Source organism: Malania oleifera, chromosome 7, assembly GCF_029873635.1.
Source record: "Malania oleifera isolate guangnan ecotype guangnan chromosome 7, ASM2987363v1, whole genome shotgun sequence".
In the NCBI taxonomy this organism is placed as follows: domain Eukaryota; kingdom Viridiplantae; phylum Streptophyta; class Magnoliopsida; order Santalales; family Ximeniaceae; genus Malania; species Malania oleifera.
The window spans coordinates 90,911,478-90,972,425 of NC_080423.1; the positions used below are offsets into that span (position 1 = coordinate 90,911,478).

Genomic DNA, 60,948 nt, shown 5'->3' on the forward strand with positions numbered 1-60,948 from the left:
CGATACAAATAGGAAAGAGTCACTTAAAGTGAAATGCAATACAATATTAAGTTATGAACATGAATGAATGTGTATGATTAAATAAAGACAGAAAGAATGATAAATTATGATATTAGAAGTATTTATGTACATAGTATATGCTATGATTTGGGTGGGGCGTACTCTTTTCCTGAGGGTTTGTTGAGGAAGGCGAGTGCACTAGTAGCTTCAGATATGGCAGTAGCTACATAACGTACTACGGTAGAGGGAACCTATTTGTATGGGCGGGTAGATTTCCCTATCCTTAGGGCCTTTGCCAGTAAATTATTGTTGAACTGTGTGACCAAGAGATTAATCTAATACTTGAGGACTTACTGAGTAAGGTGAGTGCCCTGGTATGCTTCAGTTGTGACTTTAGAGTTATCTAAGTATTAGGGCAGAGGGGTGCTACTTGTATGGTCGGGTAATCACCCCTATCCTTGGGTAATTTCGTGAGTTAAATATTTGCATGTAATTGTTTAGGTTTAGAAAACCATTTCAATGTTATGATAATGATTTGTAAATGTATTTAAAATAATATCTTTATACCTCATGTTAGCCACACGCTGTTTTAATATATATATTTCTTCCCTTACTGAAATGTGTCTCACTCGAATATGATTATTTCTTTTTCAGGACATCCTCGAGGTCAAGCTTAGGGAGCTCGAGGGTATTTGGCATTTTTTAGGAACATAAAGAGAAAGGGTATATGTTTGTTAATACTTGGGGATGTATATATTTTATGTTTTATGTTGTTATGATTTTTAAGGATGTTAAGTAAATAATGGTTGTGAAAATACTGAAATGTTTTGGGAGATGTGTACATCTATGGAAATCCAGGGGATAGATGAATTTTATGGAATTTAGATAGGCATAGCAAACTTTAATATATTACGGTTTTATGGTATTATGTTATATGAAGATCATGTTTATGTTTTCCGCTGCTAATGTATGTAATGATTTATGATTTATCAGGATTTTATCAAGTATAACACACCAGACCCGAGTTTATAGGTTTGGGGTGTTACAATGGAGATCAGTATCTCTAACCATATAACACTTCATACGGTGCCATCTCGATATTGGTATGATAGTTGTTATTGTAGGCAAACTCAACCAAGCGCAGATACTGAATCCAACTTCCTTTGAAATCTAGCACACATATCCGCAATATATCCTCCAATATCTAAACTGCCATCTCTGATTGTCCATTAGTCTGGGGATGAAATGCTATGTTAAGGGTCAATTGAGATCCAAAGGCTTTCTGTAAAATTTTCCAAACTAGGATGTGAACTGTGAATCAAGATTTGATATGATGGACACTGATACACCGTGTAGTCTAACTATCTCCTAAACATACAATTCTGTTAGTTTATTCATGGAGTAGTTAACTTTGATAAAAATAAAATGGGCAGTTTTTGTTAAACGGTCAACAACTACCCAAATAAAGTTTTTCTCATAGAGTGCTGGTGGTAATTCTGTTACAAAATTCATAGAAATGTGCTCCTACTTCTACTCAGGAATGTGGAGTGGTTGCAATGGCTTTGCTGGTCTCTGATGTTTAGTATTCACTTGTTGACACGTAAGGCACTGCTTTACAAACAGGAAATTTTTTTTTTCATGTTGTTCCACCAGAATGATTTTCGCAAATCCTGATACATCTTGGTGCTTCTTGGATGCACTGTATAAAGAGAGTGTTGAGCTTCTTCCAAGATTGTTCTTTTAATCTCTCCATCATTGGGAACACATAATCTGGTTTGAAACCTTAAAACCCCATCATTTGAGGCATTAAAGTCCGCCCTTAGTCCACTTTGTACTTTACCAATAATCTTCACCAACTCTGTATCTTTCATCTTTGCAGCCTTAATCTTTTCTAGCAAGATCGGTTGGATTACCAAATTAGCAATGAAAGCCTAATGATTTACCTCCACTATTTCCACACCAAATCTTTCCAGATCCATCCTAATTTGATGTTGGGTTACCACTGCTGAGACTGATGCATTCAATGACTTTTGGCTTAATGCATCTGCTACCATATTGGCTTTCCCCGGGTGGTAGTTGATGATATAATCATAGTCCTTGATCAGTTCTAACCATCTCATCTGTCTCATGTTTAGTTCTTTTTGTGTGAAGAAGTACTTGAACCTTTTATGGTCTGTAAAAATATCACACCTTTCACTATACAAATAGTGTCTCTAGATCTTTAATGCAAATACCACTACTGCTAGTTCCAAATCATGCATAGGATAATTCTTCTCATACTCCTTGAGCTTTCGAGAAGAATATGCAATGAACTTATCCTATTGCATTAATATGCACCCAAGCCCTTTCCGAGATGCATCACTGTAAATCACAAAACCACTTTCTCCTGAAGGAATTGTCAGTACTGGCGCAGTGATGAGTCATTGCTTTAATTCTTGAAAGCTTTGCTCACATTCATCAGTCCACTCATACTTCATATTCTTTTTTGTCAATCTCATAATAGGACCTGATAATTTAGAAAACCCTTTCCACGAATAGGCAATAATATCCTGCCAGACCTAAGAAACTCTTGATCTCATGAACATTCTTCGATCTTGCCCAATCCACTATTGCCTTTATTTTACTCGGGTCTGCAGAAATACAATCCCTGGATATCATATGTCCTAAGAATGCAACTTTTTTCAACCAGAACTCACATTTCTTAAATTTGGCATACAACTTCTTTTCTTTTAGCACTTAGAGTACCAACCTCGAATGGTTCTCATGCTCCTCAGGACTCTTCGAATAAATCAAAATATCATTAATAAATACCATCACAAATTGATCTAGATATTCATGAAAAACCTAGTTCATAAGGTCCATAAATGCAGCAGGAGCATTGCTCAGTCCTAATGACATAACTAAAAATTCATAATGATCATATCTAGTATGGAATGTAGTTTTTAGAACATTCTCTGACTTGACCTTCACTTGATGATGCTCTAATCAGAGATCGATCTTAGAGAAGAGTTGTGTTCCCTGGAGTTGGTCAAACAAGTCATCTATACGGGGTAGTAGGTACTTGTTTTTAACTGTCACCTTGTTAATTTCCCAGTAATCAATACACATTCTCTTCGACCTGTCTTCCTTTTAAAAAAATAGAATTGGTGCTCCTCATGGTGACACACTGGGTCTGATGAATCCTTTATACAACAACTCCTATAACTACTCCTTTAATTCTTTCAATTCTTTTGGAGTCATTCTGTATGGAGCCATAGAGATTGGTGCTGTTCCTGGAAGTAGGTCAATAGAGAACTCAACCTCGCAATTGGAGGCAGCCCAGGTATGTCCTGCAAAAATATATACGAGAATTCGCTCACTATTGGAACATCCTCAAGCTTTAGCTCTTCCTTTGGGGCTTCCTTTACACATGCTTGGTACCCTTGGCATCCACCCAAGAGTAGCATTTTTTCTTCAATAGCTGACAATATTTGTGGTGAGGAGTGCACGCATGATCCAAAAAATTTTTACTCCTGCTCCCTAGTAGGTTTAAACACCACCTCTTTCTTGTAACAGTCTATACTAGCATAGTTGGAGGCTACCCAGTCCATCCCCAGAATTACATCAAACCCATGCATATCAAACACTACTAAATTAGCAAGTAGCATTCTTCCCTGAATACAAATCGGATAGCCTTTAAGTATCTTCACTACAAAAAATAAGATTATTAGTGAAGGATCAGAACTGTCACTAATAATACTTATTAGTGATGAATCCTAAAAGTGTCACTAATAACAGAGTATTAGTGATGAATTATAACCATTACTATAAATTCTACATTCATTCGACTCAAAATCGTCACTAATAGTAGAGTATTTGTAACGCTTCAAACCCTTAAATCCGGTTCGGTGCGTTATACCTAATTAAATCTTGATAATCCATAATTAAATCATATATACGTAGCGGAAAACATAACTATGATCCTCAATCATAAAAATAAATACTAGAGTTTACTAATTCTATCTGTAATCCACAATAACCATTCATCACCTGTATTCTCAAATATACATATCTCCAAAACATTTCAGTATTCATAAACAACAGTATGTTCCACAATCATCCATTCCAAAACCATCCATATCACAGAAGACTTAAAACATAAAAACATAAAACATAACTTGTATACATCCCAAAATATCATAAAATATATTTATACCCTTTTCTTTATCTAGAACCCCAAAAATTCTATCAACCTCAAGCTTCCCTAAGCTCGTTTACGTGGTGGTCCTGAAAAGAATAAATTCGTAATCGGGTGAGACACATCTCAGTAAGGGAAAGAAACAATATATATTAAAACAACGTGTGGTCATCATGAGAATATAATCAACATTTAATATCATTTGCAAAACCATTAACATATATTTTGAAATCATTTTCTGAACCTAATCATACACAAGGAAATATTTACCCACGAGACTACCCAAGGATAGGGGTGATTACCTATCCATACAAGTAGCACCCCTCTACTCTGATATATTAGGCTATCTGAATGTCACAACTGAAGCATACCAAAGCACTCACCTTACTCATTAAGCCCTCGAGTGACAGATCAATCTCGTACTCACACAGTTCATACAAAGGTTTACTAGCGAAGGCCCCCAAGAATAAGGAAATCTATCCTCTCATACAAGTAGTTTCCCTCTGCTCTAGTATGTTATACAGCCTACTGCTACATCTAATACTACTAGTGCACTCGCCTTTCTCAGCAAGCCCTCAGGTGAAGAGTTTGCCCCGTCCTAAAGTAACATGTTCTAGTAACATAAATACCTGATAATGCCATAATATATTATTCCAATTGTCGTTATTCAAACATCCATAACTGTTCATGTTCATAACTTTAACATTTCATAGCATTTCACTTTACGTAACCTTTAACATTTTACATCGTTCACATTTCATGTTTCACATCCATTTCATTCACATTTCCATTTTATTTCATTCATTCGTACTACAACTCCTTTTAGTTGTACATCAGTTAGTCCACATAGATATGCTCTAGAATCTGCTAACACAGCTTCTTTTAGCTGTCATCAATTAGTCTACAGCTCCTTTTAACTATCATTGCATACATGGTTGCCTTTTCAAACACAAGCAACATGGTCCTTATATCATTTGATTAACAATGCATTACTTATATAGCCTGCATCTCATACATATAACATATGTTTACACTGTATTACCATCTGCTTATGCCATACATTTTAGCAAAAAAGTTCATACATTGCCTGTAAAATAAGCCAACAAATATTTAACGTTTATATACTGAAAATATACTTTTATTTCTTATATAATTATCCTAAAAATATTTTCCACTTTCATCAGTTCATTTTCACTTATACATAGCTAAATAAGCAGCCCTAAGCTCAGAAAAACATTATTTAAATAGTTGGCATTTATACCCACATGAAAACATATATACATATATATAACATAATCTATTTCCATTTAATACATGAAAACTTGATTTAATATATAAATTTTCCCCTTACTTGAATCCTTGAACTACACCAACAGGTATCCCAAACCGATGCATGTGATGCTCACCCGGACCCTGATTCAAAAACCCTAATACTCCAAATAAACTATTATTTTTGCATTTTCTCAACTTATAAATCTTAAATAACCTTTTAAAAACCCAAAATTGAGAATCCAGACCCTTACCTCAACTTAGGAGCGTTTCCCAAAATGCCCAATTTAAGAAACTGATCGCTAAATGTGTAGAGAAAATCCTCCCTAGAACACTATAGCGACTTCTGATCGTCGATTCGGGCTAAATCTGGGCCAGAAAGCTAAAGAGAAGTGTGAGAGACGATTTTAGAGATGGAGAAACGAAGGAAAAATGTTTTCCTTCACAAGAAAGCAACCTTAGGTCTTTATATACTCATCCTTGCCACGTGGACTCGTCGACGAGAAGATAGGACTCGTCGATGAAGCATTGAAAAATACTCATCGACAAGGCCATGAGCTCGCCGACGAGTTTCAAGACAGCCCAAATTCTCTCTGTTAATCCTCGTCGACGAGACATACATACTCAGCGACGAGTTTCTGAAGATCTCTCGTTGACAAGGAAATCTTGCTTGTCGACGAGCACCTATTTAATATCCGTTTTCAATTTCTTTTCATTTTCTTTTATTTCCCCTTTTCCTTTATTCCACATTTATGATTTTCATCTATTATTTTTCCACATTATTTATCATTAAAATTTTTCAGGTCATTACAGTATTAGTGATGAATTTAAAAACTGTCACAAATAGTAGAGTGTTAGTGACGAATTTTAAAACCGTCGCTAATAGTGGAGTATTAGTGAAGAATTTCAAAATTATCACCAATAGTAGAGTATTAGTGACGAATTTCAAAATTGTCACTAATAGTGGAGTATTAGTGAAGAATTTCAAAATCGTCACTAATAGTAGAGTATTAGTGACGAATTAAAAACCGTCCTTAATAGTAGAGTATTAGTGACGAATTTCAAAACCATCACTAATAATATATTATTAGTGACAAATTTAAAACCATCACTAATACTTGGGCTTTAGTTACGCTTTTAAAATTCATCGCTAATACTCTACTATTAGTGAGGGTTTTGAAACCTTCACTAATACTTAAAAATTGGACAATTATTAGTGACGGTTTTAAAACAGTCACTAATAATTTAAAATTAATAATTTTTTAATCATTTATTCCTGTAAATATCTGTAATTACATTTTCGCATACATATAAAACATTAAACCATAATTACTAAAAAGTTTCATGAATTATTCAAAATTCAAATTCAAATTCAAATTGAAATACAAATTCATTATACAAATTCAATTAAAATATAGAAATTCCATTTTTTCAGATAATAAAAAAATACAAAAAAATTCAAAATTCAAATTCAAACTCAAATACAAATACATTATATAAATTCAAATTAAAATACAAAAATTCCATCTGTTCAGATAACAAAAGAAATACAAAAGAAAAAAAATTCAAAAATTGCATCCGACTATAGTGCATGATATCGTGTTGATATTGTGATAGCTGCAAACCCTACAAACTAAGAATTATAAAAAAATTAATATACGATTTTTGAACATATATGTATATGTACCATAAGTATCAATGATTTGATAGCAAAATAATTGGAAATTCGGACACTAATGCGAAAGAAAAAACTAGAAAAAAAAAAAACTCAAGAGAAGTATAATAATTTAAGTGTGGTTATGGGAAACGTACATTGGAGGAATTTCTAATGAGCTTGCAAAAATATTTAGTCATTCAGTGTATTATGGATAGTAATTTGCAATGCTGTTCACATAAAGGATGAAGTTTAATATTCGTTTAACTTTCACTCATCCTTTAAAAAATATTTTAACATTCATTTTATCATAATTATCTTTGTACATGATTTTATTTTGGGAAACTTTTAACAAAATTTTAGCAGCATGCCGTCTGTAAATTGGACACTTTCCCATAAAACCTGTACTTGAAACTCGATTGTTTTCATCAAATAAATCATCAAGCATGCAGCAACCTAAATCCACTACCAGCATGCAATTCACAATATATTGCATCAGCCATGCAATTGGCGTTCAATACAAGCATGTATTCCAGTAGTTTAATATACAATTCATATGACATAATACCATCCATAAAAAAGATTTAGTCATTTGGTGCATTATAGACAATAATCTGCAATGTTGTTCACATAAAGAATAAAATTTAATATTCGTTTAACTTTCACTCATCATTTCAAAAATATTTTAACATTCATTTTATCATAATTATCTTTGTACATGGTATTTGGAAAAAATTTAACAAAATTTCAGCAGCATGCCATATATAAATTGAACATTTTCCCATAGAACTTGTACCTGAAACTTGGTTGTTTTCAATAAATAAATCATTTCAAACATGCAACAACCTAAATCCACTACAAGCGTGCAATTCACAATATATTACATCAGCCATGCAGTTGACGTTCAATACAAACATGTATTCCAGTAGTTCAATCTACAATCCATATAACATAATACCATCAATAAAAAAGATTTAGTTATTCGGTACATTATGGATAGTAACCTGCAATGCTGTTCACATAAAGGCATATGCCAAGTTAGATTGCAATATTTTCCCCTTTCTCTTACTGTTTGAGATATGAAGCATTTCACGGGCAATAAACAGCTTATCCATAATTAATCTCCATTAAAAAAAAATATATACTTTACTACCCTGAAAAGAGATCATTATGGTTTAATCTAACTAGCCTAAATTCTTGAATCAACACTAGGCTAATACTTAAAGCAATTCAGGGTTAGGTAAGTGAAGTTCAAAGATTTGAATGAAAAGCCATTAAAAAGAAAGTGCATGCACTAGAATAGTAATGCTATCTCCATTCACATACTTTGAGCACATAATAAGGAATAGAAAAGAAATAATTATTCTCAAATTTCATCATGGAGATGTATATTCTTTTCTTATTACACGTTGAATGAAATAATTCGAAATATATAAAGATAATTACTATCTTGATTCCCAAAATTTAAACTATATTGTACCTTATTCCAAGAAATAACTATTTTTTCATAGCATAATGTTTAACTTGAATACTTCCTTAAAAGAGTTCTATGCCTTCCATAAACAAACCAAATGAAGAGTGTTTTGATCACACAAATAGTAAAAAAATTTACCTAAGCTAAAGGAATTTTCTTACCCATTGATGATTCTTAAATACACCATCCGATAATTCTTTTCTAGCATTAAAAGGTGGAGAAGAAAAAAAAATTGATCTAAACCATAAAACTGACTCAAATCAAACCAAACCAAAAACTTAGTTCACCACCTTGCACTTGTAATAAAGAAACTGAATCTCAATTTTCAACAACATACATATGCCTTTCATTTATAACCATAGATATATCATCCATTGGCCTGCAATAATGAAACTGAATCTCAATTCTGAACAACATACACACACCTTTCATTTATAAGCATAGATATCATCCATTGGCCCCTTTGATTTGGATTACCTTTTCAATATAGGATGTCGGTTGTCAAGTGGGTTGCCTCAATACATGTTCTCTCTGTTATTTTTTTCTTTTTTCTTTTTAAAGAAAAAATTGAGATTCCATTGGATATTAAATATATGAAGAGTGGTAGATAGCTTTAGTTTTGTATAAAATAACTATTAAAAAAATCTTAAGCTTATAAAGATGATTTTATGTGAATTGTTTCTTTTATAAGACGATCATTATGTCAATGGACTGAAATGAACAATACTCACAGTTGGGCCTGAAATCATGATATTCACTATCAAAATTATCCCACTTTCATAAAATCAACTTTTACGTGACAAATAAATACCAAACTTAATTACTTCAATCTTCTTTTCCTTTTTAGTTTGGAATATGGGTCTACAAGTCTTGGATCTCTCATGTTCATTTAATTTTGTAGGCCATGTGTGGTATCACCCACTTTAAGATGTTTGAAGTGGATTTGTTGCTCTAATAACTAGAATAGAGAATTCATGTCTAAAGTATCATATTCAAATGCATGAAGGAGTTTTAAATTAAATGAGACTTGAATGAATTTAACTGACGTTTCCTTAAATGATTATTTCCCATTGAATTAGGCCACTGTTCATTACTTAAGTCTATTCAACTAGTACCCTACTTGCGTTTTGCTTAATTCCAATAGACACTTTAATTAAATATAAAAAGATAAGTGCATGAGTTCAATCTCTAATTATTGCTTATAGTGACCACACATAAAGGAGGACAAATATCACAACAATGCTAGAGTAACTATTTGGCACAGAAGAAAGACTTATGAGCAACAAAAGTCTGAACTCTAAAAAAAAAAAACAAAAGAGCAAAATTTTAAAAAATACGTCCCCATAAGCTTAAGAAACTTTAAAAAACATATGATAAAAATAGAAAAAAAAAAAATCAACAAAAGTTAATTGCGCAAAGTCCAATTAGGCAAGACTTCGAAATGAACAAATTTCTTCCAGCTTTCACAAGGTCTCCGAATTTAATGCACACAATTTATGGATTCATATAGTACCAAATAAGTCTGAGAAACATTCATCTTTTATGGATAAGTTAATTTTTTCTAATGAATTTGCATCTTCTCTTTCAAATTAAATGTTACTAGCAAAGGACTAAAAAAGACTCCTTTGTTATTTATACATGAAGACTTTTAAGAATATAACATTTCCAATCTTCATCAATGTTGGATGTCTTACTTCTGGGTATGATTTTCCTTTTGGGAATCGGTTGCTCATAGATGCCCTCTCTTTGACCCCACTAATTTCTAGTGCTTATAGTACACTTCTTGTACAATGTTACACTAATATAAAATACGACTCTTCTTAGGAAGAAGAGAAGTAGGAATTGCAAGGAGAGATGAATTAATAAATTGATGAAAAAACTGATTGCTAGCAAGAAAAGCTTAAAGATTTTTGTTGACTAAATTACCTGCATATTTCGTGCAATATTACACACATATTTTATAAGGGGGAACTTGTCTTAATAATGGAACATCGTCTCACAAATTGCTGAAAGCTTCATTAACAAATAAAAACATATCAATCAATGAAAATTAATCAGAAAAACAACCATTGGTTCTCTATGTATGCAAGATTACAAAAATGAAGGTTGAAGCATTGACATCCAAATAGCTTGAAGTTTTGAACAATTAAATAAACAAGGCAAAATGCTAATTTCTACATAAATTTAGAATACATCATATGCACTGTGCAAAAATGTCCATATGACAGTCAAATTAGTTTGATACATGTTGCTAATCACAAAAGTTGAGCAACATATAAGATTCATATATTTACAAACAACTACTGATGGAACACACATGTCGTGCGGCCCATGTTAATTTAAAAGCAAAAAATAATAAAATTATAATTTATACTAGAGGAGATATAAAATAGCAGTCAATTATTCAACTTTAAATACATGAAAATCTTCAACCATATCTCCAAGAAGATAATAAACCAAATATCATTCAAGAGTATAATAAAGTACAATTACAAATGATAGAAAAGCAAAGTAAAAAAAAACTTATACAATCATCCAAGTAAATTTTTTTAGAAAAAAAAAAAAAAAAAACTTAAGTCAACTTTAACATATTTTCCAAGCTCCTGAGCCCACAACTGTGTCACCGTTAATATGAATTTCATAAACAGGATGATACAAGAATATATTTACTACTATCATAAGCCATAACTAAACCTCCCAACAATCTGGACTAAAAGGAATGCAATGGACTCTTGAAATAGGATCAATTGATGCAACTTTTCCTTTTGTTACAACATCCCCTGTTCCCATCCAATCTAACAACTTACAAAACATTCTCCTCAATTGTGACAATATTGTGCATTGATGTACTAGTACATTGAGACTTTTAACTTAAGCTAGTCTTGCATTCTTGATAACAATAACAAAACACAAGGTCATATGCATTATTAATTAGTATTGAAAAAAATGCTTCGCCAGTGGTGGAGCAGTTGAGAGCATTATATTTTAAACTACATAACTGTTTACTCTACCAATATCTAAATTAAATCATTTCCAGGAGATAAACCATTAGCAGCCCAACTTCCAAGACTATCCAGTAGCCATGCATCCAGAAAAAATTCTAAGTAAATTTCACTGGTAAATGTGCTCCCCAGCATTTCTTCAGTAGCCAAAGGCATAATAAACTTGATAGTTTCTATACAAAAACCATAAACCTCATTGTCCTTTCATGGTATGTAAGCTTGTCAAATTGGTATTGGACTCAATTATCATCAAACATTGCATTTGCATTTTTGGGTAACCATTAGAAACTTTTAACTTGTATTGTCATTATATAAAACACTATACCAATGCCAATTATAAGCTATAATTGGTATATAAGATCATCTTGGAAAGATGTGTGGGCGCCTTAGCATGTAAATTCGTAGGATGTGTAGGCATCTTAAGCTTTTTAGGGAAGGATAGACAAATAAAATTCCCCTTGCAGAGTTATAGGCAACCATTCAGACACGACACTCGTTTTCCATGAAGATATCCAAAATATGGAAGATATATTTGAAAATCAAGTAAGGACTAAACTTTAAATTCTAACTTCTTTTCATTCCATGAAGTGATTTTCAACTAATTGTTGTAGAAGTTTGTAAATTTTGATTCCAGGCGAAGGATTCCAAATAAAGTTTTAGAAAGGAACAAAAGGAAAAAGGTTAAAGATGGAAAAGATTAGGATTTTGGAGAAGGTGATTTGCATGAAAGCTGGACCATAGATGGAGAAAACACGATACAACAACAACAACAACAAAACCAAGCCTTAGTCCTACTTGGTGGGGTAGACTGTATAAATTCTTTTATGCCAATTTATGCGATCATTGACCATTTCTTCTGATAGACTCAAGCATATTAAATCCTTACTCACTATCTCCTCCAAATTTATTTTAGGTCTACTCCTACCCCTTCTATTGCCCCCATAGTAACTACGACACTCTTCCTCACAGGTGCACTATGTGGCCTATGTTGCAAATGTCCATACCATCCGAGTCGTCCCTCCCTTATCTTCTATAGAAGTTACACGTAACTTATCACGAATATGTTCATTCCTTAATTTATCTTTCAATATTATACCACTCATCCATCTAAGTATTCTCATCTCGGCAACTTTTATTTTTTGGATATTATGTTTCTTCATCGCCCAACATTCCGATGCATATAACATTGTTGGTCTTATAACTGTTCAATAAAACTTCCCTTTCAATTTTAAGGGTATTCTACGATCATAGAGCACACTTGAAGCACTTCTCCATTTTATTTAACCCGCTTTAACTCTATGCAATACATCATCTTCAATTTCGCCTTTAACATGCATAATAGATCCAAGGTATCGAAATCTACAAGTGTTATTTATTTCTTCTTCATCAAGTTTAACTTTGTCCCAAATATTCCTCCTATCATTACTAAAATTAAATTTCATATATTCTGTCTTATTTCTACTTATCCTAAAGCCTCAAGATTCCAAAGCTTCTTTCCATAATTCTAACTCAGCCTCTACTTTGTCCCTAATTTCATCAATCAATACAATATCATATGCAAACAACATACACCATGGAACCTATTTTGAATACTCTCAGTCAATTGGTCCATCACTAAAGCAAAAAGATACGGACTCAAAGCAAATCCTTGATGCACACCTATGGTGATTGGAAATTCTCTAGTTTCTCCATCTATAGTCCTTAGACTAGTCATTACTCCGTCGTACATATCCTTAATAACATCGGTATACCTACTACATACACCCTTTTTTTTTTTTTCTAAAACCCACCATAAAACTTCCCTAGGTATCCACCCTCGCACACTTTTCACTACACTCAGGTGGTTCAAGTGCAACATGTAGCTCGTAGGGGATGCCCCAACAAATATTCGGTAAGGATTCATATCATAGTGATCTGACAAATTTTACACTGGCTGTTAGCTACCTAACACAACCCTCCTCCATTACCCGGGCTTGGGACTAGCTGTGTGTGAAAAAATTAGGACATTAAGTGCATCACCGGGCTTAGACATGATAATGTCCAAATATACTAGCTGTCCCTAAGTATTTCAAGGAATTGGGTGTTTGGATATAAATTGAAAGAAATAACTTGAAATCTGTAAAACTTAATTGAGAGGGAGGTGATTAGGTAAGTTTTGGTAAAGAAACTCCCATGAAATTTTTTTATTTCAAAAAACTAAACTAGAGAGTGTAAAATAGTTGTCATTGCTCATTCCAAAAAACTTAATACTTGAACTCAAGTCATTGGTGAGTGACATTTGGCAAGTGTATGACACCAAAAAATGCATATCACCACATGATTAGGGTGCATGTTCAGAGCACCGCACAGGCCCCAAAACACATATATGCATACATCGTACCTCATTGAATATCAATTTGCAATCACCAGATTGCTGTAAGAGGTGAATGTATTTAAATACCAACCCAATAACATCTTTCATGTGCTCTGCAATTCAGTTAATAAAAATCAATGTCACTCTAAATAGTCAATTCATCTGTGCATATTTGAAATTGTGATATATCACACACACACACACACACACACACACACACACACACACACACACAAAAGCAGACTTCCATAACTAAATTCAACATAGATAAGTCATATGTAGTCAAGTTAAATAAAAGGAGGATAAAAAATCCTAACCATGTCCAGCATCAGTGAGGTAAATCGTCACTATAAAAAAGGAAAATTCAAGAGTCCAATTCCCTTCACCTGAATAGAGACACATTGCCCATCCTATGTATTTGTCATAAACATAACAAAATTGCTCATTAACAGGAAAAAAAATCCAATGAAAGGTGCAACATGAACCTTCACAAGCACAATAACAACCATGAAAATTGTATATGGAAAAAAAAAAAAACTTAGGCAAAAGCATATGCATAACAAGGGGGCCAAATTTTCTAGTCAAACAAGCAAATTGGTTTAATTTCATAAAAGTGGGCAAAGCCAATTAGTAGGAATCAAAAACTTTAGTGTTCATCTGTAACATTTCTAGATACAGTTTTTTTTTTTTTTTTTTTTTTTTTTCTGTACCAAAAGCACCAGATACAAAAAATGTAGAGTCGGCGTATGTATAAGGTGTTTCCAGAAAACAATTTTCAGAGTTGCATCCAAAAACACCCTCTAAAAAAAAAAAAATCCATTTTTAGAAGTTGTGGAAGTGTTTTCACCTTAATCGCATTGAAGATTTCAGATCCAGTTAAAACATGACGATGAGAATATAAAACCCTCTACTGGACAAGCATCCGTGCTGCTTCGATCCTATTCTCACTCTATCTCCCTCCTTCTATTACACTCAACCTCTCACCAAAACCAATCAAATAAAAAGGGTATTTCTTGAGCACAACAGTGTATGAGAACCAAAAAATTGAAAGGTATGAATCTGTTCTCTACCTACCAAATCAAAGCTATGAAATGTGGCACCTTCTTCGTCCTCTGGTTTGACAATTTTCCCCAATTTTATGTGCAGTTTCTCTTTATATGACCTTATAACTCTATGAAGAATTGATTGGTAGTTCATTAGTGTTAATGTGGCTATATAAACTCTTGCATTTACATGATATCTCATGAGGTTGAAGCCCTTAGGGTTCCTTATGAGCATTGAGAGAGCGCTCGTGACGACTATGACACCTTGTGAGGTATTCTTGAGTCATTTATCGTTCTTTTGAGTTTTTTTATGTTAGCTTAGAGTTCATCAAACTCAACTCTTTTTTTTTCTGGATATTCTTTGTACACTAGTCTATGTTTTTTAGTTGCTAGCCTAGAGGTGACATCTAGTAGGGAGATAGAAACCTAGGTCTTGTAGCCTAGTCAAGATGTGAAGGCTGAGTCACCCCTAGAGATAGACTTAATTCATGGACTACTGTTTGAGCTTAATTCACATGAGTGGTATGAAGACAACAAAAGAAGTGTAATGATTGTCCTTATTGACCAAGAAAAGACAAAAAATTGAAGAATGAGCAGAAGAGAGAATAAGAAAAATAGAATTGCATATAAATGAAGTGGAAGGTTAATACCTGCTCCATATAAATACCACAAAGAGTTAGGGACACGACACATGTTCTCCATATGAAAACTCTTCAACCGCTTAATGTCTTAGATATATTCACGCCTAATTGTGAATAAGTTGATCTAGGGTGGTCTTGGTTAGATATGGCGAGTAGGTGAGAAGATGAGAGAGTGAAGGATCCGACTTCTCACAAAAAGGCTGGATCTTTTTTAGACTAGTCCACTCCCTACATTTAGCATTTGTTCCTTGCAATATGTGGGATGTTTGATCGCGACACTCCTTTTCACATATGACAAGTGAACCCATTTTTTAGAGTATTTTCGAGGGTATACTAGTTAGGCCGAATCAAAATGACCATTCTGTAGGTGTCCACTGATATCCTGGGTGTAATGAGTCATATATATTACACATACCTCAATATTTCACCTATTTATACTTGGATTTATATGACTACATTAACTCTGAATTGTATTACTGGTTAACTTCATGTGAGTATACTGTTCTTAACGACCATATAATGATGAGACTTGCATCAATGACTTACTTCGGAGTTGCGTGCATTATACATGATGAGCTTGTGTGAAATTTCGTTATACTTCTGTATGTGAAACGATATGGTTGTGTTGTATGTGTAGTTGTTTCATGTTCGTTGGAATTAGTATTTGTAGATACTGTCCTGGATTTCATTCACGTTATTTGCTAGAGATTAGTAAAACGTTAATTGGGGGGGGTGTGATTACGAGTCTAAATTGTATAGTTAGGTGTTTAAAATCATGCATTAAATATTATATTATTAATTAAATGCTTAATTATGTTCAATAATTTAACATGGAGCTTGAATTACAATATATGGATCATTACTCAATAACTTACGAATTTTTGGTAACTTATTATTGCACGATAACTTTTGGACATTAAAGCTGAGATTAAAAATGTACGTGCGTGTACGTGAGATAGAGTTCAAATCAAGGTCATGTGCATGAAGCCATATATCAAAGACCGGACCGTGAGCTACATGCCTGCAAATGACGAGCTATGCATGCAGTTGTTTGAAGTCGTGTGCGTGTGTAAAAATTGAAGAATCTATACTATACAATGTGATAATTTTTGAAATTAAAGGAGACATAGAAGGGAACCGAGTTCCATGTGAGAAGACTACGTGGGTTTCATTCACATGAATCCGCATCATGCAATGAAAAGTGGGCAACAATCCAAGTCTGAAATTTGCTAGGAGACAGCCTAAACGTATTTCACCATTTTAGTCATAACTCTTTCATCTCACATCGTATTGATGTGATTCAAGTGGCATAGGAAAGAATCGTAAGATATCGACAATTCATTGTGAAATAGCCTTTTTCTAATTTGAATGTTTACTAAGTCAAACTTGCGCTTGAAAGTGAAGTTGCTGCGCTGGACCGTGTGTAGTGCTTAAGGAAAAAAAGAGTCTTGGAACACAAAAAAAATGGCCCATGTGCCTATCTTAAGAGGAGACACGATTAAGACAAAATATTAGAGGGGGAATAGGATATTTTATGGCGGAGGAGGGTTTATGGGGGAAAAGGGAGCAGCGGGAGGTTGCGGTGGGTAGGACAGCAGAAGACTCTCGGCCTCTCTCAGATATTCGGCTATCTTTCTCTCTCTCTTCTCTATTCTCTCTTCTCTCTTCTCCCTTACTCTCTTATCTCTCTCTTTATTTGAACTCAATTTTGTTAAAAATAGTTTTATCATTAAGTTTTTAATTTATTCAAAGTTTGGATTATGTTTTGTTTAAAAATAGTTTGTTTAATTTAAGAACTTTCTTGTTACTAGTTAAATTTCTATTTAAATCTCTCTCTCTCTCTCTCTCTCTCTCTCTCTCTCTCTCTCTCTCTCTCTCTCTCTCTCTCTCTCTCTCTCTTGCATTTAAATTCATGTTTGAGCATTATTATTGTTAATTTTAATTTTTTTTCTTATTTAAAGTTTTTATAGGGATTTAATTATTTTCTTTGGGTGTTTTTATTATTAAAGTTGATGTTTTTATTTAGAGTGTATTCTTACTTGGATTTACGTTTAAAGTTGATATTTTTATTTAGTTGAACGATTGCAAGGTTTAGTTCTTTCATTATTCTGACATTGAATCTGGTATTTATTTAAGTTATTTCATACATATTTAGTTTTTATTTAGAATTTAAATTCTATTGCAAAAATCTCAAAAATCCCAAGAAACTGAATCTGAGCTCTGTTTAGTATTTTTTTTTTAATTTCTTTTGGAATTATACGAGTTTGGAATTAAAATGCATTCCCTGAGGAGTCGATCTGACCTTTAGGCTAAGTAGTACACGACTGAACTCCTATACTTGGGATAGTTTCCAAATTGTTCTTTTTTAGTGTAAGTCAACTAATACCCTATTATTAGTGACGAATTTGCCAAACTATCACTAATATTCTTAACTAAATTATTTTTATATTTTTTAAATAAAAATGCTTTTAGTGACTAATCCTTGAACCGTCACTAATACCCTATTATTAGTGACGAATTTGCGAAACCATTACTAAAATTATTAAGTATATTATTTTTATATTTTTTAAATAAATAAAATATTAGTGACGATTTTCATAAACCGTCACTAATAATATACTAATAGGGACGAATTTTAGGAACCGTCAATAATATAGTTAAATAAATTATTTTTATATTTTTTAAATAAATAAAATTTTTAGTGACAGTTTATAAACCATCACTAGTACTAGTTATTTCTACTGTACAAGACTATTAGTGATAGTTTATAAACCATCACTAATAAGAGACTTTTAGTGGCGCATTGAAATCGTCACTAATATTCTGTGAATCGTCGCTAATATTTTTTCAAGATAATTTACGCGCGAAAAGTGGAACTGGTTTTTAGTGACGAAAGTATTAAAGATGAATTGAATTTCGTCACTAAAAGTGCACTATTAGTGAATGTTTTTTAGAACTGTCACTAATAGTGCACTTTTAGTGACGAAATTCAATTCGTCACTAATATTTCCCTCACTAAAAACCAGTTTTCTTTTAGTGCTTCCTACATAATACTAAGGTCCCCTTCGGTGTAAGCACAAATAAATCAGCATTCATTGGTTGAGTTCCCACCCCACACATTTTAACATACTCCATAGATATAAATGAATGTGTTGCTCCAGAATCAAATAATGCTATTGCTTTCTTTGAAAATATAAAAATATTACCTTTCACCACATCATCGACATTTTCTGCATCTCTTGGAGTAAGAGAATAAACGCGTGCATGTGACTGGGTCTACCGCAGCGATAACTGATAATTCCTCCAATCCGACATTCACCCCAATGCCTGACATTGCATCTAGGAAAAAGAGGGCGTGGTGGATTATTCTGATAAGCCAGATTCCCTATTACTTGCCTGTGGTCCACATTATTGTTGTTTCTCTTCCAAGGACCTTGACTTGCATTAGACTGAAAACTTGGAGGCATGGGCCTTTTTCTTTGGTTCAATATCTCTACACTCCTTTGTAGAATTTTCTCCACTACTATTGCTTTATCCACCACCTCAGAGAAGTTTTGGACTTCAAATGCCACCATCTGCTTGTAAATCGTCAGACTCAAGCCTTTCACAAACCTCTGAGCCTTCTTCGATTCATTCAGAACTAAATACGGGGCGAATCGAGACAGTTCAATAATCTTGGCCGCATATTGCTGAACGCTTAAGTTCCTCTAGGTTAAATTTGTAAACTCCATCGTCTTGGCATCTCTGGCGAAAATGGGGAAATACCGATCAAAGAAGATCTCGTTGAATCGTTTCTAGGTAAGCGTTGCTGGTTTTGGCCTCTGTTCATCAAGTAGCTTTATAGAAATCCACTAGCGTTTGGCCTCCCTAGTCATTTTAAAAGTGGCATATAGAACCTTCTACTCGTTTGTGCAGCAAAAGATTGCCAATAACTCCTCCATCTCCTCAATCCAATTTTTCGCAACTATTGGATCAACTCGACCCTCAAAAGTTGGGGGGTTCATGCGGGTGAATTGCTTAATGGTGGAACCCTGGTCAATGGGTGGGTAGTTCTATTCCCTAGAGCTCCACATAATCTCTACCATAACCTATTGAGCTAATTCACGTAATACTGGAGTAGAATTAATGCCCTCCTCATTGGAAGCCCCCCTATTATTACTTCCTCCAGCATTCATGTTGTTATCTCTAGGGTCCATTCTTAAGAAAAGATAAAAATTATTTTAGAATGATAAATTATAACGTATCAAATAATAGGCTAAAAATATCATAGCCTACTCATTCCTACCCTCATCATAATTCATACCTAGCTATACTTTAGTAAAATTATTTGTTAAAGTCTATAGAACTTATCTCCTCGGCTCTAATACCACAACTGTGATGCCCCAAACCCAGTGGGGTACAAGGTGCCACTTTCCATAAATAAAATCAATGCTAGTAGCGAAAATAATCTAAAACCTCAAATATTATAATACCAGAGTACTAAGCCACCAAAAATTTACATGGTGTTGGCCTTTTGAATCAGATCTCTGTTTTGATGCTGACAAAACGCCAGTATCTTATGTGTGTACTCAGTATGTGAACATGTATTTATTTCAAACACACACATAAGGAAAGGAAATAGAGGCCATGCAGGACTTAAAACTCACATCATATGGTAGATTTTATGAAGAGTTAAGAGCAAAAGAAGAAGAAGAAGAAGAAGACACATATTTCTATTGCAAATGCATTTTTGGTTTTGGTATGTAATAATTGCATGTCATGCATGATATGGATTGACAAGCTCAAAATGACCATAGTCTGACCATAGGGATCCAAACCTAACCTTAGGGACTCAACCTAAACTCAAAAAAACCTTTTGGTTAAAAGATAAACTTATGCAAAGGTTTTTAAAATAACTTAAGGTCAAAAATAAGGTTTTTAAGGTTGACTGACATTGGATTTTTGGGCTTAATTTTAAAGCCCAGTTGACTGGATCCTTCCAGTATTAATTAGCTCAGTCAACCGAACAGGCCATAGGCCAGAAAGTTAAAAGTTTGCCTAAACCTTGGTTGACCGACCCTATTCTGAACTAATCTTCCACGGTTGACCAAACATTAGATGTGACCATATCCATCTTCCTCAGTCGGCTGAACTGTTAGTTCAAATTGACCTCGTTCGACTGAAGTTCAAATCTCAGCAAACCAAACCCTCACCGAGTGACCAAAACCACGAAGCCTTGAGAAAATTGCCTAGCTCAACCGACCGGCCATTGGCCATGGTCGACGGAATTGGAAAATTGCTTGTGGGCCATTGTGAGTGTTCAGGCAACCGACCCTAGGCGTTAGGCAACTGAACCTCTCGGGTTGTCAAGTTTTACAATGCTAAAAGGGGTTATTTTTTAATTAAACTTTATCAAACTTTTTCTACAATTCTCTTTGTGTCCCAAATGGTCATATTTTACAAGAAGTCTATAAATAGACCCTCATAAATCATTTTTGAATCAATGCTTAGATTAGAAAATCCTCTCAAATAAATTTCATGTTTTTAATCCATACTCACTTATTCTTATTTTATTGAAAAACTTTTTAAGAGAGATTTCATTTGAGCATCAAATTTTCATATTTAAATCATTTCACTCTCTTTCCCACACTCATTTGAAATATTCTTTTTGAAAGAGGGCATATTCTATTTGGGCATTCATTCTTCATCCAAAGTGATGACCCTATGGGTCATACCCTGTTTTGATGATAACAAATACTTCGGTATTTAATGGTTGTTGAGTTGGTGTGCAGGTTCTCATAATGGCATGCGGAAACCTGAAGAGAAGTGAAGACCCCGACACATTTATTAATTGTTGTAATGTTATTGGGTCTGTAATAGTAATTAGGATATGGTTTGTAATAATCTTTGCATGTCATGCATGTAGGTTTGTAAGCTCATAAATGTCATAGACTAACCATAGAGATCGAATGACCTTAGGGTAGGTCGATCGACACCAGGTTTTTTGGTGTACTTGAAAAGACCCTAGGTTCCTACACTTAGTTCACAAAATCTCCAATATCACTTATAATATCAGGGGAATTAATCAAAGTGAAAATGAACTTAAAAGGCATAAAATGTGTGAGGTCGGGCGACCGAACCCCAGGTGAACAAATCACCTCGGGCACCCGAATTGTTGAGGAGTCAATAGTTTGACTAGACTTCGGGCGACCAAACCCATTTTGACCTTATCGTCCTTGGGCGCACGAAATCCCTTGAAAGGGACTCTTCACCAACTCGGGCTACCGAACCATACAGTTCAAAAGGACCCCGGGCAATCGAACACAAGAGTTTGGGCAACCGAACCCAGAACTGGGCACTCGAAGTCATGAACAAATGTTTCTAACTTTGATTCGGGCTACTGAAACACAACACGAGCGACCGAACTCAGTTGAGTATTTTTAAAAGTTGTGTCTGTTCGGGCGATTGAACCTCAGTTTAGCCAACCAAACCTTAGCGGGTTAAAAAATTATTTAACCGCGGTAAAATTGGGTTATGTAGGGTTAATGGAGTTTAAACATTTTGAATCTTTTCTAATAATTCCCAACATGTCCCAAACAGTTATATTTTTAACCTTGTCTATAAATAGGGGTTCGTTTACAAAAATTAGTGGTGATTAGAAAATAGGATTAGCCAAAGACTCTCTCAAATTTCCTAAACCCTATTTGTTCATTCCAACCCCATAACACTCAAATACCTTCATTCCCTTGAGAAATCTTACTTTGTGAGTGTTTATTTATTGCTTAGTATTGCTCATACTCCCATTACTTTACTCGGTTGATTGATATTGATTTTAGGGAGTTAAGCAAGGTTTTCCCACATATTTCATTTAATAAATCTTGTGTTGGGAAAAGCCTAGTAGCTTAAGGATCTTTGCATTGTTATTGCAAAGATTCCTATAGCTTGATTTTGTTGTGCAAAATATTTTTAACAAGCTATATTATTCTTTCAAAGAACTCTTGAGCATATTACATTGAAGAAAATATTTTGAGTTGTTTTGAATATTTGCAGCATCTTTGAAACCATGGTTTATTATTGAGATTTGATATTTACTGTTTCAAAGAAATAACTTGATTAGAACACTCTTGAACATATTCGCAATCATATCTTATTGAGTGTAACTTGCACAAAAATACACATCACCGAGCTTACATTTACCTACATTGTTGATGTGCATTTGGTTGATTAAGTATACTACGCGTATCTGGGTACACATTTGCTTTACATGAAAGCATAATCACTGTACCATTTCATTGTATTTCAAATAATGTTGTACTTCCAGGCACGGGCCTGAAGAGGGAGACTAGCCCTATGGAATAGTCCTGGATTGGCTTTGACTCGGTTAGGAAAGCTAGGTGCGCCATCCTGGTAAGACATGTTGGTTGAGGTCAGCCCTTTAATTGACCTGGTTAAGGTTGAGGTGAGCCCTGTGGTAATTGACTTGGTTGTAATCGGTGCCGCTCCACCCGTTAAGTGAGCCATTAGTGGAATCCTTGGGCTTGTGAGCAAGAGGCGGGGATGTAGGCACAGTTAGCCGAACCCTGATAACATATCGTGTGCTTTGTTTATATTTCTACTCTTTATATTTACCGCACATGTATGTTATGATCGGTGAATGTTGCACATGATTTTAATTTCCGCACGTTGTATCTATCTATGCATTTGGAACTGCATAGACAGACCCTAGGGTGTGAATGTACTAGTGCTAGATTAGTTTAACCTAAGCAATAAATTTTTAAATTCCAATTCATCCCCCCTCTTGGGAATACATCAAAGCTAACACAAAGCATATACTCTTAAGTTTTATTTTGAAAATCATCCTTAAGTGTAAGCTCAAAGGTTCTCCTATATATTTTTATTGATAAATATTTTTGGGAAAAACTTTATTTTAGTTCGAGAATCCTTGCACATCCATTACAAGATTCTAAGAGCTCACTTGTTCTTATTGCATAAATATTTTTTTGAGTCATAACCTTAACTTTTCCTGCACTTTATTTTGAAAAACATTTTTGGAGAAAGATTTTATTGGGGTTTAATTTTTGAAGTGCATTATCATAAATATTAGTTTTCAAAGATTATAAAATCACTTTTAGAAAAACACATACTCACATTGAGCTTATATTTCATATCATACTTGAGTCCATATTGTGTTTAATTGTTGTACGTTTTGCATTATCATAAATATTGTGTTTTTATCTCCTTTGTTAGTTATGTTTAATTTTGTTTGTCCTATTTTGGTTGGTTGGTTTTAACTTGTAACCACGGTATTCCTTCGCCAAAAGTGAGGGTTTATTAATAAATAAATGGAGGTACCGCCCTCTTTTACTAGGAAAAAAAAAGAAAGCATTTTCTTGTACAAAAATATTGATATTTGTTGTATTCTCGACATGTGGTCGGAAGAGAAAGACTTACCCTGTGAAAAGTCCCGAATTGCTCAGATTTAGTTAGGAGAGCACCGAATTTACTTAGACCCGATTAGGAGAGCACTAGACTGGTTCAGACTTGGTCAAGAGAACTAGGTGCATCATCCTATAAGGTGTTTTAAATGGTGTCGCTCCACCCGTAAGTGATTAAAGGTAGTGAATCCTCTTACTTGTGAGCTTGAAGTGGGGACATAGGTAAGTTTGGCTGAACCTCGATAACATGTTTTGTGCCTAATTTTAATTTCCACAATTTATTTTCTGCACTTGAATGTTAATGTTTTATTATTGTGAATGTTGCGTATAATTTAATTTCTACATATTATATTTATAAGTGCAATTGATATATGTTTACAAAGACACTAAGTTGTGTATTACTGCAGTTGGTTTTGTTGAACCTAGGAAGAAATTTTTTTTTAATACCCAATTTACCCCCTCTTGGAAATACACCAATTCCAACACATGAGTATCATAAAGTAACAATATTTACATCACGTGAAAAAAAAAAAAAAAAAACATATCTAACTAGTTTTACACACGCACTTACTCTAAACAATATTTTTCTAACCCCGCCCAGAAGCTCGCTAAGCCTGGTCTCCGGAACATCTTGAAATATGAATCAATTATTAGAGTGAGACACCTCTCAGTAAGTAAGGACTAGATTATTAGTAGTGTGTGGCTAAAATGAGCTTGAGTGTAAAAATAATTTAATAATTTTTTTATTTGAATAAAAATTTCATTTGTAAACTATGGATCACATATTTAAATAAATATCCATACTTTCTTTCAAAACATCATTTATGCCTATTAAAGGCCATAATCACATAAATACTCAAATATATATAAAGGACTCTTTTTTGACCAATGCATGTCATATTTAACCCTCATGACGGGTTGTGCGGTCCGAAGACTGGAATTAGCTTGGTTGGTGGACCAAAGCTAAATCAAAATATTATGTTTGTAAGATCGATTTGCCTAACACATCTTAGTCCGAAAATAGATAGGTACAACCCTACTCAGGCCAAATCAACTATCCACCACCAATACTTCCACAATAGTGTGGTTGTATTAATATTCCTCTGTAACTACAGTATTGAACATTCACCACATCCGACCCATCGGGCTTCTTAAAACATATAATTGCAATTTATACAATACAAAAGTATAATACTCTCATCATTGTTCTCCATAAAAAACGTAATATATATAACACCGTAAAATTCACAATAAAACACATAATAAATATAACTCCATAAAAATCCCAACATGCTTAATTATGTAATAAAATAAATTAAACTCATGCCACACAATTTGCGCGTTAATTATAATTTAATAAATTATTGGAAAAAATATATAATAATATACTCTGGTATATTTTATTAAAAATGTGGGTATGATCATCTTTACATATTTAATTTAACTCAAACATATTTAAATAAAATACAATAGAGTCAAATTTATGTACTTCGGTTTTACTCACATAAATATTTAAATAAAACCAGTATCACCAAATTCATGTACTCAAATTAAATCGAATATAATTAAAATAAAAATATGATCAAATCCATGTGATTTAATTATTGTCAAAAACCCGATTTGATCAAATCCTTGCAGTTTAATTTAATTCGAATATATTCCCAAAAACCCGATTTGATTAAATCCCCGCAGTTTAATTTAATTCCAAAATATATTCCCAAAAATCCGATTTGATAAAATCTCGCAGTTTAATTAAATTCTAATATATATTCCTAAAAACCCAATTTGATCAAATCCATGCAGTTTAATTTAGCCCAGGCATATGGATATAATTAAAATAAAAATAATCAATTTAAATCAGGCATATATTAAAACAATACCTAACATAATCTAGTCCACTTATCTTAACTCTAGAGTGGTGCTTACAATGCACAAAAGATGAAATTTTCTTGGTTAAATCTTTGAAGAGCGGAGTTGGGACCTGAGAATGATGTCCATTCTTCAATTTGGCCGAAAAATGACAGAGAATTTGAGAGAGAGAGAGAGAGAGAGAGAGAGAGAGAGAGAGAGAGAGTATGACCTTTAGGGGGGGCAGATTGAAATTTCAATCTTCCAGAAGTATCAGGAAGTTTCCTGATAGTTTTATATATCTATATATATATATACAAAATATTATTATTATATTATATTCTGTTAATATATTATTATATAATTAATTAATTAATTAATATTATTATTTGTTTTAGGATCACTATAGAAAATAGTCGATGGTTGGATACAATACATTCTATACCCATTATTCTATATTGTATAAATAATATATTTGTTGCAAACTTTTAAAGTTCATTGTAGTATATATGTTATGTTCACATGATTGAAGTATTAACATATGCATCTATGCTGGTTTAATTATCGAATTTGTATGCTTTTATCTAATTTTTTTATATATATATGTAGTATGCTTAAAACATGTATACAAGAGCAACTATGCTTCAGCACACAAAATTTTCCTATGTTGACAAAGAACAACCTCTGAAAAAACTTTACATGCATTAATACTTTTCTAACATTTCATTCAAGCAAACAATAAAAATCCAATAATATATCATATAATATTCTACTATGCATGTGTTTAAATATGTAAGGAAAAGGGCAATATATTAATATTGACATTGTAAGAATGTCAAAAAAAATTTTTGAATCAAATTATGAATATTTTTTTAAACAAAAACCTAAGAAAGTTAACAAGAGAAACATCAATTAAAAAAGTTTACATCAAAACTTGCATGCGCAAGAATCAAAATGGACATGCATTTTAGATAATGTTGCTATGTAATAATCCCAAAAAGGGATATAGAAGATTAGTGGAGTGATTCTAAAAAAAATATATATATATTTAATCAGATAAAAAAAAAAGAAAAAGAAAATAATAATAATAATTAATTTTTTTTATTTTTATTAATATATATTATTATTAATATTAATTAAATATATTATTATTATTATTATTATTATTATTATTATTATTATTATTATCCTTCTCCAGAAGCTTCTAGCGAAGCTTCAGGAGATTTAAATGTTTTTAAGTTTCCTTTCTTCTTCTTCTTCTTCTTCTGTTCTTCTTCTTTTCTTTTCCACAGCTCTGAACTCTCTCTCTCTCGCCTCTCATTCTCTCTCCCTTTTTCATCGATTTCGTGATCGATTTTCATTCGATCGAAAATCCGAAGAAATCGCTGGACTCCATTCTCCGCTGCCGTCATTTCTACTGGAGTGGATCGGTGGTAGGAGCGGCGTAGGCGCATCCCCTGAGGTAAGTCAATTTCCTCTTTTTCTTTAATTTCTTGCAAATTATAAGCCCAATTGACAAAAAAACACCACCACGAGAATTTAGGGATGATTCTCTACAAGTCTAACAGGACGAAATTCTCATGGGGGTATTGGCCCAAAACCCCAAATTTGGGGTACAGAGGTTATTAAGGGGATTATTTTCAATTAATTATCATTAATTTAGAAATATTAAAATATTGAGCATCTGGGGTTAAAGTAGGATTTCTGGAATTTAAGGTCTGGGTGAGCGCCGCAGGTGTAATTTTGGGATCCGCAGGAAAAATTCAAAAAAATTAAGTGGGAGTGCTAAATAATAGTTTAAATATTAATTTGAGGTATATGGAGCTTAGGGAAGGCTAGATGAGTATTATTTTGAAGAAATAGATTAATTAATTTGGGAAAAATGCAAATTGCAGGAGTAGAATTTCGAGCGCCAAGGGCGTAGGATTTGGGATTCTAGTGAGACTCTCAGTAAGTCAGGTAAGGGGAATAAATTATAACAGTTTTTTTATGAAAATTATGGGTTCAGAAATATGTGAAAATGACGTATGTTATTTTACCTGAAATTTATTATGATATAAATATCAGATGAAATTTGTATGGCATATAATTTATATTGAGAAATGTTTAAACTGGGTTAGATGATTTACCCTGTGAAATATGTGATACTAAAATGTGTTTTAATATGAGAATTAAAATGAGGGAAAATGATGAAAGTGAAATGTGCAAGAAATGTATTCTTCGAGAAAATGAAGAAATGTGAAATATGGAAATGTGTTTTGAGAAATATTGAGTAATTGTGAAATAAGATATGTATATGATAGTATGAGATGAGATGAATTATGAACTGAGAAAATATCATTTAAATGATGAAATGTGTTAAGAATACTAATATTGAAATGTGAATATGTGAAATGAAAATATTGTAATGTTAATTCTGCAATATGAAAATAAGAAACGTGGAAATATGTGAAATACGAATGATAAAATGTCAATATCGCATAATGATTGCGGGTATGTGGTGGTAAACCCTATTGAATGGTTATGATATTGAGCACGGTACCGTTGCTAGTGGTGTTAGTGCAACCACACGGACTCTTGGAGCGTGTAGCGTGACAGTCGACTGTGCCATTTTGTAGGGTTGTTAGGCCCCCTGAGTCTGGATCAGGGTTATAGGCCAGCCAGTCGTACTACAAATGCGATATATGATATGATATTTGATCTAGCTGGGTCGGCCAACCGCGGTTAGATCCAGTCTTCAGGCCGCACAACCGTGACCATGGGAGGAAGCATGGCATGGATAGAAAGATCCTCAGGGTGGCCATGAGTTACAGACGCGATGTTGGTATTTGATACCAAGGATACTCATGAGTCGGAAAGTAAAATGAAAATGGAAAGCGAAAGAATGATAAAATTGGCTAAAATAAGAAATAAAAGAAAGAATAGAAATTGAGAAATAAAAAATGATAAAATTGAGAAATGGAACTGTGTGAGTTGCTAATATACATATTTGAGGTAAAGTGAAACTCTCCGCCTGAGGGCTAGCTGAGTAAGGTGAGTGCCCTGATAGGTATCAGATGTGGCCATACGTGTTTGCATAACGTGTTAGGGCAGAGGGAAGCTACCTATATGGGAGGGTAATCTTCCTTATTCTCAGGAACTTTGCGGTAAATATGAGTTGGAAATTATTGAATTTGAGAAATAATTTTAAAGCTTATAAAAGCTTGTGTTGTATATCTATATGATTATGAGAATGTGTATATCAGGGTATTTTCTCAGATGAAACGATGATTTGAAAAGTAAAGTGTATTATAATTGAACTCATATGACCACACACTGTAAATAATTTATTCCTTCTTATTGAGATGTGTCTCACCCAATTTATCTAAATTTTTTAGGGAACAAAGACCGACCGGGTGATAGAGCTCTGTGGTAGTAGGGAGCTGGAACCTTGATATATAGGGTGAGTTTGGACTAGTGAGGTGTGTTTCCTTAGGGTTATATTATTTTTGAGTATGAGATAGTATTGTGTAAATATGTATGTTAATACTTTGGATATTGTATTTTGGATGTTATAAATATATTGTCTTCGGCTGTTAGGTTGAATAAATAAAATAATTTTTTACCCGGTACCCAATGCGGGTCGGGTTGTATGAATGATAATAGGATTGTTGATGTGGCCGATTTGTGAATGTTATGGATGACGTGTGATTATTTATTTATTATTAAGGAAAAAAAATTATACGAAAATCGGGGCATCATAGTTTGGTATCAAAGCCTAGGTTGTTAGGTTCTGTAGACTTTAGTAGATAGCGGAATACAATACCAAAGTATAGGAGTTGTTTTTGAGAAAAATAGGTGATAGGTAAATTAAAATGGGGGTTAGTGATTGTTGGAGGATGAGGTATGAATTTAGGATTCTATCTTGCAGCCTAGAGGCAGGAGTACCGGGGTTGTTTCTATGTTTTTCCTGTGGTGACGATTTCAGGAAAACCGTGGATACTACTGCTGGGTCTTGTTTTTGAGTGGTAGGATTGAATCTTAAATGGGGATTTAGGATGTGGATAGAGGAATAATTTATGAGTTATTGTAGTGTATGGGTTGCGTGATAGTAATTGTATGCTGAGATTAGCTGTTTCCTTTGTAGGATGGATCCGGGGAACAATAACACGAATGTAGGAGGTGATGGAGTAAGACCTTCCAGTATGGGTGGTGCAGACCCTGATGCGGTATTGCGTAGCGTCACTCAGCAGGTGATGGCTGAGATGACCAGGAGCTCGGGGGATCGGAGTTGCATGATCGAGCAATTCGCGCGTATGCCACCCCCATCTTTTGTTGGAGGAGCGAACCCACTAGTAGCAGAGAACTAGGTTCAGGACATAGAGGACATACTGGTAGTCCTCTCATGTACAGATGAGCAGAGGGTGTTATTTGTCACATTTAAATTGACTGGGGAGGCAAAGCACTGGTAGAGGTCAGTGAGAGTACTTGAGGAGTAGAGGCCTGACCCTGTAGCAATGACATGGAGTCGCTTCAAGGAGATTTTATTCGAGCAGTACTTTCCCCCTACGGTCAGGAGCGCAAAGGCATCAGAGTTTTTGTATCTGACACAGGGGTCTATGACAGTGCAGCAGTACACAGCGAGGTTTGTTGAGCTGTTTCGGTTCGCCCGGTATATGGTGCCAGATGAGGAGAGGAAGGCGAGGAAGTTTGAGCAGGGCTTGAGGCAAAACCTGTATGAGCATGTGGTAGGTTTCCAAGCTCAGGCTTTCTCGGAGATAGTGGAAAGAGCTGCGGTGATTGAGAGTAGCATACAGAGAGGCGCAGCAGGCCAGAGCCAGAGGAAGAGGCCTGCGCCTTCTGATTTTCAGGCATGGCCTAGTTGAGGGCCGTGGAGGAGATATGATACCAGGGGGGAAAAACAACAGGGAGGAGGAGATCGAGCAGTATAGGGTAGACATATGCTCCCTCCTTGTCCCAGATGTGCCCAGCGAGAGAGGTTGTTTGCTATTAGTGCCACTAGCCTGGGCATATCGTGAGAAACTGCCAGACACCACCAGAGGTAGCGACTGCTCTTTGACCATACAGAGGAGGCTATCAGGTACCTCGAGGTGGACAGCAGAGGAATACTGTACCGGCGGGAGTTTATGCACTGACGCCGGGAGATGCTGAGGCGGTGGGAGATGTGGCGACAGGTACGATTTCAATACTGTCATTTAAAGCTACTTTTTTGTTTGATTCTTGGGCGACGCATTCGTTTATCACTCGGGATTAAATTGTGTGGGTTTGAGCCTCAGCAGTTAGAAATTAGTTTGTATGTTGCTACGCCGATTGGGGTTGTAAGGGTATGTAGAAAGGTACTCAGCGAATGTCTAGTGGATATTCAGGGGAGGACTTTGTTGGCTAATCTGGTGGTTTTAGAAATGCATGGGTTTGAGGTAATCTTGGGTATGGATTGACTAGCTGCCCACTATGCTAGCATTGATTGCCATCAGAAAGTGGTAGTATTTAGATTTCCAGAGGGACAGGAGTATAGATTTTTGAGATCACTTGTGCGCACCCCACCTCAGTTATTATCTGCTATTCAGGCGTAAAAATTGCTATTAGAAGGCTGTCAGGGATATTTAGTCTAGGTGAAGGCAGTATCAGAAGGGGAGTTAAGTGTGGAGGATATCCCAGTGGTGAGGGATTTTCCTAATGTATTCCCAGAGAATTTACAGGGACTACCTCCTAATCGTGAGGTAGAGTTCGTTATTGATCTGGTTCCAGGGACAACGCCGATTTCAAAGGTGTCATATAGAATGGCACCAGCAGAGTTAAAAGAATTGAAAGAGCAGTTGCAGTAACTATTAGATAAGGGGTTTATTCAGCCCAGTGTGTCGCCCTGGGGAGCATTGGTTTTGTTTGTGAGGAAGAATGATGGCTCAATGAGGTTGTGCATCGACTATCGAGAAATAAATAAAGTAACTATCAAGAATAAATACTCGCTCTCACGTATCAATGATTTGTTTGACCAGTTACAGGGGACACAGATCTTTTCGAAGATAGATTTACGCTCTGGGTACCATTAGGTGAAAGTCAGGGCGGAAGATGTTCTGAAGACGACATTCAGAACATGGTATGATCACTATGAATTTCTAATTATGCCGTTTGGGTTGACTAATGCTCCTACAGTGTTTATGGATCTGATGAACAGGGTCTTTCACCAGTACTTGGATCAGTTTGTGGTAGTATTTATTGATGATATACTGGTGTATTCGAAGAGGCTAGAGGAGCATGAGGAGCATCTGAGTATAGTGCTTCAGGTATTGCGAGAGAAGAAGCTTTATGCGAAGCTCAAGAAGTGTGAGTTCTGGCTAGAATAGGTTACCTTCCTTGGACAAGTTATATCTAGGGGTGGTATTTCTGTTGATCCGAGTAAGATTGAGGCGGTAGTAGACTGGGTACAACTAAAGAACGTGCACGAGATTAGGAGTTTCTTGAGATTGACTGGGTACTACTGCAGGTTTGTTGAGGGCTTCTCTAGACTGTCAAGCCCATTGACCAAATTGACCAAGAAGGGAGTGAAGTTTGAGTGGTCTGATGAATGTGAACAAATCTTCCAGGAGTTGAAGTAGCGACTCATCACTGCGCCTATATTGACGATTCCTTCAGGAGAAGAGGGGTTTGTGATTTACAGTGATGCGTCCCATAAAGGGCTCAGATGCGTGTTGATGCAGCGAGGGAGAGTGATAGCCTATGCCTTACGACAGTTGAAAGAATATGAGAAAAACTACCCTACTCATGATCTGGAGTTGGCGGCAGTTGTTTACGCGCTGAAGATTTGGAGGCACTATCTATATGGGGGTAGGTGTGAGATATTTACTGATCATAAGAGCTTAAAGTATTTCTTCACGCAGAAGGAATTGAATATGAGGCAGAGAAGATGGCTGGAGCTAATAAAGGATTACGACTGCACTATTAGCTACCACCTGGGAAAGGTTAATGTGGTTGCTGATGCTTTGAGTCGGAAATCAGTGGATTCATTTGTATCTGTAGTGGAGATTCAGCATCCAATTCAGATGGATCTAGAGAGGCTCGGTGTGGAGCTGGTAGAGGGCGATCACCAGGCGTTCATTGCTAACTTGGTTTTGCAGCCGACTCTATAGGAGAGGATTAAAGCAGCTCATAGGAATGACGTAGAACTAGTAGAGCTTATGGGAAAAGTACAAGATGGTTAGGAAATTGAGTTTAGCATTTTAGATGATGAAGCCTTGAGGTTCCGTACCAGGTTATGAATTCCTACCGATCGTGAGATCAAGAGGGTCATTCTAGAGGAAACACATCGATCCCTATATATTGTACATCCAGGTAGCTCTAAAATGTACATGGATCTTCGAGAGTCTTTCTGGTGGAGCAACATGAAGAGGGAGATAGCTCAGTTTGTGGATCATTGTTTGACATGCCAGCAAGTGAAGGCTGAGCATTAGAGACCGGCGGGATCATTGCAGCCACTTCACATTCCTGAGTGGAAGTGGGAGCATATAGCGATGGGTTTCGTTCAGGATTGTCGTCGACATTGCATGGATAGGACGCTATCTGGGTAGTGGTGGATCGACTAATGAAGACTACCCACTTTTTGTCGATCTGAGTTAGCTACTCTGTGGATAGATTGGCTGAGTTATACATCTAGGAGACAGTTAGGCCCCACGGCGTCCTAGTGTCCATAGTTTCATATAGACACCCACGGTTGACATCTTGTTTTTGGAAAAGTCTTCAAGGGGCCATAAGTTCTCAGTTGTCGTTCAGCACAACTTTTCATACTCAGATAGATGGACAGACAGAGAGGACGATACAGATTCTGAAGGATATGTTGCGAGCATGTGTGTTGGACTTTGGAGGTCATTGGATGCAGTATCTGCCACTGGTTGAGTTTGTATATAACAACAGCTACCAGGCCAGCATTGGGATAGCACCGTATGAGGCATTTTATGGCAGGAGGTGCCGATCCCCGTTGTACTGGGATGAGGTTGGAGAGAGACATGTATTGGGGCCAGAGCTTGAAATTAGGAATAGCTTCCCAAGAGGGAGGGGGGGGGGTGAATTGGCTTTTAAAACTTTCTTTTACTTTCTTTTAAGAATCCTTAACTTCTTTAAACACTTAACCAATTCTTTAACTTGTTTGTTTAATTTCACCAATCACACAACAACTTAATCTCTTTAATCAACCACAAAGCTAATAAAACATTCAAACAATTACTCACAATCTCCACACCAACACAATCACACTTTATTTATCAAATATAAGTTTACTGCAGCATTATTAAATTGATGAAATCATTCAAGATTTAGCACTCTTGGAATACAAACACTATCCAATCAATCTCAAGCTTTATACCATTTAATCACAATATATCTTTTGTTGTCAGCCCTAGATATGAAATTGTAAGCCCTGTATATATGGTTTTACTTCTTCAATATGATGTGCAATATAATATTCAATCAACACAATATCTACACTCTTCTCAATATTTAGAACTCAACTAAACTCTCAGTTAATTTATCCTTGGGCTGTTAACCAAGTAAGGTACTCCCATATGGTTTCCGCAAGATATGGTATAACTAACGTACTCCCTTTCGGTTTCTGCAACCCAAATCAAAATTAGACTTCAAGTTTACTGGATTTCTATAATATGTAGTATATATGACTATCAATTAAACCATCCACGCAATTTAAATATGCTGAAAATAAAGAGTAAGGGAAAGAGAGAGTGAGACGGGGATTTTTACGAGGTTTGGCTTCAACACAGCTTACGTCCTCACCTTTGGCAAACCACCAAAGGATTCACTAAACCTATTTCGTTGACGGGTGGAACAAAACCTGATTACAAGTGATACCCCACGCTCAAAACATTCCTTCACTTAGGCTAGGGCCCACCTCTCCAAACGATATCCTCTCGTTCAGTCACTCCTTTAGGCTAGAGCCCGCCTCTCTAAGAAAAATCCCCTTGCTTAGCCAACGATCCAAACAACCCTTGGAATTTCAAAGAACTACAAGAAATACAAGATAAGATCTGCGTACAAGTATACTCTCTCAAAGAACAAGTTAGTACAATTTCAGCACTATATACTTGAATGTAAAATATCAATATGAAATAGTATGAAGCTCAAGTATAAAATTCACCAATATCCTTCTTAAAAGAGGATTAGCAGTAGGAATTCAAAGGAAGAAGGATCAGCACTTCAAAATTCTCAGCAAAAGAATTTTTCAATGGGTGACCAAGAGAACTTAGGAAGAACAAGAGTACTTTCAATTTCTCAAAATAGATTTTTCAATTCTTGGATGTATTTTGATTTGCAAAACCATGTATTTATAGGCTTCCAAACTTGTTTCCAAGTTGCAAAAGTTTCCTTTGAAAGTTTCCCAAATTTTTAGAAAGTTTGGAGCTCAAACGGCTATATTTTAAAATATAAGAATTTAAAAATTTGCTCGTTGAACAGTGTTCAGACGTTTGAAGTCGCGAGTTCAGACGTCTGAACTGCTACTGCCTTCTTTATATTCTGTCCAGAAAATCTTCAAACGTCTGAACTTAATCTTCAGAAGTCCGAGATCGTTCTATGTGCTGTTCAGTCATCTGAAGTCCCTCTCGTGAACAGTGTTCAAATGTTTGATAACAGTGACTCCATTTCAGTATTTTGGCCATAACATTTTTTGTATAACTCCAAATTAGGTGTTCTTAGTATTAAAAGAAAACTAAAAGAAAATCCTACAACTTTCATGTTGATCACGTTTTAAAATAATGAGTTTTTTATAGAGAAAAGATTACCTTAATGCGGCTGTATAAAAACTGACAACAATTGGAAAAACTCTTTTTGATGTTTTTCACTCCAAAAATGATTCTAACCTTTTTAAAATAATTTTTGACTTTATAAAAATATTTTCCAAATATTTTAAAAGGTATTTAGGTCCAAGAAGTTAACCTAAGAGTTTCAAAATATTTCAAATGATATTTTAAACATTAAAGTACTTACATGAAAACTTCTAAGACTTTTCTTATTTTAGGTTCTTGAGTCTTCATGCTTTGTCCTTGGATTGAGTACATCTTTTCTTCAAGCTTTAATATTCTTTTAGCTTTCTCACTTTGCCTTTCTTTGACTCTTTTGAATTTAATATTCCTTGGCTTTCAACAACTCATTCATGTCCTCATATTCTTCAAGGTTTAATAAATCATCTTCAAATCCATGCTTTGACTCTTTTAAGCTTCATTTGATCCTTATGAGCATTTTGGCCTTACTTTCTCATATATGAGCTATGAAATAACATTACTCACACAAATACATTAAATTCCACTTGTTTGTTAGCATCAAAACAAGATAACAAGATTTTAAACCTTGTAAGGCCAACAGAGCTGATACAGCAAACTCAGGATAAAATCAGACTCATCAGAGACAGGATTAGGATAGTGCAGAGCTGGCAGAAGAGTTATGCTGATACTCGTCGATGAGAATTAGAGTTTGACACAGGAGATCACATATTCCTGAAGGTGGCACCGCTGAAAGGTGTTATGAGTTTCGGGAGGAAGGGTAAGCTGAGCCCTAGGTATATTGGACCATTCGAGATTCTTGAGAGAGTGGGTCTAGTTGCCTATCGTTTGACATTACCTTTGGTCCTATATAGGATCCATGACATATTCCACATTTCTATACTGAGGAAATACGTCCCAGACCCCTCCATGTGATCAGATATGAAGCACTGAAGTTGGGTGATATTTTAGCTTATGAGGAAAAGTCAGCGTAGATTCTTGACTAGAAGGAACAGGAGCTATGCACGAAGAAGATTTCACTAGTAAAAGTTCTGTGGCGCAACCATACCATTGAGGAGGCTTCCTGGGAACTAGAGGATCAAATGTACCAGAGATACCCGCACTTATTCAGTGGAGTTTAGAGTTGAGTCAGTCAGAGTAAAAAAAATAATATTGTGTAGTTTTTATTTGTATAGTGTAACATAGGATAGATAGGATTTTTAGTTTTGAAACGTGAATGGTTTTGGGAGAATTTTGAATAGTTGTAATCTCCCAGAACCCTCGTTGTAACCACGGTATTCCTCTTCCATAAGTGAGGATAATTAATAAAATTGAAAGTGTTTTCGCTAAGGAAGGGAAACATGAGAATGACAAATTTCGAGGTTGAAATTTTTATAAGGAGGGGAGAATATAATAATCCCAAAAAGGGATATAGAAGATTAGTGGAGTGATTTCCAAATAATAATAATAATAATAATAATAATAATAATAATTATTATTATTATTATTATTATTAATCAGATTAAAAAAAAGAAAAAAAGAAAAAGAAAAAAAAATAATAATTAAAATTTATTTTTATTACTAAATATATTATTATTAATATTAATTAAATATATTATTATTATTATTATTATTATTATTATTATTATTATTATTATTATTCTTCTTCTCCTAAAGCTTCTAGCTTCAGGAGATTTAAATGTTTTTAAGTTTCCTTTCTTCTTCTTCTTTTCTTTTCCGCAGCTCTGAACTCTCTCTCTCTCTCTCCTCTCATTCTCTCTCCCTCTCTCCTCAATTTCGTGACGAATTTTCTCCCGATTGAAAATCTGAAGATACCGCTGGACTCCATTATCCGCTACCGTCATTTCTACCAGAGCAGATCGGTGGTAGGAGCGGCGTAGGTGTATCCCCTCAGGTAAGTCAATTTCCTCTTTTTCTTTAATTTTTTACGAATTATAAGCCCAATTGACGAACGGACACCACCACGAGAATTTAAGGATGATTCTCTGCAAGTCTAGTAGGACGGAATTCTCGTGGGGGTGTCGGGCCAAAACCCCAAATTTGGGGTACGGGGGTTATTAAGGGGCTTATTTTTAATTAATTAGCATTAATTTAGAAATGATAAAATATTGAGCATCTAGGGTTGAAGTAGGATTTCTGGAATTTAGGACCCAGGTGAGCGCCACAGGTATAATTTTGGGACCCGCAGCCAAAATTCAGAAAATTAAGTGGGGGTGTTAAATATAGTTTAAATATTAATTTGAGGTATATGGAGCCTAGGGAAGACTAGATGAGTACTATTTTTAAAAAATAGATTAATTAATTTGGAAAAAATGCAAATTGCAGGAGTTGAATTTTGAGCACCAAGGGCATAGGATTTGGGATTCTTACGGGGCTCTCAGTAAGCCAGGTAAGGGGAATAAATTATAATAGTATTTTTATGAAAATTATGGGTTGAGAAATATGTGAAAATGGCGTATGTTATTTTACCTGAAATTTATTATGATATAAATATTAGATGAAATTTGTGTGGCATATGATTTATATTGAGAAATGTTTAAACTGGGTTAGATGATTTACCCTGTGAAATATGTGATACTGAAATGTGCTTTAATATGAGAATTGAAATGTAGGAAAATGATGAAAGTGAAATGTGCAAGAAATGTATTCTTTGAGAAAATGAAGAAAGGTGAAATATGGAAATGTGTTTTGAGAAATATTGAGTAATTGTGAAATAAGATATGTATATGATAGTATGAGATGAGTTGAATTATGAACTGAGAAAATATCATTTAAATGATGAAATGTGTTGAGAATGCTGATATTGAAATCTGAATATATGAAATGAAAATATTGCAATGTTAATTCTGCAATATGAAAATGAAAAACGTGGAAACACGTGAAATATGAATGATAAAATGCCAATACCGCATAATAATTGCGGGTATGTGGTGGTAAATCCTATTGGATGATTATGATATTGAGCACGGTACCGTTGCTAGTGGTGTTAGTGCAACCACACGGACTCTTGGAGCGTGTAGCGTGACAGTCGATTGTGCAATTTTGTAGGGTTGTTAAGCCCCCTGAGTCAGAATTAGGGTTATAGGCCAGCCAGTCGTACTACAAACACGATATGTGATATGATATTTGATCTAACCAGGTCGGCCAACCGCGGTTAGATCCAGTCTTCAGACCGCACAACCGTGACCATGGGGGGAAGCATGACATGGATAGAAAGATCCTCAGGGTGGCCATGAGTTACAGACGCGATGTTGGTATTTGATACCAAGGATACTCATGAGTCGGAAAGTAAAATGAAAATGGAAAGTGAAAGAATGATAAAATTGGCTACAATGAGAAATAAAAGAAAGAATGAAAATTGAGAAATAAAGAATGATAAAATTGAGAAATGGAACCGTGTGAGTTGATAATATACATATTTGAGGCAAAGTGAAACTCTCCGCCTGAGGGCTTGCTGAGTAAGGTGAGTGCCTTGATAGGTATCAGATGTGGCCATACGAATTTGCATAACGTATTAGGGCAGAGGGAAGCTACTTGTATGGGAGGGTAATCTTCCCTATTCTCAGGAACTTTGCGGTAAATATGTGTTGGAAATTATTGAATTTGAGAAATGATTTTAAAGCTTATAAAAGCTTGTGTTGTATATCTATATGATTATGAGAATGTGTATATTAGGGTATTTTCTCAGATGAAGCAATGATTTGAAAAGTAAAGTGTATTATAATTGAACTCATATGACCACATACTGTAAATAATTTATTCCTTCTTACTGAGATGTGTCTCACCCAATTTATCTAAATTTTTCAGGGAACAGAGACTGATTGGGTGATAGAGCTTCGTGATAGTAGGGAGCTGGAATCTTGATATATAGGGTGAGTTTGGACTAGGGTGGTGTGATTCCCTAGGGTTGTATTATTTTTGAGTATGAAATAGTATTTTGTAAATATGTATGTTAATACTCTGGATATTGTATTTTTGATGTTATAAATATATTGTCTTCGGCTGTTAGGTTGAATAAATAAAAAAACTTTTTACCTGGTACCCAATGCGGGTCGGGTTGTATGAATGATAGTAGGATTGTTGACGTGGCCGATTTGTGAATGTTATGGATGACGTGTGATTATTTATTTATTATTAAGGAAAAAAATTGTACGATAATTGGGGCGTCACATGCTAAGTATTGGGTTTTATTTGGTAGTATATTTGGGTAGTTGAAGCTTATAACTATATCTATAATTGTTGGTGTTAGTGAACTACTTGATAGAGTAGAGTTGGGTGTAATTGATGAAGTTACAGTAATGAAATGGGGTACTTCATTACCGAATCCCGATCATATAGATGCAGCAACTGTTAGTGCCGTAGCTTTTTCGTGGTTTAATGGGAAAATAATTGTAGTGCCATGCTGGAGTGTAAACAAGAAAGTAATATTTACCCAATTCATATCAGAGGAAAGAAGAAGAATATTTTTTAAATAGGGAGCTCTTGCCTTTTTTAGAAGGATTTGAATTTTAAAAAATCTCATAGTGATTGATAGATTGATGATTCAGAAAGAAAAGCATATATTATTAAAGCAGGAGCAGTCAATTTGTCAAAAATATTGAGGCTAAACTACTAAGGAATCAATACTTTTTTTGTTCAATTGCTCATATAAAGAAATTAAATGCACAAACAGAAACTTCAATAGATCATAGATTAGGAAGCATCTAATGAATTTGTAGATGATCTTGACCTCAACTCGTTTATAGTTGGTTGATCTCATCTATAGGCAAATAATGATGAACATAGGATAGTAGCTCAACTAAGTATGCATTGTCAATTTGAAGATGTCAATTTATTTGTGTAAGGTACAAATAGGATCAACTAAAGTTAGGGAATAAGACAAAATAATGTCAACCATTTAGCTTCCTAGATTAAATATAAGAATTAATATTATGGGGTAGATGTTTAATTTAGATTGGATGTGAGAATGAATGTTGGAAGTTGAAGGGGTGGGTGTTTAATTTTGACTTATGCATCACAAAACATAGAAATGAAATTTTAATTTTTGTCACTTTAAGAACTACCATGGTATTACCTTTAATAATTTAGATTGGACGTGAGAATGAATGTTGGAAGTCGAAGGGCATGGGCGTTTAATTTTGGTTTTTGGGATATATGCAAAATTACAAACTTTATGAATGCATGGCAAAGGATAGAAATGAAATTTCAATTTTTGTCACTTTAAGAATTACCATGATATTTCCTCTAGTTTTTGTTTATGTTTGATTTGTTTGGTTTTGATTCCATATAGACATGTTTAATATTGGTTTATTTGGATTATTGTATTGGTATTTGTTTATTGGTTTTGATGCATGGGATGGTTTTTATTGTTTATATGTAAATCCCATGTGTCATGCTTGTACCATGATTTTCCTCCGCCATAAGCGAGGACTATCAATAAAATTGGGGTTCCGTTAAAAAAATTTAATTAGTGTATTAATTGAATTATAATTTCTATTTAGAGACACAAATGTTAGATTTGATGATCTTGTCAAACTTGGAAGCCAACAAATATCGATCGAGTACTCGCTGAGCTAACTGAGCATGCAAGAAATAGTTAGTTCACACAAAGAAATTGAGGCCAAGTCCATAATAGCTTAGCTAAGGAAGAAGATAAAGAAAGTTGAGACAAACTTCACAAAAATCATTTCAAATTAAATCAATTATCCTAACAAGAAGATGCCAAAGATACCCTATCTTGGTGGTATGCCTTGGTAATGGATAAACCCAGCCAAAACAAGTATCATCATAAATATATACATGCTCATTGCATTCACACAGATCAAAAAATATTTGTGCATGGAAGATGCTCCCTGCAATTGACACCTACCTATTTCAAATTGTAAACGCACATATGATATATAAATAAGCGACAAATACTAAAAAGATAAGTAAATATGCACGTGCTATGGGTAAATTTACATTCTTTCTTAAATTAGTCTCCCATTTGAATAAAAAATTATAAGTTTTAAGCTTGAATTATCCCTATCAAGAAACACATGAACTGTTCATTACAAATAACTACATAGTATGAATTATGAGCTAGCTAGACGGATTGGTAGGTGTTGTGAAAAGCCATCCTAAAATTATGCACACCCACACAACAAATATGAAATAGAAAAAAAAATCAAAGAACAGAAAAAACAGAATGAATTTACAGGGTTCAACGTTGTGTTCACGGAGCTCCTGTGGAGTTTCCATTATATTACATGACAAAAATTATCTTAGTTGTTAAACTCTTGATTACTATATATATATATATATATATATATATATATATAATTGTATACATATATATATATATATATATTAAATTTTATGTGAAAATCTTAAAATATTCTATGATAATGTATACAATTACATTATGCCCAAGTGATTCAAACGTAACACATTGCAACGAGCTACCCCTATCTCACCACCAGCTCAGTTCGATTTGTATAAACAAATTTTACATTATAACCCTTTTAAATATGACTATATGAGTTATAACTTAATAGTAGGAAAAGGGGAAAAAATGAAAAATGACTGATCCCCAACTTGCCAACCAATGAAGTGTGAAGGCTAATATGAATGCATTGGCAGAGCATTCAATGGATTGTGTGTGTAAATGGAGTTTACAAGTTCCTACCTCCTTACCACGCTTCTGTCATAAAGCGGTGCCAGTATGGTTCCCATCTTCCTCCTCCTGCTACGGCAGCATGGCATTGAATTCACCCCAACTACCTGCCAATCCTTCCATGCATTACACCACACTATCTTTTGTGTTCACACTCACCACTTCCCACTATATAATCCACAACCCTCTCGCTGCCTTCCGCATTACTCCTCATTTGCAGCCAAACAGTAATTAAGCCACAGGCGCTATATACAAATCTATAGCTAGCTAGTTTTCTGACTCTTGTTTGATCCGGAAGGAAAACAGATCATGGCTGCCCCGGGAGTGCTGAAGTTGGTCTGTGCGGTGGTCATGTGCGCGGCGGTGGTGGCGCCGTGGGCGGAAGCTGCCATGTCGTGCGGGGACGTTACGCAGCGGCTGGCCCCCTGCTTGACGTACCTGCAGAATGGTGGGGCGGTGCAGCCCACCTGCTGTGGCGGGATTAAGACCCTGCTCAGCGCCGCGAAGGCAACAGTGGACCGCCAGACGGCCTGCAAGTGCATGAAATCAACCGCCATGAACATCCCCAGCATCAAGCTCAACTTCGCCGCTCAGCTCCCCGGAAAATGCGGCGTCAACATTCCTTACGCCATCAGCCCCTCCACCGACTGTTCCAAGTACCTCTCTCTCTCTCTCTCTCTCTCTCTCTCTCTCTCTCTCTCTCTCTCTCTCTCTCTCTCTCTCTCTCTCTCTCTCTCTCTCTCTCTCTCATGATGCATACATAATATAAATCATATATATTTTGGCGTTGCTATGCAGAGTGAAGTAAAGATGATGGGCGATAGATCGAGCGGTTTCAGGGCAGAGGAAATAGTTTCCGTGAGAATAAGACGAAAGTACGACGTTGAGTCCGGACTGGTTCCCCATCGGCGATTGTTACTCCTTCTCCTCCTCCTCTTCTTCTTCTTCTTCTTCTTCTTCTTCTTCTTCTTCTTCTTCTAGGTATTGTGTTTATGTACTCCTCTGCTGGTCGACCTTCTATATATATGTTACCACTGTTATGTCTGCAAAATCTCTCTCTCTCTCTCTCTCTCTCTGTTCACCGCCATCAAGTACACACATCAAGTTATTGTTAAAATAGAAGGAAGAGATGTGTGTATTCACTTGATCCCAAACACGAGTACAAAGGAGTATTTATAGGTATAACATGACTCTTGAACATTTAGATTCATGAACCCAACTAATTACATGAATCTCAAATAATTGTTTAATAAATGAATTACAATTAAGATGCTAACATTGAACTTGCACATACATGAACTAAGACATGAATGTATTAATTTAAATTAATCTCAACACTCCCCCTTAATTTGAAATTTTCTTCCTCACTTTAGGACTTACTCACAACCTTTGAAAATCTTCAAATTTAAAATGTTTCGTAAAAATATCCGCAACTTGATCTTCACTGCTTCACTCTTTACATATTTGAGCTCTACTTCCTTTTTAGTAATGCACTCTCTATTGAAATGATACCTTACATCTATTGTTTGCCTTGATCATGAAAACTAGATTTTTAGCTAATGCTTGTGCAAACTTGTTGTCAATGCAAATTTCAGTGGTTTCTTCTTTTGGCAAATAAAGTTTCTTCAATAAACTCCTAAGCCAAATAGCATGACAAGCACAAGAAGTTGTAGCCACATATTTAGATTCACACGTAGAAAGTGTGACTACAATGGATTGCTTCTTAGAATTCCATGCAATAGCACAACCACCCATGAAAAATACGAAACCTGTAGTACTCTTTCTATCATCAATATCTCTCACAAAGTCACTATCACAAAATCCAACAAGTTTGAAACTGTTGGAGGGAGAATAAAATAGCCCAAACTCAATTGTACCTTTTAGATGCCGAAAATTCTTTTAGCAGCTTTTACGTGAGTAGAAGAAGGAGCTTCCATAAAACGACTGAATACCCCAACTGCAAAAAGAATACCAGACCTCATGCTTGTCAAATATCTCAAACTTCCTACAAGACTTTTGTACATGGTAGGATTTTCCTTCTCCCAATCATCAAATTTTGACAACTTCATTCCACACTCCATGGTTGTACTCACGGGATTGCAATCAAGCATCGATCATGAACCTTTTCAACACTTCACTTGCATAGCCTTCTTGTGAAATAAAAACTCCATCCTCCATTTGCTTCACTTCTAGGCCCAAATAATATGATGTGAGCCCTATGTCAGTCATCTCAAACTCAAGTGACATACCTTTCTTCAAATCTTCAAACAAGCTTGGATTATTACTAGTGAAAACAAGATAATCCATGTAAAGGCAAACAAGTAACATATCACCATTGTCAAAATGTTTAACATAAAGAGTGAGCTTATGACAGCAATATTATGAACAAACCCATTCTTTTGGAAGTATGTATCAATCCGACTATTCCATGCTCTTGGTTCTTGTTTTAATCCATACAATATTTTCTTAAACCTAAAGACTTTACCTTTATGTCCTTTCACCACAAAGCCAATTGGTTGTTCAACATAGACTTCCTCTTCAAGATAGCCATTTAGAAAAGGTAGACTTTGCATCAAATTGATAGATCTTCCATTTCATTTATGTTTCCAAATAAATAAACAAACCAATTGTCTCCATACAAGCAGCAGGTGCAAAAACTTCTTCATAGCCTACTCCATGTTTTTGCTTGTAGCCTTTAGCAACGAGCCTTGCTTTACACCTCTCCACTTCTCCTTTTGAGTTCTTCTTTGCTTTGTAGACCTATTTGAATCCAATAGCTTCATAATCCTTGGGAAGAGTTGATAACTCCCAAGTATCATTCTTCTAAATTGTTTTGATTTCTTCCTCCATGGCTCACCTCCACCTTTTGTCATCCATAGCATCTTCAAAGCTTAATTGCTCACCATCTACCAAGAGACAACAAATTATTTCATAATTAGTGACTTATTCAGTTTCATCATAAATATAAAGAGTACTCCTTTTTCATCCACTATCACTAATTGAACTTTCTTGATGAATAGAAGAAGTAGGAGAAGGAGGTGGAGTTGAATCTTGAATAGGTATTATGCTATATTCCTCTTCATCATTAAAGTACGAAAAGAAATCAAATGCTTGTTCTTCTTGTTCCTCCCAATTCCACCTTGCTTCTTCATCAAATTTAACATCTCGACTTATAACGATCTTGCCATTGCTTGGATTGTACAACTTGTACCCTTTGGAATTTAAATCATAGCCAATGAAGACATGCTTAACACTACAATCATTAGGCTTGGATCTTTCTTGTTGTGGCACATAAACATATGCATGCAATATTGCTTCCAATTAAAAGATCCGCAAATGAGCAATACTAGGCTTTCTTCTACTCTATGCTTCTTTTGGAGTTTGATCTTTTACATTATTAGTTGGACACCTGTTAGACAAGTAAACTACACAAGAAACAACTTCTGCCCAAAATTCCTTGGGCATATTTTTTGCTTTCAACATGAATTAGACCATATTAAGAATGATTTTGTTTTTCCTCTCCACAACACCATTTTGCTTGAATTTGGAATTGTTAAAGGATGACGAATTCCATATAATTCACAAAATTCATTAAACTCCTTGGAAGTGAATTCGCCTCCTCTAATGGACCTCAAAGATTTAATTTTGTAGTCACTTCATTTTCTACAAGAGTCTTGAAATTTTTAAATGCTTAAAATGCTTTTTATTTTTGCTTGAGAAAATAAACCCAAGTTTTTTTTTGATATAATGATCAATGAAAACTAAGAAATATTTATTCTTATGGAACGATGGTGGATTGATTGGTCCACACACATCTGTATGAACAAGTTGAAGTGGCTCCATTGCTTTTGACGTAGCTCTTTTTGGAAAATTTCTTCTTGAATGCTTTCCAAGGAGATATGCTTCCCACAAATGATGTTGATGGTTGATGGAGGGCATTCCATTCACCATGTGTTTGTCTACTACTAAGACTTTAAGTGCTCCAAAATTCAAGTTGCCAAGTCTCATGTGCCAACACCATGCTTCATTTTTCACGCTCACTTTCAAGCATTTTGCTTCAATTGTCATGAGATTTAGCATAAACATCCTTTTATTCGACATGATCACTTTAGCAATCCAATTAGAATATTGATCTCTAAGACAAAGATATCGATCTTTCATGTGAATTTCATACCCCTTTTCAAGGAGTTGTCCCAAACTTAAGATGTTACTTTTCAATTTTTGCACATAATAGACATCATTAACAAGAATATGGCTCCGAGATTTTGAAATAATAAAAATGGTACCTTTCCCACATATTTGAATCTTTGAAGAGTCTCCAAATCAAACATTCCCATTCACCTTCTCTTCAAGTGTGAAAATTTTTTCTTTATCTCCATCCATGTGATTGCTTGCTCCATTGTCTAAGAACGACGAGTGTTTGTCATCATTCTACTCATTTTTGAATGCTAGAACACAGAGCGGGATCTACGGTTTCTTACTTGTCATCTACTAGAATGGTTTTTTCCTCTACATCATTAGGAGGACTATAACATTCCTAAGAATAATGCCGAAATTTGTGACAATTGTAACATTTAATATGAGACTTGTCATACCTCCACTCATTCATTATAGGATCATTTCCTCTTCCTCTTTCTCCTGCTCATTCACGACTTCTATGTGATTGATAGCCCCTTTCATCATTTTTGAAATTATCATGATAATTTCTACCTCTCACTCCTCTTCCACAACCATTACCATGACCACGTCCTCACCCTTTTTGGCTCCTTTCATGCACCTTGATCATCTTTGAGAGAGAACGTAGTTTTGAGAACTTGTTCCAATGGTTCATATTGACTCCTCTTGATCTTGTCTTCACGGGCTCGTAAAGAGCCTTCTAATTGCTCAAGGGTCATGGAGTCTAGATCTTTGGACTCCTTGATGACACACACCATATAATCAAATTTTGGAGTTAGGGAACTGTTAAAACTAAGAGAAGAAAAAAAGAGTTGTAAATAACTTATGTATTCTTTGTATGTATGAAACTGTACAAGGGCTATTCTTTTATAGGTGAAGGAGGCAAGCTCACAAAGGTAAATCATTAATGACATTAATGCTAATCACACAAATCATGCTTTAATTACACAAATCATGGAGATTGACCAAATCATGGAGATTGGTCAATCAACTCAATTAGGGAGATATGCTAACCCCCCCCCCCCCCTCAAACTCATCAAGGTGGTATCGAAGATGCCAACTGGAGTTTGAAAACTAAAGCATGATGGTGACTAGGTGGATGAGCCTTCGTGAAGATATCTGATTACGCGTCAAAACTACGTAATTGGGCATCTTAACCCGGGCTTTACGATTTATATTTTTAATTAAATGTCCAAAATTGTCCAATATTTTAATAAAGTGCCAAAATCATCATTCTTGAACTTTATTGCACTATTTATGATGTTTTGGTAATTTTTTGTTGCAAGAAAAATCTCAGAAACCAAAACTGACACTTGTTCGTATTTCATGCATAACTTTTCCGTCCAAGCTCCGATCGAGACGATTCAAATTTTTGGAGAAAGAGAAAATGATTATCTATAACTTTCGTGTTTTGAGTTTTGTGATAAACGGGCTCCATAAGAGCCAGATTTGTGATGAACAGAGAACGAAAAAAAAAAATGAAAAAAATATAATAATTCAAGTCCTTTCAAACGGGCTGGGTCAGATTCATCTTGGCTGGATCCGGGTCTAGGGCTTTCCCCCCTATCCTTTAAATTTCCTTCTCTTCCTCCCCCTGTGCAGGCAGCCCGAGGGCTCCTCATTCTCTCCTTCTCTTCCTCTTCTTCTTCTTCTTCTTCCTCTTCTCTTTCCTTCTTCTTTCCCTTCTCTCTTCCTTAGCCCTTCTCTCCCTCTGCTCTCTCCCAAAAGTTCCTCTATTTTTCTTCTCTTCTCCCTCTGTTCTTCTCTTTTCTCAGCCCTTTGTATGTCCTCTTTCCTTTAGTCCCCCTTCCTCTCCATCCCAGCCAGACCTGCCATATCAGCAGCCCCTGCTAGAACACGAGACTTCCCCTCTACTGCAATTGAACACCAGACTCCCAGCTCCAGCACCCGAGCAGCCCCAGCCCAGCCATGCTCTAGGCCTCACTCTTCTCCTCCAGAAGAGTAGCAACACAGCAGCCCCCTGGTTGCTGCAACATCAGCTCCTACTGCGAGCACCAGATAGCACCAGTGCAACCACTCCCACGGCCAACACAGCAGCCCCTGCTAGAACCCAAGACCACTGCTGCTGCAACTCCTTCAAGCTGCCCTATTTCTCTCTCTCTCTCTCTCTCTCTCTCTCTCTCTCTCTCTCTCTCTCTCTCTCTCTCTCTCTTATTTATTTTTGTTTAGTCTTTAAATACCGAATAAAGTTTAGTTTTTTTTAAATGTTATTTGAAATTTCTTTTTAAGTTGGACATTGTCAAGTGTTTAATTCTTGTTAAATTTGTTTATTTGTTTATCTAATTAGTGGGAGTTTTAATTTAGTCTTTTTAATTAAGTCTGGTTTGATTTCTCGTGTTTTCATTTTTTTTTTGTTATTGTTTATGTGTTAAATTTTTGTTTGTTTCGTTTTTAAATTGTGATTGTGGTTTGAGTTATTGTTTTGGTTAAAGATCTAATTTTTAGTATGTGTGTGTTAAATCCGATTAAGTTTCCATTGCGTATTTTTAATTTCATGTTTAAAGTTTCCATTTTTAGTTAGTGTGCTCCGGTGTTTCCTTAAGTAGACTAGGGTTTTCGTTATTGTTATTTAATTTAGTGCGTGCTAGTTTTAAGACTTTAATTTGCGTGTGTATATAATTTGTTAAATTAGGTTTCCACAATTTTGAAAACCCCAAATCTGAACTGAATTCAATACATTTTTATTTTTGATTGGGAGAACGTGAAATTGAGATTAAAACGCATTCCCTGGGGAGATGATCTAGCCCTTGGGTTTAATATTACACGACGTAACTCCTATACTTGGGATAGCTTTCGAGCTGTTCATTTTTGAGTCAGTCAATATCAACTAACTGATTAGCTAAAGGAAATGACAAGAGATGAAGTGTCCCCTCCTGAAGATGATAACACACAAAATGACAGTCGATCTCGATGTGTTTGGTGCATTCATGAAATACATCGTTATGAGTGATCTGGACAGCATTATGATAATCACAATAAAGCGGAGTGCACGAGGGCTGAGGAACACCCATATCTTGGAGAAGCCAATAAAGCCAAAGAAGCTCAGAAGTAGTATCAGCAAGTGCCTGATACTCAGCCTCAGTGCTAGAGTGAGTAACAACAGTCTGCTTTTTGCTCTGCCAGTAGATAAGAGAGTCACCAATGAGAAAAAGGAAACCAGTGGTAGACCGGTGATCAGTAGGGTCTCCTGCATAATCAGCATTAGAATAAACCTGTAACGTCAAGGATGAGTGAGAGGAAAAATGAAGCCCATGAAATAATGTTCCCTTCACATAGCATAAGATGCGAAGAACAACTGCATAGTGAATGAAATGAGGAGCCAACATAAATTGGCTAACAAGGTGCACTGTATAGGCAATGTATGGTCTAGTGATAGTGAGATAAATCAAGCTCTTAATAAGCTGTTAGTAACGAGTGGCATCGAGAAGGAGCTCCCCATCAATAGGACAAAGTTTTATGTTGGGCTCCAGAGAAAGTAGCTAAGAGAACTGAGGTCTTTCATCTCAAACTGCTGACACAAAAACTACTTAAGCTCATGAATACCAAAAGTATCATCGCCACTAATGATCATATCATCAACGTAAAGTAGTATAATAGTGATACCAATATCAATGTGATGAGTAAAGAGAGCTAAATGATAGGGGCTAGAAGCAAACCCAAGTTGTGCAACAGTGGAGCTGAACTTGGCAAACTGAGCATGGGGAGCTTGCTTAAGCCCATAAAATGCACGTCAGAGACGACAAACCTTACCAGGAGGATGAGGATACCCTGGAGGAGGCTACATATATACCTCCTCAGCCAAAGCACCATGTAAGAAGGCATTCTTGACATCCATATGAAATAAAGGCTATCAACAAGTAGAGGCAACATCCAAAAGGGAACGAACAAAGGTAATACGAGCAATAAAGGCAATTTTCTCCTTATAATCAATGTCATACTCCTAAGTAAAGCCCTTTGCCACTAAAGGAGCTTTATGCCTTACTTCAAAACCATTGGAGTTTGTTTTCCTTTTATACAACAATTTGTTCCCAACTACAGTCTTTCCAGGAGGCAAGTCAACCAGGTCCCAAATATGAGTTTTGTGAAGTGCCTCAAGTTCTTCAGATATAGCTTATAGCTAAACAGGAACATAACAAGCTTTGTAATAATTGCGAGGCTCGTGAAGAGAGTCAAGAGTAGAAAAGAAGTGGTAATCTCTAAAATATGTAGGAGGTGCCCTTACCCTACTAGAATGACAGATATCCAAATTAGGGGAATTAGGTGGAGTGGATGCGATGACATGATCATCAGATAGTCTGGGTTTGTGAGAGGCAGACGTGGAGTGATCACCTGATGGGTTGTCACAACCTGCATTAGAGGAAAAATATGGAGAGGGATCTATGGTAGGGTCAGTAAAAATGGGAGAGTATGAGGGACAATCGGATGAAAGTGGAGAGATACTAGTGAACGTTTTGTGTTCCCAAAATGGAACATGCTGAGAGACTTGAAGAGGCTTGGCTATGGGGTCATATCACTGATAACCCTTGTGTTCAATTCCATAACCAAGAAAGCAACAGAGACAAGAGTGAGGTTCAAGTTTTGTATGTTCATGAGGTGGGAGTAAAACAAAGCAAGCACAACCAAATACTTTGAGAAGAGAATAAACAGGTACCTTTCCATAAAGGACCTCATATGGAGATTTATTAGAAAGAGTAGGGGTTAGAATCTAATTAATATTGTAAACAACAGTAAGAGCGGCTTCTCCCCAAAAGGATTCTAGGAGGGATGTAGAGAAAAGTCGAGAGCGAATAGTGTCAAGAATGTGATGATGCTTACGTTTTGCACGACCATTTTGTTGGGAGGTGGATGGATAGGATCGATGGGACAAGGTGCCTACCTCTTTAATTTCTTCAATAGAAGGGGTAAAAGTATACTCCAGGGCATTATCGGACCAAAAAAATTTAATGGTACGATCAAATTGAGTTTTTATCATCTACTTAAAATCACGAAAAGCATTAAGTAACCTAGTGCGATCACGCAAAAGATAAATCCATGTATATCGAGAATAATCATCAATAAAAATAACAAAGTAATGAGACCCACCCTTAGTAGAGATAGGAGCAAGTCCCCAAATATCAGAATGAACCAAATCAAAAGGTATAGAAGACAAAGAATTACTTTCATTAAAAGGTAAAGCTTTATGTTTCCCAAGTTGACAAGACATACAATCAAAAGGTTCAAATTTAACATTTCTAAGCAAACACTAGAAGCTAAAGATAGAAAAGAAGACAAAGAGGTATGACCAAGATGAGGGTGCCAAACATTGGAAGACACAGCAGCAGTAAGAGATGGAGGAGAACAAGAACTAGGCAAATGCAGAGATGTGAGCTAAAAAAGGCGGCCAACTTTATGCTCAGTCCCAACTAGCTAGCCCATCACAACCTTTGTGAGAAAAGGTTAAGATAAAACCACTTTCAACAAGTTGACCAGCAGAAATGAGATTTAAAGACAAGTTAGGAACAACATATGTATCAGGTACAAAAATAGTAGGAGTAGAAACATGACCAAGATGACTAATAAACATATGTGAACCATCAGTAGTATAAATTAAGGGAACATGATTTAAAGACTTTTTATGGGTCACTAAAGAGGAATCAGAGGTCATACGATTGCAACAGGCAGAGTCAATAAACCAAGATATAGAGTTACCTATGGAGACTGAGAAGGCAGTAGAAGTACGAGATAAAACCTAGGTGATAATTGCCTCAATGTCAGCTTCAGAAAAAGATGACAAAGAAGGTGCAGAAGATGAATTAGAAGCCGAGGAGCTGGTGGAAACAGTAGCAATAGGCTTGGAAGAGTAAGATGCCTTAGTCTTAAAAGCATCTCTAGCATCCTTAGCCTTCTTCTTGGGACAATCGAAAATACGGTGGTTGTCTTCCTTACAATAGTGGCATTGGCCATTGAAATGGAGTAATTTAGAAGAAGCAACAATTGCAGTAGGAGTAGCCGGAGTAGATGAGCTAGACGGAGCAATAGCCAAGACCATTCGGTAGAATGAACCTGATGAGTCTTCTTAGAAATTAGCTCCGCAAGAGCAACCTTAAATGTAGGAAAAGGAGATTGATGTAACAAAGATGCTCGAGTATTCTCAAATTCATCCTGGATATGCATCATAAAATATATGAATTGACGACGATCTCTATATGCAGCAAAAGGCTTAATTGACTACTTATCAGAAAGAAAACAAGATGATCCCAAATGCTACTAACCTGAGCATGAAACTTGACAATAAACTGTATAGGTTTTTGATGCATCTGGGAAAGTCTAGTTTCCAACTGAAACTCGAGAGCAGTATCACTACCACAGTTGTATCGTTTTGCCAAAAAATCCCAAGTAAGCTTGGCATTTTGAAACTTAGAAAGTAGACTTTGAATGGAAGGAACTAATGTATTAATAAACCAGGAAAGGATCTTAGAGTGAGTACTTTCCCATTCATCAAGAGGCTCATCAAACTCCTATGTGGATTGCTTGTCAGTTTTTGTGGGTTTTTGTTTTGTTCCAGTGAGAAAACGCCATAATCTCCAACTAATAAGAAGAATTGAAATTTGTTGGGCCCACGCATTGTAGTTGGAGCCATTCAAAACAATCTCTATAGGGTGAGCAACATCATTTAAAGAAGCCGTAATTGGAAAAAAAATGATAATGTTGACTGATTTAGAGCAAAAGGAGGGCATCGATGGAATGAGCATGAAAAACTAGTAAAAAAAAACCAACTTCGCCGGAGCTCTGCCAGAAGTGGTGATGAACGGTGGCTAGAAAATTGCGGGAAGGTCGCTGGAGATGATGGCGAGTGGTAGACGGATGCGGTGGTGTCTGGCCACTGGACACTGGGCTCGCGAGGCATGCGGCGTCGAATCAGAATGATTTTTGTACCAAGAGAAAAAAAAAAAAAACTCTGGAGCAATGAAATCGATTTATGGTATTGGAATATGAGTGGCGAGAGAGTGGCGAAACCAAAAGAAAGACACTAACTAGCAATCAAGAACAAAACTTGGCTTTGATACCATGTTAAAACTAAGAGAAGAAAGAAAGAGTTGTAAATAACTTATGTATTCTTTGTATGTATGAAATTGTACAAGGGCCATCATTTTATAGATGAAGGAGGCAAGCTCACAAAGGTAAATCATTAATGATATTAATGCTAATTACACAAATTATGGAGATTGACCAAATCATGGAGATTGGTCAATCAACTTAATTAGGGGATATATGCTAACAGGAATGAACAACCTTCTCTATCACTCGAACATCTTCAATTTTATCTCCATACCTCTTTATTTGATTCACACTAGCCTTGATCCTTGAACAATAATGTGTTTAATTTCTATACAAGTTTTGTCATACTTTCACTCTTATCTTTAAGCTAGTTTGTGTTTAATTTTCTTATTTATTAGAGTTTTTATTTATTTTGTTTATTTTTGTTTAGGAATAAATAAATTAAAGGAGTCATGGGAATTATGGAGGAAAATTTCCTTTCTGTTGGCCTAACAAAGCTTAAGAATCTTGTTTTGATGATAACAAATCAAAAGAACTTAACATATTTGGTTAAGTGAAGTTTCAGGACTCAATTGTTTTAAATAGAAGGTTCAAGATCTCAAGTGTTTGATGAGTTCATTAGAAGTTTGGACATAAAGATAGAAGATTTGATGAAGTTAAAAGTCTATTAAAGTCTACTGAAGAATGAAGACAAGATGGACTTAAAGAATAGAAGCAAAATCATGGAGACTTAGTGTTTAGAAAGACATAGTCCTTAAGAAGTCTCATGTAAGTACTTCAAACGTTTTCAATATGGATGCATGAAGCTTTTAGGATTTATTATTCACTTAGAGACCTGATTTTGAAAACCATGGAAAATACTTTTAGAAGTCTCATTTCAATACTCCAAGTTTAAAAGATAAAGAGTTTTGGAAGCAAAGTTTTTTGAAAGCATATAAGTTGTAAGGTGAGGCGATTGACCTTTCTATGCTGACAAAGTTAAACAAACAAAACCAAGGCATACAACTAATCACTTAGGCTCAGGCGACTGATCTCATTCTGTGTTTGAAAAATACGTTGAACTTAAAAGAAACAGGCGAATGACCTCAAGTCCAGTCAACTGACCTTCGTATTTTAGATTTTTTAAACAGCGAGGGAAAGTTTCCAAAATTGATTTCTTGGACTTGAAAATTTGAGAAAACTTAGGAAACATTGGGCAACACGAAAATTAACTTTATTACTCTATAAATACATGCTATTTTCACAAATCAAATACAACTAGCAAGCACATACAAATTGAAAATTTAGAATTCTACTGCTGAAACTTTTCTGAAGCATTGTTGTGCTATTGCTGATGATCCACTGTTTATCCGATCTGTTTATACTGAGAATTTCAATTCTAAATCATAATTCTAGTAACAATCATCTGAGCTTCATCTTTCTTTATTGATTATTGATTGAAGTATATTGTGATTAAATTGTACTAATCTGCTCTTATTGAGAGTGTTACTTGTACACAAGTTGTTTCTTGTTTTTCTTATTATTATTTGACGATTCAGGATTGTGAGACCATTACCTAACGAGAAGGGGTTTTCTTGTTAGAGAAGGACTTGATATCTGATGATTCAGAGTTATTGGATTGTTGCCTAGCAAGAAGGGGTATTCTTGTTAGAGAGAGATTTCCACCTGATAAGGAGAGGTTGTAAGTTTGCCTGTTAAGAAAGTTGGAAAGGAAAATCCTCACAGTGGTTGCTTGGGGCAAGGATGTAGGCCACTGGCTGAACCTTGTAAAAAATATGGTCTTCATCTATTCTTCCCTACTCTCGTTAATTTACTACAAGTATATATGACCTGCGTGTATGATTATTTAACACTTGTTGAATATTAGGTGTTGTTGGACTTTTGATTTTGAATATCAAACAACTAAAGGGTATTTTGAGTTGTAAGTTTCACAAAATTAAATCTTTGAAATTATATTTCATTAAATGTGAGTTTTACTTCAAAAGATTCCGAGATCTATTTCTTACAACCATAAATTGATACTTAGAATTTATCAGCCTTGTTTTAACATCAATAAAATCTTAATCTTAATTGGTATTTGAATCAAGTAATTAATTGATTGGTAAAATTCTGAAATTGAAGTTCTTGAAATATAATTGAGACATATCTTGTGTGATTACCTTGTCTATTTTACAAGACACTTCAGATTAGCTTATTGAATCTATTATTGAAGTTATCATTGTTCATTGCTTAAAAGAATAATTGATTCTGAAATTTGGTTATATATTGAAGCATTGGATTCAAATACCGAAGTTTTGAATATTAAAACCGAGTTTAATAAATCCTTCTATTGAAACAAGATTACAAGAAAATTCAAAATAACCTTCATAAATTGATATCGTCTTTGAAGAAAACTAAAAAGAAAATATGATTTGAATTTTCATTTATTGAAATTCTGAAAGTTGAATTACTAGTATCAGCTCTTGTTAGTTAACATAAATAAGGTGGTTGATAAGAATGGTGTTGCTGGTTGGAGAGTGTGATTGCTGAATATAAATTTGTTGGATCAAAACTTAAATTGAAAAAGGGTTATACTTAACTAAAATTTGGAAAGGAAAATTTTAATAACCCAATTCACCCTCCCTCTTGGGATTACACCTTACTTTTAAATTGGTACCAGAGACAACTTGTAGTAAATCTTAATCTAGAAGCTACATAAAGATTCCTATGGCAAACCTCGGTGCATCCCTTTTTGCCAAGGGCCAGTCCTCTTCTAGACGTCCTATCTTTTGTGGTGTAAACTACACCTTCTGGAAATAGCGAATGAGAAAATATACTTGAAAACTATGGATTGGAAAACTTGGAAAGCATTCACACATGGTGACCTCATTCCTATAAAAAAACGTGGATAATAAAGAAATACGTAAGGAGGAGAAATAGATGATTGATAATAATTTAGAGATGTTGCAAGTAAATTTTAGTGTTATGAATGCACTATATTGTGCTCTAGATGTGAATGAGTTGAATATGATTATAGGATGTAAATCATCTAAAGAAATATGGGATAAAATTGAAGTAACCTATGAAGGAACGATTGATGTAAGGGATAGTAGAATTGACATGCTCACTAGAGAGTATGAGGCTTTTAGGATGAACCCTGATGAGACCATTACTAGTATGTACACTAGGTTCACTCATATTATAAATTCTTTAAATGTATTAGGGAAAACCTATACTACCTATGAGATGATTCGAAAAATCCTTAGAGGACTTCCACCAATTTGGGAACCTACGGCCACTGCAATAATGAAAGGAAGAAATTTGAAAAATACCTCCCTAGATGAATTGATAAGATCCATGTCACTTATGAGATGACAATAAATGAAAGAACTAGAGTAAAATCTAAAACCAAGGAATCCATCTCTTTTAAAGCATCAAATGAAAGTTTTTGCGAAGAAGATGAAGTGACAATGGATGTTAATGACATAGCACTCATAACCAAGAAACTTGCAAAATTCCTTAGAAAGAAGAATAAATTTACAAGAAACCTCCGGGATTCAAAATCAGATGAAGGAGAAATCAGTAAAAAGAAAATTGAAAAGTAAGGTGTAGTCCCAAAAGGGGGGGTGAATTGGATTCTAAAAATTTCTTTTAATTCCTTTTAAGATTCCTTAAACTTATTTTATTTCTTTTAACCAATTCTTGATTTGTTTGTTTAATTTGTTAATCACACAAGAACTTAGTTTCCTTTATCCAATCAACAACACAATTAACTAACCAATCAATTAAGCACAATCTCCAAACCAAACAATCATAAAATATTCATTCAAAATAACCAATCAGTTTATTCTTGTAACAATATCCCTATAGCAATAAGTAATGCTTGTTGAATATGTATAAGCCCTGTATGAATGGATTTGCTTAATATGATGTGTAATGTAAAATCCAATCAACACAATATTCACACTCTGCCCAATACTTAGAACTTAACTAAACTCTTGGTTAATTTATTTTTGGGGTGTTAACCAAATAACGTACTCTCGAATGGCTTCCATAAGATATGGTATAACCAACGTACTCTTTTTCGGTTTCCACAACCCAAATCAAAATCAGACTTCAAGTTTACTTGATTTCCAAATATACGTAGTATATATGATTTTGATATTTAAAACATCCACACAGTTGTATATTAACTGAAATTTAAAGAGTAAGGGAAAGAGAGAGTGAGATGGAGATTTTTACGAGGTTCAGCTTATACCCAGCCTATGTCCTCGGCTTTGGAAAACCACTAAAGGATTCACTAAACCTGTTCCTTTGACAGGAGGAACAATACCTTTACAACACTCATTGGGTAAGGTTAGAGCCCGCCTTCTCCAAACGATATCCCCTCGTCCGGTCACTTCTTAACTAGGCTAGAGCTCACCTATCTAAGCAATATCCCCTTGCTTAGCCAAAGATCCAAATAACCCTTGGAATCGTGAATCTACAAGATACAAATCAAATATTTGTGTACAAAGAATTTGCTCCTAAAAGAGTGGATTAGTACAACAATTTAGAACTATAATATACTTCAAAGTAAATAACAATATGGAAATTAACTTGAAATTTAATGAAGTATATCACCGATTAATTCTTTCAATGATTGAAAGATTTAGAATTTGTAGCACAATTCAGGTGGAAGAAGATCAACAAAAACTCAGTTGAATTCGTGCAAGTTGAGAGCAAGAGAAAGCCTTGAGAATTTGAGAGCAATTTAGAGAGATTTTGCATTTTTGCTGAATTGAATTCTTGATGTATTGATTCAATGATCTTTGAGGCTTATTTATAGACTTGAAAAGTTATGTAACTTGTTCCCCAAGTGCCTTTGAGTATTCCCTAAGTTTTACAAATTTTGAGCCCCAAGCAACCTCATTTAAAAATTTAACCGTTATGAAATTTTCAAATCTGCCGTGGTGACAGATGATTGTCCATTTTTGGCAGTTGCCTGTCCAGTTAAACCAAAGGGAAAGAAAGGTGGCAGTCGGCTGTCCAAACCCACACAGACATCTCAAAGTGCACTGGAAGTTGGCTGTCCAGTTCATGACAGCCGTTTGTCAGGCTATCAGCTTCAAGTACCCTTCAGTATTTTTAACTTTTTCTGTATAACTCCAAATTTGATGACCTTGGTGTCAAATGAAAGCTAAGAGAAAATCCTAAAACTTTCATGTCGAACAAAGTTTAAAATAAAGAGTTTTGGATAGATAAAAATGCACCTCAATTCAGATGTAGAAAAATTGACAACATTTGGAAAATCCTCTTTTTGGTGCTTTTCATTCCAAAAATGATTCTAACCTTTTTGAAATAATTTTTGACCTTATAAAAATTTTTTCCAAGTATGTTCAAAGGTATTTAGGTCCAATAAATTTACATAAGAGTTTCATTCATTCATATTGAAATTCTTTGAAGTACTTACATGACATTTCCTATAGACTCTTTCAAATTTTGAATTCTTGAATTCCTTGAGGTCTTTATGCTTGCTTCATCTTTGTTTGAGCTTTCCATGTTGATCACTTGGGCTTTCATTCTTGAAGCTTCTTCTTTAATATCAATGCTCTCACGATCTTCAAGTTTTAATCTATGCCTCAAGCTTTGATATAATCATCATTCTTTGAAGTACAAGCTTTTATGAATTCTTTAACCATGCATTCATCATTGAGTCCTAAAAATGAATCACTTAACCAAAGCATGTTAAGTTCTACTTGTTTGTTAGCATCAAAACAAGATGTTAAACCTTGTAAGGCAAACAAAAACAAAGGCTAAACTTCCAATGTGTTATAATCGTAAGAAAGTAGGCCACATAAAACTAAATTGTCCGCAGCTTAAGAAGAATATTAAGAAGAAAATGAAAAGGGCAATGCAAGCCACTACATGGGACAATGTAAGTTCCAGTAGTTCAGAAAGTGAATCTATTGACCAAGAGGTTCCAAATGGTTGTATTATGGCATAGGACGATGATGAAGTACAAAGTTCCTCATCCAAATCATTTAATGAATCATGCAGATAAATCGAATGATAAGAGTATGCCATCTTATGAAGAACTGCTAAGTGAACTATTCAAGGTTCATAAGATTTTAGTTAAAGTAACTAAACAATACTTTTCATTGAAAAATAAGAATGAGGGAATAATGAAAGAATTGGAATCTAAAAATCTTACCTGAAAGAGAAAAGGATATAAAAATCAAGAAATTAGAAAGCAAGAATGATAAAGTGATGAAAGAACTTGAAGGTTTAAGATCTCAAACTTCCATTGAAAAAGATTTAGTCATTAATGAACCTGAAAGCAAAATAAATCAGATGACTAAAGAACTTGTAAGGATGCAAGCTAATTGCAAAGGAATAAAAGTTTCAAAAATACTTTGCCTTGAAAAGAAAATTGAGGATCAGAATAAAATAATTTACAATTTTACTGGAGGAAAAGAAAACCTTGATAAAATGGTTGGAATACAAAGAATGTATTTGGATAAAGAAGGCATAGGATTCAATGGAGTTGAGAACACAAGGAAAAATAACCTATACATGGGGTACTTGGCAAAAGCCTTCAAAGACTATAATAGCACCTCCTTAAATGCTTACACACACACACACACACACACACAACATGTTTCCTATGTAAGGAGAAAGGACGCATAAAGTTTGAATGTCCATTAAAAAGAAAGGGTGTAAAAATTAGACAAATTTGGAGAGTAAAAGAAACCATTAAGACTCAAGAAAGTATGGGTACCAAAATAAAAGCCTAGTTTACAAACTAAGGACTCATAGATCTTAGGAACCGTCATTTTTTTAAGAAAGATAAATTTGCATTAAAATGAAAAAGGATGGTAATGCATCCATAGCCTATAGGGTTTGAGGTAGTCAATTCAAATATAAGAAGATATATAGAAAATGACTATAAATATGCTCTGATAGCAGATAAATGCTTAAAATGTATGTTACAAATAGAGACCCTAAGATGCAGAGTAAAAATAAGAAATCTAATGCATAACTTGAAAGTCTATCTTGATTAAGCATATCATGGTAAATGGATTATAATATCAGCTATAGCACAAGGGATGAGATAGCATAACCTTAGTTGAATTGTTAAAGAAAGGTTATAAATACTTAAGGATAAAATTATAAGAGCACAACATATGTTGTTCCTAGCACAAACTAAAGATTTAGAAGAATAAATAAAAAGAGACCTAGTTAATTGATTAAACACTAAAAGAACCTCAAAAGTAAAGAATCTAAAATTTAGCTGGTTAAGTATTGCAGGTACAATGAAATTATCTTTGAAATATTCACGACATATGGTTGAGTCAAGAAGTACAATGTATCTAAGTAGTTTTCCTGAGTTTATATAAGTTGGTTTAATAGTCTAAAAGATTTCAGAAGTTGCTACTCAAA

General features: G+C 35.0%; 1 protein-coding gene across 1 annotated transcript; it reads left to right on the top strand.

Moving 5' to 3' along the window:
• Window positions 1-42,512: 42,512 nt before the first annotated feature.
• LOC131160532 (non-specific lipid-transfer protein 1-like) lies at window positions 42,513-43,363 on the top strand. The gene is made up of 2 exons (XM_058116317.1): window positions 42,513-42,968; window positions 43,111-43,363. The coding sequence occupies exons 1-2, from the start codon at window positions 42,622-42,624 to the stop codon at window positions 43,118-43,120; spliced, it is 357 nt and encodes a 118-aa protein (XP_057972300.1). The 5' UTR covers window positions 42,513-42,621; the 3' UTR covers window positions 43,121-43,363.
• The last annotated feature ends 17,585 nt before the right edge of the window (window positions 43,364-60,948 follow it).

Excerpts from the sequence above, each read along its gene's own strand:
- LOC131160532 (XM_058116317.1), top strand. The coding sequence starts at position 42,622 with ATGGCTGCCCCGGGAGTGCTGAAGTTGGTCTGTGCGGTGGTCATGTGC.